The 72089-nt window shown below is 39.9% G+C and overlaps 3 protein-coding genes across 5 annotated transcripts in view; 1 reads left to right on the top strand and 2 right to left on the bottom strand.

Moving 5' to 3' along the window:
- LOC127653722 (axin-2-like) overlaps positions 1 to 10448 on the top strand; it is a 33591-nt gene extending 23143 nt beyond the window's left edge. Inside the window, exons 9-10 of the mRNA XM_052140517.1 lie at positions 4209 to 4382; positions 10029 to 10448. Coding sequence (XP_051996477.1) covers positions 4209 to 4382; positions 10029 to 10155 — 301 coding nt within the window. The 3' untranslated portion in view covers positions 10156 to 10448. The remainder of the gene's footprint in view (positions 1 to 4208; positions 4383 to 10028) is intronic.
- A 21187-nt stretch (positions 10449 to 31635) lies between these two features.
- Positions 31636 to 57765, bottom strand: LOC127654034 (cytochrome b-c1 complex subunit 1, mitochondrial). Its single transcript, XM_052140978.1, has 13 exons — positions 57652 to 57765; positions 54454 to 54594; positions 51165 to 51251; positions 49534 to 49663; positions 48159 to 48357; positions 44049 to 44128; positions 43851 to 43966; positions 43615 to 43758; positions 41792 to 41952; positions 39299 to 39384; positions 35765 to 35853; positions 34836 to 34911; positions 31636 to 32085 (listed from the first exon to the last, which is right to left on the bottom strand). Exons 1-13 carry the CDS (start codon positions 57700 to 57702, stop codon positions 32021 to 32023), a joined length of 1425 nt encoding a protein of 474 aa, XP_051996938.1. The 5' UTR covers positions 57703 to 57765; the 3' UTR covers positions 31636 to 32020.
- A 5910-nt stretch (positions 57766 to 63675) lies between these two features.
- Positions 63676 to 72089, bottom strand: part of rae1 (ribonucleic acid export 1) — a 13905-nt gene continuing 5491 nt past the window's right edge. For 2 of the 3 annotated variants that reach the window (XM_052140985.1, XM_052140986.1), the window contains exons 5-12: positions 71002 to 71088; positions 70780 to 70866; positions 69337 to 69408; positions 69110 to 69217; positions 67751 to 67857; positions 67538 to 67613; positions 67113 to 67307; positions 64642 to 64731 (exon numbers count right to left, since the gene is read on the bottom strand). In XM_052140985.1, coding sequence (XP_051996945.1) covers positions 64642 to 64731; positions 67113 to 67307; positions 67538 to 67613; positions 67751 to 67857; positions 69110 to 69217; positions 69337 to 69408; positions 70780 to 70866; positions 71002 to 71088 — 822 coding nt within the window. Of the gene's footprint in view, positions 64061 to 64641; positions 64732 to 67112; positions 67308 to 67537; positions 67614 to 67750; positions 67858 to 69109; positions 69218 to 69336; positions 69409 to 70779; positions 70867 to 71001; positions 71089 to 72089 lie in introns of those variants that run through there. The other variant, XM_052140987.1, reaches the window with a different exon arrangement.

Genomic DNA, 72089 nt, shown 5'->3' with positions numbered 1-72089 from the left:
CAGAACATATTCACAGCGCTTCACTTCTTCCACATGTTGTTACAGACTTATTACAAAATGGATTAAATTCATTATTTTCCTCAAAATTCTACAAACAAACCCCATAATGACAACAAGAAAGAAGTTTGTTTGAAATCTTTGCAAATGTATTAAAAATAAAAACAAAATAAATCACATGTACATAAGTATTCACACCCTTTGCTCAAGACTTTGTTGAAGCACCTTTGGCACCAATTACAGCCTCAAGTGTTTTGTGTATCATGCTACAAGCTTGGCGCACCTTTTTTTGGGCAGTTTCTCCCATTCTTCTTTGCAGGACCTCTCAAGCTCCAGCAGGTTGGATGGGGAGCGTCGGTGCACAGCCATTTTCAGATCTCTTCAGAGATGTTCAATCAGGTTCAAGTCTGGGCTCTGGCTGGGCCACACAAGGACATTCACAAAGATGTCCCGTAGCCACTCCTTTGTTATCTTGGCTGTGTGCTTTGGGTCGTTGTCCTGTTGGAAGATGAACCTTCGCCCCACTCTGAGGTCCAGGGTGCTCTGGAGCAGGTTTTCATCAAGGATGTCTCTGTACATTGCTTCTTTCATCTTTCCCTCGATCCTGACTAGTCTCCCAGTTCCTGCCGCTGAAAAACATCCCCGCAGCATGATGCTGCCACCACCATGCTTCACTGTAGGGATTGGCCAGGTGATGAGCGGTGCCTGTTTCCTCCAGACATGACTCTTGCCATTCAGGCCAAAGAGTTCAATCTTTGTTTCATCAGACCAGAGAATTTTATTCCTCATGGTCTGAGAGTCCTTCAGGTGCCTTTTGGCAAACTCCAGATGGGCTGTCATGTGCCTTTTACTGAGGAGTGTCTTCCGTCTGGCCACTCTACCATACAGGCCTGATTGGTGGAGTGCTGCAGAGATGGTTGTTCTTCCAGAAGGTTCTCCTCTCTCCACAGAGAAACGCTGGAGCTCTGTTAGATTGACCATCAGGTTCTTGGTCACCTCCCTGACTAATGCCCTTCTCCCCTGATCGCTCAGTTTGGCCGGGCGGCCAGCTCATGAAGAGTCCTGGTGGTTCCAAACTTCTTCCATTTACAGATGATGGAGGCCACTGTGCTCATTGGGACCTTCAATGCTGCAGAAATGTTTCTGTACCCTTCCCCAGATCTGTGCATCGACACAATCCTGTCTCGGAGGTCTACAGACAATTCCTTGGACTTCATGGCTTGGTTTGTGCTCTGACATGCACTGTTAACTGTGGGACCTTATATAGACAGGTGTGTGCCTTTCCAAATTATGTCCAATCAACTGGATTGACCACAGGTGGACTCCAATCAAGCTGTAGAAACATCTCAAGGATGATCAGTGGAAACAGGAAGCACCGGAGCTCAATTTTGAGTGTCATGGCAAAGGGTGTGAATACTTATGTACATGTGATTTTATCGTTTTTAATTTTTAATAAATTTGCAAAGACTTCAAACAAACCTCTTTCTTGTTGTCATTATGGGGTTTGTTTGTAGAATTTTGAGGAAAATAATGAATTTAATCCATTTTGTAATAAGTCTGTAACAACATGTGGAAGAAGTGAAGCTCTGGGAATACTGTCCGGATGCTCTGTATGTTCAAACTCTGTACTTCTCTTCATTACAATAACCCGCTTCATTACAGCTCTTTTATTTAACTCAACAAACAACCCTAACTGATCTCTTGTTCCTCATTAAACATTTCTATTTGTTCCATCACCACATGCACAAGAACACAAGACATCTAAATTCATCCACAAATTGCAAAGACCTGGAGTTCAAAGAATACACAACATCTATTTCTTTAATTAAATGGAACAAACAAAACTTGAAATCTTCAGGGTAGGCTGCTGTTTTCCACAGTCATTTAACAACATGCACCTCAAACACACGCACACACACACACGCACATGCATACGCACACACACGCACACATGCACGCATACATTTACACATGCACACACACACGCACGCACACACACACACACGCCAGCACACACACAATCTGCTGAGGTCTCGCTCTCTTCAGTCGGAGGAAGACACTTGCAGATTGAGAATGCTGGAGGGGTGACAGACATACCGACTCTCTTTCTGATTCACTTTCATGTGGAGCTTGCCAAAATAACAACAGGAGTACCGTGTGATTTAGGATGCGATTCATGGAGTACATTTATCTTGTAAATGTGTTTGTGTATTCATGCCCTTGAGGTGTGCTGTAGAATGTGTCTGTCCATATGCAGCTTTCAGCAAGTAAAGAATAAAGGTTCAACCAAAACAGACTGTTCTGTGTCTGCTTTCAGATTGTATTAGTCACAGTCAGTGTTTGTGATGATATGCGGCTGAGATCGCTGAAGAAAACATTCAGAAAGAGCTGTCGGGCGAGGGATTAACTCCCGCTGGGATGACTCAAACTCGTCTCCTTTCATGTTTAGAGTCGGACACTGGTCTGCGTCGAGAAGTCTTCGATCTCATGACAAATGGTTTATTGTGTGTGCACTCCTGCGACATGCTGAGGCTAGTCCAAGACGCTACGACAGTTTGATATTTAGACGTCTTGTGGTCAGGTGTGAGTATTGTCCCGACGAGTGAGAGACCGTTATGAGCCAAAACCAATGAAATATAGAGAGAGCGCAAGAGGAGAGACAGGTATTAGGAAGCAGAAGACAAAAACATTATTCGAACTAAAATATAATTTCACCCACATCTCCCTACACGATTCCTTTGCCAAATGTGCAAAAACGGGCACAAGCTGTTCTGACGTTATCAAGAATAAAATGCACGAGTTTGGGAATGAATTTCATTATCTTAATTTTAAGATGCATTTTGGGCAATCTATTAGGAACAGGAAGACGCTCTAGGCAGCTATAACGGCCGATTTTTCGCCAGTAACGTGTGGATTTAAAGGGAAATAAGCGCACGATCAGAAAATGTAAAAAGTGAATGCATGAACGTGCTCAACGGGGACACCGACATGAGCAGCGCTAGAAGCTCAGTTACAGAAACTGCCCGAAAATAATCAAATTCTGCTGTAAATCTCATGTTTATGAATAGCCTAAATAAGAGGAACTGTGCGCCGGTTTTTGCTTTCTTTCTCAACTTTTACTTTTTTACACTTTATTATTCAGTAATACACAGACATAATAATTGATGTATGTTCTCATGAAATCAGAGACCAAATCCGAACACAAGTGGTCAAAAGAGATGACCAGGTGTAACGGTGATGTGTCTTGCTTGTACACTTACATTTACATTTATGCATTTGGCAGACGCTTTTATCCAAAGCGACTTACAGTACACTTATTACAGGGACAATCCCCCCGGAGCAACCTGGAGGTAAGGGCCTTGCTCAAGGGCCCAACAGTGGCATCTTGGTGGTGCTGGGGCTTGAACCCCCGACCTTCTGGTCAGTAACCCTGAGCCTCAACCACTGAGCCACCACTGCCCTCTTGTGATCAGATCACCCAAAACCATCATAATACCAGTGTTCACATGGCCTCACTCGGGGACGAATGGACATGTAGTTGAGACGCTACAGTCCTGTATTGTGCGCACCAGCAGCAAGTCGTTTAGTGTGCGCTTGGCCTAAACTGAGCTCAGTCTAAGCAATTATGTAAATGAAGTTTTCCACTGAAAATCACTGCATAATGTGTGATGCCAGTTTATCTCAGGATGTCTCTCATTGCCCTCTGAACTTGTGCTAACAAAGGACTAGAAGTGAATGAAAAGATACTCTTTTGGGGACTTGCCCTTTAAACACCCCTGAAACACAGGATGGTCCAGTGTGAGGCTGTAATGGGTCAATGAGCACAGGTTGAGTTTGACCATTTAGTTCAATGGGGGAGAGCGATGAAAAGCAGTATCAAAGTCTTTTAAAGAGAGGTGGAGTTTGTGTAAGGCCAGACCTAACCCTAAGCAAAGCAGCTGGGTCAGACAAATGCTAACTTTACAGCCACATCTGTCACGTGTAGCCGAGGTGTTCACCGCAGCATTCAAACGAGGCCGGTTTGCCTGCCGGCTGCCCCAGCAACACCGATTATATCCGACTAACCTCAGACAGTTCATATCACAAAAAAGTGAACATTATACAAGAATAAACTCAAGACTATTATGAATTAAACATACTGAAACAGATAATGGATTTGATGTCATTTTGACACGTTTACTAATGATTATTTTTGTGTTTTGATTGTTTAGGTGGAGGGAACTGAGAATGCAGAGCAGTGGACTGTGTGTAAGATCCACAGACTCTGAGCTGGTAGTTACTTACTACTTCTGTGGCGAGGAAATCCCTTACCGCAGACTCATGAACACACACGGTCTCACGCTTGGACATTTTAAAGAACAGCTACACAAGACAGGCAACTACAGGTACACCTAAAATATTAAGGCTGTATTTTCGTGCCAGCGCAAAGCACAAGTTGGCATGTGTGGGAGTGTTTGTGCTATCTGTGGGTGTTTGTTAATGAAGTGGCACAAATGCTGTTTCCTGAGGAATCGGTCGTTTGAGAAGCACGTCTGTTCCTGCATTTACAGTTTGGAGATTCCAGCAGCAGCTGTTAATCAGCTATTGAGGAACATCAAATGATGTCCCTGACCATCAATGCTGCAGATTTATGAAACTAAACTTTAGGAGATTTGTGAAAAACTATCTATAGGTTTATTTTTCAATGATTATTATTATGTTCATATTTATAATTGTGTTTATGATCTTATTGGTGTTTTTGCACCTGTTGTCACAGACTGATTTATAAGTCACTGTAAAAGGTGCCGGTGGAGGAAACTGGAGAGGATCTGGTTTAGGATTTGGTATATGATCTTTCTGATCATTTAATTTCATTATTTTTATTATATTTTTGTTTAGTTTGATGTGTAATTTGAATTTTGAAATATATATATTTTTTTGTTTCAATAAGTGAATTATATTTTTCAAACTCAAAATCGACCGATAGAAGTGAAGTGTGTGCCGATACAATCACTATTAATACTAGCCTTTATTTGTGTTGGTAGATGAAAATTATTAAATGATTAGTTCACCTGAAGATGTAAATTCAGTCATTGTTTACTCATCCCTGTGTTGTTGTATCCCCATTTGACTTCCTTTCTTGTTCTGATCACAAAGGAGAAATAGTGAATACATGTTGTGCTCAGTGATGTCATACAATGGCAGTTTATGGTGACCACCTCTTCAAGCTTCAAAAGAACACAAAAGTATCATTCAGAAGTCTAATTAATTATTCATGAGTCTCATGATTGTTATGAAAGCATCTGATAAGGTTTGATGAGAAATGAACTGGAGTCGAAAGTATTATTTAGTGTTGACAGACCATTGTACTGCAGGTTTACGAGACTGCACGAGAAGTCCATGAAGCCCCCGCTCGCCAAATGTGCTGTTCAACCGAAAACTCATTTTGTTTATTAATAACCAGAGAAGAGCTTCCAAATTAAATTGCACGTGATCCAGCCCATTTGTGCCTAGACTTAGCACATGCTTGCACGACAATACCAAAACTTCATGGCAATGCCCACTGACTTTGCACTTATGACATTGCGCTGGCATTAACGCTAGTGTTGATTTGCTAGATTTGTGTGTGAACTTGTGTAATAAGGGACTGATTTTTTATGGAAGAGACAGATATCACCACAGATATTACCAAAGATATCATCACTGATTTCACCACAGATATCATCACAGATATCACCGAAGATATCACCACAGATATCATCACTGATATCATCACAGATATCATCACTGACATCATCACATATATCACCACAGATATCATCACAGATATTACCACAGATATCATCACATATATCACCACAGATATCATCACAGATATCACCACAGATATCATCACATATATCACCACATATATCACCACAGATATCATCACATATATCACCACATATATCACCACAGATATCATCACATATATCACCACATATATCACCACATATATCATCACATATATCACCACAGATATCACCACATATATCACCACATATATCACCACATATATCACCACAGATATCACCAGATATCATCAGATATCATCACTGATATCACCACAGATATCACCAGATATCATCACTGATATCACCACAGATATCATCACATATATCATCACAGATATCATCACTGATATCATCACAGATATCACCAAAGATATCACTACAGATATCACCACAAATATCATCACAGATATCACCAAAGATATCATCACTGATATCATCACATATATCACCACAGATATCACCACAGTTATCATCACTGATATCATCACAGATATCACCACAGATATCATCACATATATCACCAAAGATATCATCACAGATATCATCACTGATATCATCACCACAGATATCATCACAGATATCACCACAGATATCATCACTGATATCATCACAGATATCACCACAGATATCATCACATATATCACCACAGATATCATCACATATATCATCACAGATATCACAACAGATATCACATATATCATCACAGATATCATCACTGATATCATCACTGATATCATCACAGATATCACCACAGATATCATCACTGATATCACCACAGATATCATCACTGATATCACCACAGATATCATCACATATATCACCACAGATATCACTGATATCACCACATATATCACCACATATATCATCACAGATATCATCACTGATATCATCACATATATCATCACATATATCATCACAGATATCATCACTGATATCACCACAGATATCATCACTGATATCACCACAGATATCATCACCTATATCATCACTGATATCATCACAGATATCATCACATATGTCATCACAGATATCATCACATATGTCATCACAGATATCATCACAGATATCCAGGTCACCAGACAGTATTGATACCAGATGTTCCAGAGAAAACAATTATTTGACACAAAACAAGTTCCCTTAAAAAAACACATTTCTTTACACTTTACGCTACTTTTCTTCAGAATCAGAATGAGCTTTATTACCAAGTATGCTTACACACACACACACAAGGAATTTGTAGTGCTGACAGAAGCTTCCAGTGCAAAGAGAATACAAAAATATACATATTCAATATATACATACAAACATTTAAAATATACCTATGGACATATATATACAAAGAGTGAAATAAGAATAAAAAAATAAGATACAGCAGATAAAGGTATAGAGGAAACTGCAGTAGGTCAAGAAGGTTATTCAAATATGTTATATACAGATATACAGTTATGCGCAGGTGATTTAATATATTGTGCAGAACAGGTAGGATATGTTAAAAATAAATGGAATATAAATATGAATAGTTGAATGTGCACATGATTGTAATGCCACAATGGAGAGTATATGGGGCAGTTTTATCTGTTCATGAGATGGATAGTTTGAGGGTAAAAACTGTTCCTGTGTCTGACGGTTCTGGTGTTCAGAGATCTGTAGCGCCGGACAGAAGGCAACTGTTCAGAAAGGAAGTGTGCTGGGTGAGTGTGTCAAGAGTGATTTTACCAGCCCTTTTCCTTACTCTGGAAGTGTACAGTTCTTAAAGGGGGGGCAGGGGGCAACAGTAATCCTCTCAGCAGTCCGAACTGTCCTCTGTAGTCGTCCGATGTCTGATTTAGTACCTGCACCAAACCAGACACTTATTGAAGTGCAGAGGACAGACTCAATGACTGATGAGTAGAACTGCAGCACCTGTGGCAGCTTGAACTTCCTCATCTGATGAAGGAAATACAACCTCTGATGGGCCTTTTTTTACAATGGAGTCAATGTGCGTCTCCCACTTCAGGTCCAGTGAGATGGTAGTGCCCAGAAACCTGAATGACTCTTCAGAATGGTGAGGGGGGTCAGTGTTGGGGTGTTCCTCCTAAAGTCCACTATCATCTCCACCGTTTTGAGCGAGTTCAGCTACAGACAGATTCATCATCATCTCGGAAGATGCCGATGACAGTGGTGTCATCTGCAAACTTCAGGAGCTTGACAGAGGGGTCCTTGGCGGTGCAGTCATCTTTTTTCTTATGTTTTACCTTCAGAATAAGGAGCATAACCCTTCTGAAAAAGAAAAGTAATTAATTGTATGAGCACACATTATTCCATTGTTTCATGGGCTTCTTTCATCCCCCTCAAAAAAATGAGCATTTCTTTACCATTTTTTAATTCAGATTCAGTTCATCATTGTTTTGTGTGTGTGTCCACCATCTCTTTCTGATTTTCATCAACAGGGAACAGCAAAAGAAAAACACACACACACTTCTGCAGTGGTTATTTGTATGAGTACCTCTCCTCATAGAGCCAACGGCTGCTGGATATCCAGATCAGCACCACACGAGGAGAACGAGGGATTTTCCATTACAAAGCCAAACATTAAAGATACCCCGCAGATCATCCTGCCTTTAAAGAGAGGAACTGGGATCATTAGAAACTCCAAAAGGACCAAAACCCAAACTCACATTTGCCTTTTGGGGGTAGAAGGGTATATAACCTTTGACCCTGTGAATGGTCTCTTGGTTACAGAGATATAAAGTCAAACCTGAGCGTGATGTCAGCGCTAGGCAGGGCCGGACTGGGACACAATTTCAGGCCGGGAAATCCTACACCCATCCAGGCCATCCTATGCACCCAAATAAAATTTAGAAACACGGACAACCTTGTCGTCCCCCCCCAAATCACATTTATTTCACAGTATGACCATAACATAAAAACATAAACAACCAACCTAGAAGTAAAGCAGTCCTAATATCAAATGGGTCTGCACATAACGTCCTGTGCACTGCAATTACAACTGCAATAAATAATGTTATGAGATTGATGTTTTAAATAAATGTTTGAATATAAAAAAAAATGCAATACTTCAACAATAAAGTAAACCGCCAATAGGTGGCGGCAAGTGACCGTCTTAATTAGTGAGTCATTCATACAAAAGATTCGTTCAAAACGCTGAATCATTTAGGAACAAAGCACTGCTGTAGCTTTCCTTTGGAACTATTTTAGTCGGTGAAATAGAACAAAAACAGTTAATATGGTTTGTGTCTAAAATGTAAGTAACTTAATAATAAATATTAACTACGCTACTTGTTTATTGAACAATAAATTCAATGTAACATTTTCAATCGTGATAATATTCAGCAAAACAGCTCCCTTAGTTGTGTTATGTTAAACTAAATCATATGTTATAAATAAAACAACAACAATTAGAATTTTTACCTCAGTACATTTCTTCTGTGAGTTTTCTGTGTGCACTCATTTGTTTTGATTTCTCCACGAATGTAACGTTAGACGGGCGCTGCTGGCATTTTCTGTTCAACCGTTTGTCTGAGGCGTAAAGTCGAATCGTAGCCTTGCCAGTCCACTAACAGATTCATGATTTATTTATTTTTTATTGTTATTAATATTAATAATAATTTTATTGAATGACGAATTCAAAATTGATCACTGGTAAAGGTAGTAATATAATAATAATAATAATAATAATAATAAAAAGAAAAACCGCTGGCTGGCAGCAGGCCAATTTAGTCGCCAGGCCAACGGTCCCGGTGCTCCCGATGGCCAGTCCGGGCCTGGCGCTAGGAGTTGAAATTAAAGTTTTTTGAGTCTCATTGACTTTGTGTCCTTTCTTAGTTTTATCTTTTGTTAAGTTCCAGTCAAGAAACCTCGGAAACTAAAGCGTGTTTTTGTGTAGACACCTTCACACATACAGTTACGAGGAGACTCGTTCAAGCTAGCAGTGGGCCCGTAAGACCCGTTCTGAACGTAAACTTTAGACAAATCTGAATTGTACTTAATAGCAGACATTCAACCACATACTCATCATCACCTCAAAGGTTATCTTTGACTAGGGCCCGATGACAGTCCGTTTGTTACCCCAATGTCAGTGTTTTTATGTTTTCAATTTATTGTCAAGTGAAATTAATTCAAAGAACTTTAATAACAAGAAAGAAAGAAGAAATAATGTACAACATACCAAGGCATTATATGAATTAAATAAAGAACATTTCTCTTGTTCTGTTACAGGTACTACTTTAAGAAGGCGAGTGATGAGTTTGAATGTGGAGCTGTGTTTGAAGAAGTTTGGGAAGATCGTTCTGTCTTACCCATGTTCAAGGGTAAAGTTCTCGGCAAGGTGGAAGAAACAGATTAAAGATGAACAATAATCCCCCAACCACCTCGCTATACTGACAGACGACTTAGACTCATTATTAAACTTACTATCTACATCGAGCGTCTGTGGAACATGATGCTGATGGACACTTTGGACCCCATTCCCCTTTTTAAGCTCACTTGAGTTAATCAATGGGAAGGAACACTTGTAACCAATCCTTCGCCACAGCACCACAAGAGATATACGGCCTTCTGGGAATTGTAGTTTTTAAGTAGCTTTGTGGTAATCAACATTACGACACAAATACTGTCGATTGATCTTCACTTGTGTTGAACATGGAATATTCCTTTAAAATAGAAATTGCATCGATGTAGAGAACTATATTTCTGTCCTCATTGGATTTGATAATGAACTGTGAGGAAATGAAAGTGTGTTTTATAGTACAGCACTCGTGCCTACATGGATCATGCCATGTGCTGCCCTGTTTCAGGGCATATATGTATACACAGTATATAATTCATTAATTTAATTTGTTTTATTGTATTTTATTTAAGTATTATTTATTATAAGTTATACACCATACAAAGAGAGTCAGAGAGTCACCTTTAATTATTGTAATTATTATAATTATTCTACTTTAATAAAGTTTTCTATTTTTCAATTGAACTGAAACTGTGGTTTTAGATTTCTCTGTAATGTCATATTGAATTGGATACAACATTACCCCAAACAAAGTGACCAGTCACTTCTTCTCCAGTGAACCCTGTGACGTGGAACTTTATTTCAGATTTGATCTGCTGGGCTTCCCTCGGTCTTAAGGGGCTCTGTTTTCATGACTGTACTGGGTGCAGCGCAACGTGCAACGACGCCTAATATAAGTTTCAAGAGAGCGCACAAAGCACAAGTGGGCATCTGGAAAAGGTGTACGCTACGTTATGTTAATGAAGTATTTCCTGAGAAATAGGGCTTTGTGTTAAGATGTTCCAGAAGCGCCTCTATTCTAAAAGCAAAGTCTGCCGATTCCACCAGCAGGTGCTGATAAATGTTCAAACTCAGATCATGTTGTGGAGTCACTGCAGGATGGGATTTCTGATTCATTATTCATAACACGTTGTGTCCATTTGACCAAATACATGTTGAATCCTTCTAAAGTAAGCGAAGAGAATAGGCCTATTTCACAAAAATGGCCGCCGAGACCGGAAGTAGGGTAAACTATTTTCCGGTGAACGCGCTAGCAGCAGCAGTCGGAGAACAATGGCGGAATCTAAAAGCAGTCAGACATGTTGCGCACCTTTATGTTTCAACTCGAAAAAGAAACAACCCTATTTATCATTTCACAGCTTTCCTTGCGATGAAATGTTGAAAAGGCGTTGGATATGGGCTATACGAAGAGAGGAGGGGCCGACGTTCACAGTGAGGAAAGGCAGTACTTTTTAGTGTGCTAAGCACTTCACGGAGGACGAAGTCTGTGTTAGAGAGTCCGGTCGTAAGTATCTTACACCGCAGGCCGTACCTTCTCGGTTTTCCTGGAACATCTTACTCGAGGAAGCAGAAGTGGAAAGTGCTGATGCCGCGCTGCTGGTGCAGGAGCACGATTACGACAGCCGCGCTCCCCCGGGTGAGTGTAACATGTTATTATCCAATACAATATGTTAGATTTTATAAAATTGCTGTAGCATATAGTAGCAGTTATGCTAGCAGTGGAGCATGTTAGGAAGATGAATTTGTATTTAATTATTTTTAGCATGGTCTGGTGCGACCAATACCACGATTTAAAATATAGGCCTAAGTTAGCTATTACTGGTAGCAGCTAATTTTTTGCTGCCTTTACGTGCCATCGGAAACATCCTACTTCCCTCTTCTGAAGTTGTGACTACGAGCTCATCGCATTCAAATTTTATCTTGTGAGGGCGTTCGTCTCCATTTTTTTTTTAAACTAGGAAACTAGTATTTACGATCATTCCGATAGCACGATAAGTCATCATTTCTCTTGTCAGCCCCTTTTATACTGCATTCTGTGGTTTAGCTCAGAGGACCCCAGTATTTTGCATGTCTCTTTTGTCTGACACCCATTTCAGTTCTTGTCCAGTTATTATTAAATGTGCAACAATGGAGAAAATATGAACAATTGATTAAACAGAACTAAATAAAAAATGGTATGTGAGGCTGTTGGGGTGAATAAAAAATTTACAGTGATGTTCTAACTGTTTTATAACTGCATACATGTAATTGCAATTTACCAAATGAATACGTTTTTTCCCCCTCTAATGATAAAGTGTCATGTTTAACACTAAAAAAGTTTTATTTTGTTCTATTTAATTAGGTGCTCTTGATGAGGCACTGGAAATTCATGGAACTTGCTTGCTGTAAGACGGAGACGACGCATGCTGAACCAGAGCGGGCTTTTGGCTTGATCCCTTGTTCCCTCCTCAACGATCCCTGATATTTCAGGGGTCACCTCCAGACTCTGCATATGCAGGAGTTCAGCCCAGCTACCAGGGACAAAATTAAATTGTGGAAGTGTGTATTGTGGGACAGGTAATGGGGGGAATTGTGGAGCATATGGATGAATGAGCACATCCTTTGGCAGTACAGCTGGACACTGGTAAGACAGCAGTGAACCTTTTGGGACCTCTCCAAATTTAGAGGACACCATGCTTACAGCAGACATCCCATTGATAATTTTTGCTATAAGCGGTTGTGGTCGAAGGGAGATGAGGGATGCTGCTCCAGCAATCACATCGTTGTCAGGCAAAGGTCCTTAAACAAAAATGTTCATGCCTCAGTGTGTTAATTATCAGTGTGTCTTATCTAATGTGAATATGTATTGTATTAGTATTTGGAGATTACCTCCATATGCTCTATACAGAGTAGACTGCACACAGCTCCTACCAGAGGCTTTCGGCTTGCGCACTACAAGCTGATCCACTGGTTCAGGAGTGATGCCCTGACAAAACATGTATATATTGCATTTGATTGTAATCTGATTTGCACATGCATTTTACATACTTTTTTTTTTATTTATTATTTACTGTTGGCTAAATTAAAACTGTTTGAGGAGTTTGTTTTTTATACCTGGGTGCGTGGTCTATGCCATGTCTGCTTGTGCAAGCAAGGGCAGCTGGAACATTTTTGGTTCCTAATGTACTGTAATGTGCTGTCTGGTAAAGTAGTGCAACCAGGTGGTTGCACAAACTTCTTCCAGCAGCACAAGTACAAGTATAAGCTGCCATTTGAGGTGGATGGTTAGATTCAAGCGTGATCTGGAGAAAGTGATAGACTCATATATTTCACATCTTTATTTAACTTTTGTGTGGTGTTCATTTAGGGTGTACACTGGGATTTTTTTGGGGACATACAAAAATGTTTTTGTAACTTTTTAAAATGTAATATCATTAGTGTAAAATTAGTTTTTTATTATTTATTTGCCTTAATTTCATTATTTTCATGTTTAGATAAAATAGCAAAGTTAAATTAAATTTACTGTAAAGATGTACAATTCTTAGTTTCATTCATGGTGATGACATGAAAATGAGCCATAATCTAGTGTAAGATTGCTGCACTCTCCTGGACAACTAAATAACATGATTTTTTTTTTAAAGCCACTAGATATCACACATACAATCAGACATCATCTCTATTTATTTATTTATTTTGTGGGTGAAGATTGGTATAGCAAGTGTCATCAAGTGCAATGCCATTTTAATGAATGTAACATTGTTTTGTTTTTTTTCTAACTATAGCTGCTGACGTTACTATTGATACTGAGACAAGTAGAATTTATCTTGGTTATCAAAAAATATACCATTCATCATTAGCTAAATCCAGTATGTATTTACCTCAAGTTGATGTGGTTCCTCACGCTTTCTTAACGACTTATAACATCTGGCCCTAATTACCACTGTCCCTGCAATAATATTTGAGACTGCAGTGTCCAAATACACACAAACATGGTTAAAACTCGTTTTTTTTTATTACACCACTTTGAAATTCATCCATAAAACCAACAAAAGGTAAATCGCCTATCGTAAATAATACATACCTTGGTAGTCAAAAATAAATTGCTCAAAAAAGAATTTGTAACCTTTGTCCAATTTTGATCGTTTCACATCTCCCTGAAAAATGTCAACAAAACGGACAACATCGGATATATGTACTTTTGGCAAGTACATGAATGACTGAGAAAAAACACGCTGTTCACAGTCCATTTTGTGAAGAATGTCCAAGAATGAATGGGGATCGTAGAGAGCGGCGGCGCGACCGGAAGAATCGTTACCCTACTTCCGGTTGCGGTCGCCATTTTGTGAAATAGGCCTATGGAATCTAATCTTGACCAAATTTTAGATTAGGTTAAGTTCATCGTTAGGTAAAAATATTGTAATCGAATCAAATTGTCGTCAGTGCAAATTTGTACACCCAAGTAAACAGGCCTGGAGGATTAGAAGTGTTTCTTCTGCTGGCGTCATGGACACATGCTGAGATCTGTTGTGCGGAGACTCTTTGTAGATTTGCTTTAATCGCCCTTTGATCTCTGTGTTCTGTTCGCATATTTAATTGCCAGGTAAAATAATGTTTACAATCTGTTTAATTATTTGATTGTTCAGAAAGCACGAGGAGCCACACAGAGAAGAGAGAAAGAGAGGAAAAGTGTGAAGGAGGGATAAAGCAAATGGACTTGAGGAAAGAGAAAGAGAGTTTCAGGTGCCAGAATACAAATCCTTGATGTTGAATCGGCAATAACGGTTTCTGAGGAGATTGAGAGAGAATGATGGAGAATGGGAAAAAAATTAAAGCCCCTCTCATTATCATGTACACAATCTCAGCAAATGCTATAGCACAACTAACTAGCTACCTTTGCTAAGGGGTCACAAAGCACCAGCCATCACACAACATTTAAAGCACTGATGTTTTGTGTATTGACTTACAGCTGTTATTTACTGTTCTTCAGCTGAAATCAGTCTGTGCTTACTGAAATTACAACCAGCTGAAGCAGGTGTGAACTTCAGATTTCAGGTGAAATGTCTACAGAGTGTTGCCATGATGTCAGTCACTCAGTTCCACTCGTAAACCTCTCACAAGCACCACTGATCTCCACACCATTTCTCCTGACAGCACAGAATTGTCCAGAGCTCGCACAACAAATGTCGCACAGTGTATAGCCCAACTCCACAGAATGTGGTTGATGTCCGGGAACATTTGGTAGCAACATGTCGAGTACCCGTGTGATCATGCTGGGTTTCTGACTAATCTGGGATCTGCTGCCCTTGAGAAAACATATGGCTTCTATCTTTAATTATCTCTTGAATCACAAACAATATGTGCACCAGAAAATCCTTCTAAAGCAAAAGTTTGGGTCCTCAAAATTTTTTTTAAACAATCAAAACTCATCGATACTTAACACACAATGAAAACTAGAATGTATATTTTTGACAGCCATGTAATAAAAAAAGTTCTACGAAGCGCGGCTGTGGGTCAGGTGGTAGAGCGGGTCGGCGCCTAATCACAGGGTTGGTGGTTTGATTCCGGCCCACATGACTCCACATGCCGAAGTATCCTTGGGCGAGACACTGAACCCCAAGTTGCTCCCAATGTCAGACTAGCACCTTACATGCAGCTCTGCTGTCGTGTGTGTGTGTGTGTGTGTGTGTGTGTGTGTGTGTGTGTATCACACAGTGTAAAACGCTTTGAATAGCGCTAAGGTTAAAAAGGCGCTATATAAGTGCAGACTATTTACTGACATATGAAATGGTGGAAATAAAGATGAAAAGAGAAAGTACACGTGTGGTCAGCTCAGGTCTTGCTGGGTTATAAAGAGCAATGCATCTGTCTGGCATAACCACCATCCACACAGTGTAGTGAAAAACACACTTGTGAAATTACGTTGACAAGGAATAACACTGATAATATTAGTATTTAAATAACTTTATGTAGAATGATTACATAAATTGTAATGAACCTTTCATTGGGGTTTCACTCTAACAGCCAAGTTCTCCAAGACTTTGAGTACACTGGGACACGAGGGAAATGTAGTAAATGCACCCAGAAGTGCGACCTTCGACCTTTAGGCTTCTCTGACATAAGATTCACCATATCTTTGTCAGGCATTATGAAATTCTGCTTGCAGAATTTGGATGATTGGAATTTAGAAATAATATAAAAATTATGTAAACACAAAAAAACATCTAGGAGGGAACAGACTGTTGTCTTAAATGTGAAAATGTCAATTTACTCTTTAATGAGCGTACAGAGGTTCAAAGAGAGAGATGTTCACATTTGTTATTCAGCAAACAGAAATACAAGAAAAATGAAACAACAGTACAAAACACTTTTACACATTTTTCCACATTAAACACCATCAACCACTCCACAGATTTCATATTAGCAAACTATAGTTTTGGCCAGTCGTTTAGGACCTGTGCATGATGCAAGTCATTTTTTTTTTACAGACCGATTGTTTCACTTTAATTGACTATATCACAAATCCAGCGGGTCAGAAGTTTACACACACTAAGTGAACTGTGCCTTTAAGCAGCTTGGAAAACTCCAGAAAATGATGTTGAGCCTTTAGCCAATTAGCTTCTGATAGGAGGTGTACTGAATTGGAGGTGTACCTGTGGATGTATTTTAAGGCCTTCATACTCAGTGCCTCTTTACTTGACATCATGGGAACATCAAAATAAATCAGCCAAGACCTCAGAATAAAACTGTGGACCTCCACAAAGAAAAAGAACCAAAGTGAACGATTAGTTCTTATTCACCTCCATACACAAACTCATAATTGTCGTTCACTGACGTCTCTCCCTTTCTAAGCCAATGGGCTCTAGAAGTCAATGGTGGCTCTTCATGTCTTCATGACTATAGCATGAGCTAGTAGCACTCCATTGGTTGGACCCACTGAACGAATACACCCCTTCACTGAACCAGTCAGTCATCTCATGAACAAACTGAATGTGATGATACACTCATTTGCTCATTCATGAATGAAGATCTGCTGACTGGCTGAACAAGAGGAGGAATATCGTTCGTTCATTTCGGCAATCTTTCAACATGCCGGATGAACTATCCCTTACCCTGTTATGGAATTCATTAATTAGCCTGACCTTTGGTCCTCACGGTAATATTTGACCAGAAAAACTTTCTTTGATGAGGATGATGATGAGTCCATTTCTTCCCTGAAGTAATAACAAAAGAACTATACACTTCTTTTGGGATTTTATGCTATTTTTATCTTTTACATTTCTCAATTTTTACCATGAATTTGCATATGCAAATAAGAAAATGTATGAAACTTTACCTACACTTCTATAAGATGATTTATTAAAGTATAATTAAGCTTGTTCCGGTTGTGAATGCTCTTATGCGTTTGATTCCATACACTTTACTCATTCATAATGTAAAGACGGTCATTTGTCACCATCTACTGGCGCAAAGGCATCATTTGCCGAATCTTTTTGGTGAATGGATTCAAAATACTTGAGTCAGCAGCCCTTTTCACACATGCAACCAGGTAAATTACAGGTAAATTGTTGGGTTGTATTTACAGGTAAATGTCCCACATAACCGAGCACATGCAGAGGAACAGCTCACCCTAGAAAGGGTCTCAGTCCATTATTGCTCCTCTGAAAACTCTTTCCAACTCTTTCTCCCAGGGTTTCCTCAAGGAACATGTTGCGGATGAAAGCAGAATATTATAAATAGTACAGATGAGGCTACCAGATGTTTTCAAGCAGAGATTTTACTGCTAACCGAGGAAGGTAGTGAATTGAGTCCTAGTAAAATTGCGAAGCTGGAAATATCTGATTAAGCCTGTAGTAGCTAGTTGGTATTTGGAAATAAAGTCATTAATTGAAGCAAACGACTTTTCAATAAAAAGATCTGAAAAGTAAACAATACCCTCATCCCTCCATCTTGCAAAAGTCTGATTAATAGCAGAGGGTAAGAACAGGTGATTATTGCAAATAGGACTGAGGACAGAGAGTCCAACCTAAAATGTTGGCAAAATAGTTTTCAGTGTTGGCAAAACAATGGATTTTTAGTGTAACTGGAGGGATTCAGGGGCATAGGTGCAAAAACTAATGTTGGGAGGGAAGAAGAAATGCAAGAAAAAGCTTCTAGAATACACCAGTTCATGTCAGAAACATTTGAAAATCTTTAAATATACCGGAAATAGAATAGTACATTTGTCAGAGACCTCCATCATATGTCATTGAAAGATGTAAACATCGTGGAGTTTCCACCCTCCCTACCATATAAAGGGGTAAGATGTCCCGGCATTTTAAATCAAGCTTAATTCAATCAATCAACTTAAAAAGACGTCTGACAGAGACAGGGGAAAAGGAAAATGTGGGACGCTTACAGGAATTTTCTCAGCCGCTTTATTTGAAACCCAGTTTAGTGTGAACGTATATGTGTAATAAAGCGAGACGCAGACTTATGTTTGAGCTGGGATGCGAGAAGACGACCTGCTCTGTCTTTATGTTCACTGAAGCTGCTTTAGTACCGATACGCAAATATTCTGCTTTACCTGTTGAAAGTAAATCAAATTGACTTTGCTGAGATTTCCTCATCTAGACCAAATGGGCATTTAATGAAATAATCCTACCACGAATGAAGGCTTTAAATATATCCCATAAAAAGATGCAGAGACCGATTCTGGTTCGTTAGTTTCAATGAAAAAGTCAATGTTTTGGATAAAAATTCACAAAGATCAGGTTAGGGTTAGGAAATGTTGAAGAGATGAGGGGCGCGATCAGAGCAGTCTGAGGTAATGAGAAGACAGTAGGGCTCTACCAAAGAAGAAGAACCGATACGAGATTAAACCTGATTTTCAGTAGAAAAGAAATAGCAAATAAATGCCAGCGATCAACACAACCTATTTGACCGGTAAAGACCGGGACATTGTAGAGGGTATAGCTGATTTAGAGATCTAGCAAGATTTGTGTTGGCAACTCAATTTAGGTCCCTTCCAAAAATAACATGATGGCTGATGAGTTTAGGAATCTTTGGGAAGTGCATAGACATGTAGGGTTGTCCCAGTTTGGAGCAGAGACATTTACTAGAACTACCGTTGTTATTAAAGAATACCACTAACTATTATAAGTTTCTCTTGGTAATCACTTAGACTCTTGGTCTGTCCCTCATGAATATGAAATGAAACTGCTGGCACTGTAACTCAGAGAGCTTGTCCTCATTAGAGCATGTCAAACAGAGAACCCCCGTCCGTTCCAACCCCCTTCTGTGTTCTGGGATCCAGACATGCAAGCAGAATCTCCATCAGAATCTCCAACCTTCTGCCCGATCCAGCAGCACATGGGTAGTTTTAATTTCTTACCCTCTCTCATGTCCCCGTGTGGGTGAGAATGGAGGAAATGCTGGTGAGCTGTGCCACCATCTCTCCCACAACCCACCCCCACTACAAAGAGTGTGCCCGCAAGCAATGCATTTGAACTTCAATGGAAGCCAAGCTTCTTGAGAGAACATGACTCAAGCATCTTCAGGGGCTTTCAGAACTGCCTGGAAAATAACTCTTTAACCCATTCCATGAGAAGCTTCCTTTGTTTGAAGGTTCAGTTCAGACATAAACTGGTAGCCAAGGTAAAATGAAAAAGATTGTTGAAAAAAGGATCATTTGAAAAAGTGGCAAAGCTGCTGTAAAGAGATATTGCTGTTGAAAATGTACTGCATGAACATATAGATATTTAGAGAACTTTATATAAATGCCATAAGAGCAATGTGGTTTGTTTGAGTACTTTTTTAAAGATAGTTGAAGATGTTTCTGTTCTCCATCTCTACTGATCCTCAACACTGGGCACCATAAACAAAATTGAGTTTCAGTGTCTGTCCATGAAAAGGAGCCATTCCCACACAGATCAAATGTGTACAGCCGTGGCCAAAAGTATTGGCAGTGACATAAATTTTGTGTTTTGCAAGTTTTCTGCTTCAGTTGTTGTGGTGTTGATTCACATTGTTTCTAGATTATTGTACAGAGTGATCAGATGCATTTTAAATAATTGCAAAAAGCTTCATTGGCCAAAAGAAATTAACTATCACAAACCAAATTTCACAGTTTTTTGGCCCTGGCACAAATTGACCAGCTAACATCATTTCACTAATCATATCAGCAGCACCTGTGAAAGTGTGAACGAGTGCTAGTCAGGTGACATCCCCCTATCATTCTGATTGGATTATAAGAGCAGACTGATCGCTATAAAAGGAGGGAAGAAGTGCTTCCAATCATTGTGTTCTTGTTCTTGTATTGTGTTCCCCTAACCCTAACCCTAACCCTTACCTCTAAAGAAAGATGTGCAGCCATCATCGCTTTGCATCAAAATGGCCTCACATGCAAGGAAATTGCTGCAAGGAATATTGCACCTGAAAGAACCATTTACCGGATCATCAAGAACTTCAAGGAGAGAGATTCAACTGTAGCAGTGAAGAAGGCTTCAGGACGTCCCAGAGTGTCCAGCAGGTGCCAGGACCGTCTCCTCCTGAGGAGTCAGATACAGAAGCGTGTCAGCACCAGTGCAGAGCTCAAGATTGGCAGCAGGTTGGTGTGAGGGCATCTGCACCCACAGTGAGGCGAAGACTTTTGGACAATGGCCTGGTGTCAAGAAGGGCAGCACAGAAGCCACTTCTCTCCAAGAAAAACATCAAGGACAGACTGAAATTCTGCAGGAAGTACAAGGATTGGACAGCAAAGTTATTTTCTCTGATGAAGCCCCCCCTCCGACTGTTTGGGACATCTGGGAAATCGATAGTCCGGAGAAGAAAAGGTGAACGCTACCATGAGTCCTGTGTCGTGCCAACAGTGAAGCATCCTGAGACCTCCATGTGTGGGGTTGCTCATCACAGGGAGTGGGCTCGCTCACAATCCTGCACAAATACAATCCCATGGTATCAAAACGTCCTGCAAGAGCAACTTCCCCAAATGATCCAGGAGCAATTTGGTGATGGTCGAGCATTTTCCAGCATGACGGAGCAGCATGTCACAAGGCAAGAGTGATAATGAAGTGGCTCGGAGATCATTACAGTGATATTTTGGATCCCCGGATCTTAATCCCATAGAGAACCTGTGGTCAATCCTCAAAAGGCGAGTGGACAAGCAGAAGCCCACAAATTGTGATGATCTCGGAGCACTAATAAGGCAAGAATGGATCTCCATCAGTCAGGATTTGGTCCAGAAGCTGATATCCAGCATGCCAGAGTGAATTGCAGAGGTTATGCAGAACAAGGGGCAACACTGTAAATATTGACTCTTTGCATATATTGAATGTTTTTGCCAATAAAAGCCTTTAAAACTTATGACAGGGAAATGCTTCTCATTGTTTTCCAGTGTACCACAGAAACATGTGAAAAAATCATCTACAAATACTGAAGCAGCAAACTTGGCAAAACACAAAATTTATGTCACTGCCAAAACTTTTGGCCACAGCTGTATACACCAAACAGTGCTGTGATCAGTGATGGGCACAAGAAAATATACACTCACCTAAAGGATTATTAGGAACACCTGTTCAATTTGTCATTAATGCAATTATCTAATCAACCAATCACATGGCAGTTGCTTCAATGCATTTAGGGGTGTGGTCCTGGTCAAGACAATCTCCTGAACTCCAAACTGAATGTCAGAATGGGAAAGAAAGGTGATTTAAGCAATTTTGAGCGTGGCATGGTTGTTGGTGCCAGACGGGCCGGTCTGAGTATTTCACAATCTGCTCAGTTACTGGGATTTTCACGCACAACCATTTCTAGGGTTTACAAAGAATGGTGTGAAAAGGGAAAAACATCCAGTATGCGGCAGTCCTGTGGGCAAAAATGCCTTGTTGATGCTAGAGGTCAGAGGAGAATGGGCCGACTGATTCAAGCTGATAGAAGAGCAACTTTGCCTGAAATAACCACTCGTTACAACCGAGGTATGCAGCAAAGCATTTGTGAAGCCACAACATGCACAACCTTGAGGCGGATGGGCTACAACAGCAGAAGACCCCACCGGGTACCACTCATCTCCACTACAAATAGGAAAAAGAGGCTACAATTTGCAAGAGCTCACCAAAATTGGACAGTTGAAGACTGGAAAAATGTTGCCTGGTCTGATGAGTCTCGATTTCTGTTGAGACATTCAGATGGTAGAGTCAGAATTTGGCGTAAACAGAATGAGAACATGGATCCATCATGCCTTGTTACCACTGTGCAGGCTGGTGGTGGTGGTGTAATGGTGTGGGGGATGTTTTCTTGGCACACTTTAGGCCCCTTAGTGCCAATTGGGCATCGTTTAAATGCTCACGGCCTTCCTGAGCATTGTTTCTGACCATGTCCATCCCTTTATGGCCACCATGTACCCATCCTCTGATGGCTACTTCCAGCAGGATAATGCACCATGTCACAAAGCTCGAATCATTTCAAATTGGTTTCTTGAACATGACAATGAGTTCACTGTACTAAAATGGCCCCCACAGTCACCAGATCTCAACCCAATAGAGCATCTTTGGGATGTGGTGGAACAGGAGCTTCGTGCCCTGGATGTGCATCCCACAAATCTCCATCAACTGCAAGATGCTATCCTATCAATATGGGCCAACATTTCTAAAGAATGCTTTCAGCACCTTGTTGAATCAATGCCACGTAGAATTAAGGCAGTTCTGAAGGCGAAAGGGGGTCAAACACAGTATTAGTATGTGTTCGTAATAATCCTTTAGGTGAGTGTATATTTAAATACAAAATACCTCAGTTCAAATGTATCAATTGAATACCAAATACTGTGTTGAAAAATACAGTATTTTGCAATTTGAAAATACATAAAATGCATGTAAAATTGGCCATATGTTCACTATAAGTCTGTATTCTGAATGCAAAGAACATTTTGGAGTACATCTGCTTAGAAACTTTTGTTTTCATTTCACATTTCAAAACAGTGGGTACTTTTTTGCTGTCTAGCAAGGAGTAATGTTTTAAACACTTGACTAGCTAGTAAATACACAAGCAGTTGCTAACACCAACAACCAGTTAGCTAGCAAGACTGGCTAGTGCTAATGTCCAGTGCTAGTGCTAACACTATATTCCCCATGCCAGTGCTCTTTTATTTCATCATGTTAACTGAAGGCAGTCTGAACGATGTTCCATTTTAGCTTGCTAGCTAGTGATCTACCAAACAACAGCTAGTGAACATCGCTAACGATAGCTCAATAACTGGCTGTTAACTAGTTTTGATCTCCTCACCATTGACACTCATTGCATTGGCTGGGAAGACGTATCATAGCTACCTAAATATTTGAATGTAAATTAAATAACATGTATGTTATGTTTTTTTTTTTTTTTTACAAAAAGTAGACTCGATCATCACCCAATCTTACTCCATATTTCCTTGTGTTAGGGATGTAGACGAGGGAAGACAAGAAGTGGGATCTAAACGCGGTTTATTGAACAAAAGTGAAAATAAGACAAAACTGGAACAAATGAAACATCCACGAGGGGAAACTGAAACTAAAACAGGGAGACATCAAAGGAACACGGAACGGATAAACATGGCAGGATAAATATGACAAGACGGGCAGCAGAGCGAACATCAGGACAGGGAAACATCAAAACAGTCAGAACATCAACATTCACAAACAACGACCGACAGAGACTGAACAAACAACCAGGGTTTAAATACAGAAAGGAACAAACAAGGGAATGAGGGACACCTGGGGATACAATCAGGGAAGGAGGAACAATCAGGGGAAAAACAATCATAAAAAGAAACTACAAAGGACTACAAAAACCAAACAGGAAACAGGAACTAAACTAAACTTCAACATAAAAGCACAGAAACAAAAAGACAATAGTGAACATGACAGCTTGAAAGAATGCAGAATATTCACTCACCCAATGCTACATGGAGCGGTTCTCTCTCTGCAGCTCACCTGCATGAAAGTGCCTGAACCACCTGATACAGGAAACCAGCAGCATAACAAAGAGGTTGATTGGCACAAAGTATTTTATGTATTTTGAAAATACACACATGCCAAACTGAAAGGAATTTAGACACAAATAACATTAGATTATTTTCAAAGAATAGTATTTTGTATTTCAAATACATGTATGTGGAAAACTGCCCATCCCTGACTATAATATTGCCCATTTCCCCTTTCTTTCATCCATCTTTTACTGCTTTTTGTCCAAAAAGATGTTTCATCTACAGTAGGACTTGAGCCCTTGTACAGAAAACAAAAAGTCAGCAGACAAAAGAAGCCAAAAAATACCCTTCCATTGCAGATGCTAGCGAAAGAATGAAAGGGACAAATATAAGCTCAAACATTAAAAGTGAAAGAGCCTTAAAATGTCGACACAGTACAATAAAAAGCTTAGACATGAGAGACTCCAGCGGACTTTGGTGTCACTTCAAAGCTGGACTCTGAGAGCAGCCGCTCACACTCTTCACCAGAGACCTGCAGTATTAGCCACGGTGGCCTCTCACTTGTGGGGTTGCGAGGTTGAGAGATGCTAGGGGTCAGGGGTCAGTTCTGATGTATGGCCTGGAGGTGTTTTTGGTCTGTCACCCCCTGTGATGTGGCCTTTCTTCTTTTGTTATGCTCAGATGATTGTCGTCTTTGAGATGAAGCTGTAACCATAGGAACGGCAGGAGCTTCCGCTCTTCTTCTGAGGTTGTCAAAGTCTTGCTGGGCAGCGAGTGGTAACTCATTAGAACAACACACATGAGGACATACTGCAGGGAATACATGCAGAAAGGAGGAAAGCAGAAAGTGAGAAAGAGAGGACAAACCACAATTTAAAATGAAGATGTCTTTAGTGTGACTAACAGGGGCTGGATTGGTTTAGGACGGAGTGTTTTGTTGATTTTGTTGATCTCATCAATGCACATGTTTCTAAGTTCATAAAATGACGATGTTTTACGGTACTTGTAAAAGCCCAATTCAGCATTAGACCTCTCTCACCCACATTAATGTTTCATAGGTTCATCACTTGTTTGCACTGAACTTTATAATAGGTATGAACAATCATATAATATTAATAATATAGCCTAAATAGCTTTTAATTCCAAGGTTCATTTGACTGGTGTTTTACCATGTACTGTGTTTGGTTATTTTCTTTTACTGTATGTCACGTGTACTGTATGTACTTCTTTTTACGTGTTTAACATCACTTGATGCATCACGTGTTTCTTAAAACTTTGCATCATATCATCTTTCATTTCAGACAGTTGCTGATGGGGTCATTGTATTAATACGCTCTCTTTCAGTTCTCATAATGTTCATGTTATATTACATATTATTCATGTGTATTATAAGATCCAGATCTGCTGTAACAGACAGTTATATGTCCATTATATTCTTCTTTTGTGTTGCATTAAAACTTCTCAAAAATGTTGGGCATTCTCAAGTAGATGGTATGGAGTTACATTTTGTTGTTTAATTAAAATCATGTGTCTGATTATACATTATGGATGTTTAGGATGTCAACATTAGGGACAAGTAACTCTCATCTCTTCCTAGTTGTAAAGGAAGCAGTGACAGTTCATCCTGAAAGGCAGATTCAAATGATTCAAATGTAGAGAAAGCCCATATCCAGTGCTGGTCCTCCCTATATGCATAATACACTGATTGTGAAGCGCTCTTGATCCACCAGGAGACCTCATGCTGCCAAAGATGTAACGAGCATCCTAGTACTGGCATGCAAACATAACCATAACTGTACAAATGGCTATACAACATGCAGATAAAATGTAATGTCAACTGTGGTGTCAGGGGGATTAGTAATTATAATGACATGTACCATGTCATGGGAAACATGACTTTGGGTTTTGAAGCTGCTCATCAGGAACAGAACAAAGCAGCAAGAAGAAGAAGAAAGTATTTCTCCATCATATTTAAAATTCTTATATAATCTTTACATTATTATTAGGAAGCTCATATTTCAGGTCTCCAGTTTTGATATAAGAGCACTGTTTTGTGACAGAAATGCCACTTCAAATGTAATTATTTGTGTATAAAGTACACATCAAAGCATGCTACATGTGTTTTAGAATGTAATGAAGCACACACATGTTCAGACATGCATGCTCTGCATATTATGTCAATGTCCATCAGAACGTTTAATCCAAAGCTTAAACATTTAAAGAAATATTGATTTCTGGAGATACAAATTAAATAAGATTGGAAAAAACTAAAATTTCTCAGAATGCCAGATATGCTTGAGTGTTATTTTAGCTGGCAGTCTGATTTCATTATTTATTTATTTGTAATTTGTCCATTCATTTACTCTAGTTCTATCATGTTTGATATGTTCTGGTTCTTAATTGTTTATAGATTTAGTACTATAAAGTTGTACTTTCAACTTTGGCACAACTATATAATTACTTAATTAAAAAGTAATAAAAAAATTAAACACAAATCCTTTTTAATTAATGTAAACCTAATAATCACTTTTCACTGTGTTCGGCTATTTTAAATGAAAAATACTTAAAAAATGTATTATAGCCCTTTAGGGATAATCTCAAGTACATGTTCCTTTTCCTTTTATTTACTGAAATTTCGTACATTATATCCCTTTGATCTATTGTCGGTATAAAAAGTAATAAACACGGGGTCTGTGTATCTCAGCGAGTATTGACGCTGACTATCACACCTGGAGTCGTGAGTTTGAATTCAGGGTGTGGTGAGTGACTCCAGTCAGGTCTCCTAAGCAACCAAATTGGCCCAGTTGCTAGGGAGGGTAGAGTCACATGGGGTAACCTCCTCGTGGTCGAGGACTTAGAGCACATTGGGAATTCCAAATTGGGGAAAACGGGAGGAAATAGAAATAAAAATAAATACTAATGTCTCTTGAAATGAACTCACTGCATGTTGTTTGTTTACAGTGAAACTGCTCTGTGAGAAAGGCTTAAAGATCCATTGTTTTACTGCTTTTGATGTTTGGGAGGAGCTCGTCCAGTTAGTCATGTCAGTCACAATGAAAGCACATATACACGGATGAGCTAAAACATAGGATTGAATAATAAGGATACATGTCAAGGTTTGTGTAGATTACAGTAGATGGCAAGTGAACAATCAGATCTTGTAGTCAATGTGGGCATCAATTATGAAAACAATTATTTTGACGTTTATATTGATGATTATTTCCCTGGATTTTGTAAGGAATTTACATTAATATTCTTACTGTGAGTGGATCAACTGCATGTTATATTCTTCATGTCCGCTACACAGTCGAAACAAGATGAGAACTGAATCCTGAAAGACTTCATTGACATTTTAAACATCAGGACATCAAGAGTACTTGTTAAAGAGTCAGCTTCACACTGGCCCTCTTAGAAGCGGAAAATAAAAATAAAGCGAGCAACAAACTTGTCTGTGATTGGCTACAATGCTCAACCACTGCCAAAACACACGTTCAATAGAAAATGCAACATTTAAAGCAACATGAGCAGATGGACTGCTGTTGACATTTTTCATGATTAGTAATCTCGATTGTGTCTTTGATGGCAGCTCATAGCACACGTCATTCACCAATTAATAATTATATTTTCCATATCCATTGAGTTAACAAGACTTTGTGATATTTGGAGGTATTGATGTCATTCCAAGGAAGGTGAAGACTCTTCTCCACTATCCTAGAAGAATAATAGGTTTACATTTATGCATTTGGCAGATGCTTTTATCCAAAGCGACTTACAGTGCACTTATTACAGGGACAATCCCCCCGGAACAACCTGCAGTTAAGTGTCTTACTCAAGGACACAATGGTGGTGACTGTGGGGATCAAACCTGCAACCTTCTGAGTACCAATGTATTATACAGAGCACTTATTACAGGGACAATCCCCCCGGAGCAACCTGGAGTTAAGTGTCTTACTCAAGGACACAATGGTGGTGACTGTGGGGTTCGAACCAGCAACCTTCTGAGTTATGTGCTTTAGCCCACTACCACTCCAGGTTGGTAGTCATGGTGATTTATAAATATGTTTGGATATGCCACTCTGGAACATAGATTTAGGTCAGGATGACAGGGACATGTCACTATCAACTTTCAATCTACAAAATCTGAAATGTCCCAAGCAACAATTTTACCACGCAGAAATTGTTCAACCTCCCACTTCTTCTGGAGCAGCAAATGAATGGTGTCGTCACGTGGCATCTGTTACTTTTCTCAGCGCTGTTCGGGATAATCCAATCACAGTCATTTGTACGATAGTTTTTATTTTTTTTTATTTTAAGAGATTACATGGGCGGATTTCCATTGATATTTTTCATCCAATCCTTGATTTAAACAAGCAAACATTTCACGTACAAAATGTTTCCTGTAAAAAACGAGTTTTGCAAGAAACCCAATGGAGGATTCTGCTTTTCGGCGGGTAAACACCCTCTTGAGGAAGACACCTCACGATTGAACGATCGTGTCAGAGCAGGATTTTAAGATACTGTATAACTCCCAATAAATGTTTTATTTTGCACATTGGAGATGAACATCGGGATTCGAAAATAATGTTTTGTCAATAAAATCTTTGTGATAAAAAAGTATTTAAATGTAGGCTAAGCCTAAACCTACTTTTTCAGATAAAAGTGTAAGTATAAATAAGCAATAAGGGAAAAGTTGATGTGGAAGTGAGATAACATGTAAACTGTTCATTTACCGTTTGTTAGATTTGCATTTGTTTAATGCTGGATAAAGGATTTTACAGAATGTCACTGTATGTCCCTTGGATATTATATTCTCGAGGTAAATCTTCTTTAAAAAGAAAACATTTGATTTTGACCCATTAATCTCAGGTTTGTCCAAGTTTATCACATATTTGCTCCTAACGAATCAGTTCTTTGTTTGTTCTTTAGGATACATATAAAACATTATTTTTAAAAAAAAGCTCATATTTAACATTGTGGGGCAGAGAAATAAGAAATTAAATAATTGAAGAAATTAGACTTGTTATATGAGGTAATAATATTATTTTGCCTGTTGTACTAGACTGATTTTCTTAATACCACCATTTTTGAATATGATCCTTCCTGTTTGTCCACCAACTTTCAAACCCATCCAACACTCTTAACAATCGGTGTTAAAGTTTTACTGAAATGCAATGTCAAAATAAACTTTTTCTTAGCACATTCAAAGACATTCAAATCATATCAACACATTTTAACTAATAAAACGTAACAAGGTTTCTTACAGATGTAGTTTTGTAGGTGTTTCTCCCAAAGACAAGCTGCGCTGAGATCGGCACCATGTTGTCTTGTCACATGACTCGAAAGTTTAACCCTTTACTGACAGCACAGACAGGGCTCCCAAACATTCTGGAAAACCTGGAATTATGCAACGTGGTTTTGCAGTCATGGAAAATGAGACAAATACCCAAATGTCCAAAAATATTTCTCCTGGAAAGTTTAGTAGTATAATGAAACTTAAGTTTTATTTAATTCGTTTTTATACAATGACGACAGTTGGACTGCATTATTTTTTTTTAATAATTCACACCTCAAGGTGATGCGGCCTTTTCATCTTAGTGTGTGAATTCATTTTCAATAATTCAAAGATCAGAGTCTGCTTATACCGCCGTTACCACATCTTTCAGTTTCATTTCAAATTAAAATCTTGACATATGCAAGTGTGCTTGTTAAACTGCGGCAGGCTGCGACACTGCACAAGCCAACACAAAATACATGTTCACACACCAGCTTTTATTGCACTTGATAATGTTTAAGGACATGTGTTAGAAAGATCCAGATAGATGATGTTGTGCTCATTTACATGGACACCAGAAATCGGTTTAAAAGAAAGCTGCATAAGATGACTGACTCTTTACCCACGTATACCTGCGGCGCAGTCGAGAGCAAAGGGGATATAACGTGATGTCCCAATGACTCCTGCTTAACTTCATTTACAGATGTCCACTGTTGATGCTGTTTTTGTTTGGCTTTCAATTGATTACAATTTTTAAGCAATTTAATAACATAACATGTAGATTCATTAATCTAATTAATCACATAAATCCTTCTTGACTGAGGAAGATCCCCATATAATGATAGTTAAACACGGCCGTTGTGAACATTTGGGGATTCAGGCACAGTAGTACAGGAAAACATGAAGTTTGACAAGTTGCGCCCCCTTTGAAAGGGAAAGAGACATCACTGCTCGCAGATGTGCATTTCAGTGTTTTGTTAGCGCCGAGCCCAGCATACACATAATACTGCACACATATTATTATAACACGGTGATTCAGAAGTCTCCACTATCTGGTAAAGAAGGCCGTAAACATGTCTTGAACATCGGGAGGGGACCAAACTATTTTGGGGGTGGGGTGCGCAAGGGTGTTGAGTTCACAAATATAATTGTCCTCTTTGGTCCTTTATAATATTAAAGGCTCTGAATGAAATCATTTTTTAATTTTTGGTTTTAAGATACCGCTGTCTGCATTGAAAGCAATCTGCCTGTTTAGTCATTTCTTTATTTGTGCTGTATTAAAGACGAATATAATTGAATTTCAAGGTGCAAAGAGAAAAAATATATTATAAAAATAGCAGTCCAAAGAGCATACAGCTGTTGAATGGCTCCAGTAAGTTTGTACTATAGAGTCATATGGACGACTGTTATGATGTCTTTATACTGAATCTTAGTCATGCTTTTAGTATTTGTTCTGACAATCAGACAGCGGCGCTTAATCAACTGCAGCACAACGGCAACAAGATATCAATTACTGATTGTTACAGGTGACAATCTGACCATACCTGATTACTGGGGGGGTCTTGTCCCCCTCAATGTATATTGTGGTTACGTCCCTGATTGAGTCTACATGAGGGGAAAACACATTACACTACAAACCCATTCAATAAGAGAGGCTTGAATTACCTCAACAACACCTCTGAGCGGTTGAGAGAGAAGTTTGTTGAAAAGAAATAATAAATTGACCGTCTCTCTACCACATGGTGAAAGCTGAGGCATTTGGGAAATCTAACGCATTGAGAGGACTTCAATAATCAATTAAACATTATTTAACAGATTCTAAATAAAGGTGAGAACAAATATTGATATTATGAGAAGCTCTGGTTCATAATCCATCCTGACTGGTAATACATTGATTTCATTTTCCATCTGTTGTGTAATTAAATGTTAAAACCCATGTTCATTTTTATGTGTACTAGGCAAGTATATTAAATTAAATGAAAGGACGGTCCTCATGAAACCTGATGTTAGATGCAGAATTCACAGCACAATGTTAACTCCTTTTAATCTGCAAAATATCATCTCTCAGTACATCAAACATGGCAATATACAGAACAAGCAGTTTGTAAATAACTGAATAACAATATTTGATCTTCATTGTAATTGGTAAATCAGTTTGAGAGGGAAGAGACATTTCATATTTTACCACCAAACATGGAAATTGCCCAAATCACAATATCGGGTTAAAGCGTGTATGGAGTATTTGTTGGAGGTGTGCAAGCTCCAATTTCTTTGAGAAAGAAAATGTATTTCTAAAGAAAAGTTGTATTTACAGGGCGACATCATGCATAAACACAAATATTGAGGCATCAAGCACAATGATTCGTCACATTTCTTTTATGTTCAGTTCTGCTCAAAGGGTTAAACTTGCACATACCTTTGATGGAGAAACGTTGAGATCATGAAACTGTGGTCATCAGATGACTGCAGTAATCAAAAATGCATGAATCAAATCAACAAATATTTGGTACAACAATATTTTATTTGAAGTCGGTGTAAGAGCTCTTGCTTTACACACAAAGGACAGAAATAAGATGAATTCATAAATAGCTGTGCTTCAAGTATGATATTCTAGATGTAAATATATCAGATGGATTCCTCTCATCATGTAAGTTATGGAGAGAGATGGTTAGGGTGGCAAATAAAGAGTATCAGTATGACAGGACACGAGTTGGAAAGAGACGGCAGTCCGGGAACATTTAGAATCGGAGCCAGTACATGGCACTTCTCATTCTGTTGTAGTCTGGGAGCTGCTCCACTGGACCTGCATAGAGAACACCACATGCAAGCTTACACTTAATGCTACACAATGCCTACAGTGTCACAGGACAAGTGCCCCTAACAGGAATTGATTATTTATAATCTGTATTTTAGTTGAATTGTTTCTATTTTTTCCTCCCCAATTTGTAACGCCCAATTCCCAATGCGCTCCAAGTCCTCCTGGTGGTGTAGTGACTCGCCTCAATCCGGGTGGCGGAGGATGAATCTCAGTTGCCTCCACGTCTGAGACGTCAATCTGCGCATCTTATGGCGTGACTTGTTGAGTGTGTTACAGTGGAGACGTAGCGCGTGTGGAGGCTTCACGCTATTCTCCGCGACATCCACGCACAACTCACCACACGCCCCACCGAGAGCAAGAACCACATTATAGTGACCACGAGGAGGTTACCCCATGTGACTCTACCCTCCCTAGCAACCAGGTTGCTAAGGAGACCTGACTGGAGTCACCCAGCACGCCCTGGATTCAAACTCACGACTGCAGGTGTGCTAGTCAGTGTCAATACTCGCTGAGATACCCAGACCCAAGTTTCTTTCTTTTGTGAAACACAATTTTGCAGAATGTACAAGATGTTTTTTCCTTGCACAAAGTGGACAATTAAAGTTACCAGCGGCTGTCAAGCTCCAAACAAGAATGCTCATAGAACAGTTTTTTATTTTTGAAAAATATTGCCATCCACAGCAGCATCGCACGGCTTCAGAAGACATCGAATTTTGGTGCTAAAATTTCAGTGGTCTACACTCGGGACGTGCTGTACTCATAAAAATGCTCTGATACATCTGACGAACAAATGTCATTATGTAAGCACTCACCGCACAGATGTAAACCCTGTCATGTCCTAGTGACATTATTAAACAGCAAAAGCTGTGATTTAATGCGATAATTATATAGTTTGCATGTAATTGAAATGAGCGTTGTGAATGTGTGCAGACGCCGGCTGCTCATCGCTGTTAAAACTCCTCCAACACCCCGTCATGAACATCATGAACATCACTCTGTGTGTAGCCGATCACAGCGAACGGAGAATTCACTTTGTAGTGTGAGGCACATACAGACTATTTATTTCAGGAATAGCAGCTTTTGTGGTTTAATCGTGACTTTGAGTGGCGTAGCGTCAGGCTCTTCCAGAGTGGGAATCTGCCGTCAAACACTTCAAAATAAAAGCTCCACAGAAATACATCACTACTGTATAGTTCTGGAAGATTCACTGTAACACTACGAATAATGATATTAATTATAAATAAATAGTATTTTATCTCACATCTGTTATGCAGCACTTTAGTTGTCAAAAATAACTCCAATGTTGCATTTAGGATTGTGCTGTGAGGCAGAGTTGTAGTCGAGACCAACTCACTCGAGTCCGAGTCGAGACCGAGACCAGAGAGGGTTGATTACCTAATTTACTTTTATTTACTTAGTGATATTGGTTTAAAAAAATATTATCAGTTTAGGGGTAAAAGGCCACATAGTAGGTGGTGTTAAAGTAATTTTATTACAATTTGTCAGTATTAAGTGCTCTTGTCCACATAACATCATTTCATTGTACCACTATATACATCCATATAACATTTCTAGTACACATAACATTACTGTACCACTCTATACTGTAAGTCCACATAACATTTCTAGTACACATAACATTACTGTACCACTCTATACTGTAAGTCCACATAACATTTCTAGTCACCAATCACTGGGCGTGTCAATCAATTTAAAGAAATATTATATACACACATTAATAATCATGAAAAATATTTTGAATTGGACTCGAGTGGACACGGGAATAAGTCCGAGTCCTAAAATGTTCGAGTACGAGTCAATACAGAGTCAAAATGCACACGAGTCCATGACAAGACCAAGACCATTAAAATATGGTCTCGAGACCGAGTCCGAGACGAGTCCGAGTCTCGAGTACTACAACACTGCTGTGAGGTTCAGTATAAAATCACTTTGATCAAATGAAAGCGATGACTTCATTTAGAAATTTTTTAAAGTTTGAATTTAAACACTTTTGATCATTAAATTGAAATAAACTGCTGAAATTGAGCACAGAAAAAAAAACAGGTATTGGATTCGGTATTGGCGAGCACTAAAAAAAGAAAGTATCGGTACCCTTACTAAAAAAAATACAAAATGGTGTCGGGACATCCCTAGTCTACACCACAACCAGTGACATTTTACCATTCAATACCACTTAAGATAAAAGTAAAAACAAATATTCTATTGGCCAAACTCGATAAATACAATTTCTGAAGAATATGTGAGCCGAAGAGAGACTCGCTGCCGATATGTCGGCGTTATGTAAACACTCCAGTGACAACATATGGAAGAGGACGCAGTCACAAAGGGTCAAAGCCCAAGTCTCTACGGCATTCTAATCCAGAGATATGATCCCTCTTATCCCGTTTGTGTCGATGGGATTCTTACACGTACAGCACCGTGCAGAAGTTTTAGGCAAAACCTGCATTATTGGCATTACTTCTGTGCGTTAAACACAGTGACATCACCATAAACTAACATCCTATAAACTGTTCGCCGTATTCATTTATTTTTAATAATGGGTGACCTTTCCCTTTAAATATTGAACATACATTTCTCTTAAGATGCAAGATTTCTGCCTGCAGTCAAATATGTTAACGTTATCCAGTGGACAGAATCCACGTGCAGAACAATCATATACTGTATTACTTACTCAACAAATCACACATAAATAAATCTTACAAACACGGACTCACCAACTGCAGACACAGCTGGACATTTGTCATAAATGTATTTCGAGCAGACATCACGAACCATCCTGGGAGTCACAGCCTAGTAACACAAAAAATGTGTAAAGATTACTAGTGAAAATAAAGCCGCAGTGTAGATCCAGTGCACGCTGTGGAGACCGATGCCAAGTGAACATTTCATTGTAAACTTGAAATTGCAGTTGCACAATTTAGATCTTGCAATTGCTGCACCTCCTAGGATCCATCTGTGCATCCCGCTCAACTATCCTCTGGAAACCTTTAGATCATTTAAATGTCCTTTATGATGTATGCTATGTTGACCTGTTTACCTTTATTTTTAAATGAGATTAATTCTCTGATGTAAAAAACCCCACTTTTACTAGTTGAGACAACAGAAGTGTGAGCACCGCTGTTATCTCATTTCTTCAGGAAGTCGTCAGTTGCTGGTGAGATTTGATCCGTGCATGTGTGTTGATTTGTCTGACATATTTTAAGGACATGTTAGCACATGCACCAATGAAACAAACACATCATTTTACCTGTCATTTTCTCAATCATACGGGTACAGTGTTATGCCTTTGTATTTTTGGCTGTGGTGCCACAATGGGCAAAGTGTCCCCTCAAATGGTACGGATGTCTATGTTGATGTCTAAATGCAATTAAATTTGGACTTTCAGAAGATATAGGCTAATAAGTAAATATGAGCCATGCCCTCATATTGGCTATTAAATTATGATTTTAAATACACATGATGACTCAAGTGTCTCTGATATACAGTGTCTGATATATGCCTGAACAGTTTTAAAGCAGAAAATTAATAATAAACCAAATCAGTAAAAACACAAGACCGTTCTCCAACAGTGCCCATGAAAACAGAGCGCAGTCATTCCTTTTGTGTGACTGTTACGAGTCTCAGCTATAAAAATTCAATTTACCTCAATTCTGGCATCCCACTCAGCCAATGGGATCCGACGACCATAGTTGAGGACATGCCTGCCGATGTCATCACAGACAGGTGTGGTTCCTGATGAGAGGAAGAACAGACATGGACACAGTAAGAGAGTGTGTGCATGTGTACAGAAGTGGTTGAGTTTGTCAGATAGAAAAGGAAACTGGGAAGACTGGAAAAACTATCCATTGTACCAAGTTTTGTGATGTTGACAATGCACTTAAAACGTACAAGTCATTTAAGAGCGAAAAACATATTGGCTCATCCTCTAAATGATTTGACGGATCAAAACCTGTATGTCTAGATTCATGCACACCCAAAAGGGAATTTAAGCTATCCCATGAGGTTTCTCAAATAAGCATGAACGTTAAATGACTCATTACAGCGCCACTTTGTGGACAGCGTCATGTGGATGTTCTGGATGTATGTACCGTAAGTTTCATGACCATCAGACACTCACAAATGAATTCATTGGCCGCTGAATTTCAATAGACTTTTAGCACACATTTCTGTTCATTGATTAATAATGTTAGAATATGAAGTTCTGACTTGCTTCATCACATGGCTACAGATGAGTTTTGATGGTTTCTTTGTTGTAGCGTCTCAGATATATGGAGTAATATGGCATGAATCCTAAGATTATCCTGTTGACATATACTTTTGATCGCTTTCTGTCATTGGGCAGTCTAGATGACACATGGCCTACAATGACAAAAACTAAAATTGTAGACAGATGTGAAAATTTGACCAATTCAGGAAAACTATGAAATTTAACTTGTGTCAAGACCAGCTGAAAAAGTAAACTGGTTATTTTCTCTTGCCCTTTTGTTTCTCAGCGGTCATGGCTGACTCATGGGGGCTCGTCCGGGATTTTTGTGGAAATTTAGAACGATTGATTGTTTTCAGCGTGATTTGAACTGATTCTTATACAAACAGAACAAAGAACAATACATATGTACATAATCAATCCCCTTTTAACCCCCAGTAATTCCCCATCTACCTTCCAATCCCCAACAGACGTCTCTGTTTACATTTTTCCACGTAAAGCAGCAGCATACAAGTGCAGCTTATATCGACTTTAAGACCGTAATCACCAAAACAGATGGTCAAGATTACAATAAAAGAACATTTCACTGGTATCATAATGATCATATAAAGAGTGGTGGTGGCGTAGTGGGCACAGAACTGGGGGGATTGTCCCTGTAATAAGTGCAATAGGGTTGGGCGATGTCCCCTAAATTGGCAGTTGACGATGTTGACAGTGAAACATCGCGATGGACGATGATATCGTCGGTGGGGCGGGGGTTGGGGGATTATATAATTTCATATAATTTTCAAAAATTATATGAAAAATTATAATTTCGTTATTTTACTAACCCAACTAATGACTCGTCTGCGCTTTATCAGTAGGTTGCACGACAGGTGAAGCATTTTTTTTTTTAGCTTTCACTTAAGAAGAGTTGTGTCCTTTTATTTTAATATATCTCTTTACATAAATACTATTTTCCACTTAAAAACTATAATTTCGTTATTTTACTATCCCAACTGACTCATCCGGCTTTCCAATAGGTTGCACGTAAGGGGAAAATATTTCTTCCACTTAAGAAGAGTTGTGCACTTTTAAGCACTTTTTATTTTAATATATCTCTTTACATAGATATTTTTTTCTACTGAAAAACTATAATTTAGTTATTTTACTAGCCCAACTAATTAGTAGCCTACTCATCCGGGCTTTTTAATATATTACGCCTAAGAAAAAAAAGTCGTCTTTGGGCAGCCTTCTTGCGAAGAGAGCAGCCACAGCCACGCTCACTGATGAGCAAAAGGTGGAGGCAGAAATGACCATGTAGCTGCAGGAAATGGCCATTGATGGGGAAGAGGACCCGCTGACTTGGTGGAAAACGAACGACAAAATGTTTCCGTTCAAAGCAAGATTAGCACGGAAATATCTGTGCATATGTGCTACCAGTACTCCATCAGAGCGGGTCTTCAGCACAGCGGGTAGTTAATTGTGCTGCTAATTATAAGTGAAATGTTAATGCCGAGTTTCGGTCTGAGTGTTGTTCCCGTTTTCTTGTTCTTTATTTGTTGTTCTTCTATGTTTTAATAAATGGGTGTTATTCATATTCACCTTGTTTCTTTCATTTGATTTGACATTATGGATTTATGGCCAAGGAAATGTTTCTTTAAAAGTATTAACCAGACAAAAGTGATTTGAGGTTCGCTGGTCTGGGTTTATCTTAAACTGCCGCTTCAGTGTATACAAGAGCTATGTGACAATGAGCAAGATTTTCTGAGACACTACAACTACTAATAATTAATTAATAAAGGCTATCTTCTTGTAGCCTACAACATAAAATATTTTAATCTAAATGTACAGTGTAAGACATGTAAAAAAAAGACAAGAAGCTAACAATGTCAAGATCAATATTTGTGTAGCCTGCCTGACACGGTATTTTCACAGACTAGCACGTCACGTCTCTGGCATATACTACAGTATTTAAAATAGCATATATGCATTAGTTATATTCTCAATTTAATTTACAGAGAAATCCCTGCAAAGTTTTTAGGTTAACTATAGAAGAGACTAGGATTAGTGAGTCACACTAGCAAGACTCGCAAAAGGGGGCGTGGCATCACGATGGTGGCTCTACATCGTGATGTTGGTCAGCCATCACGATGGACGATATCATCGTCCATCGGCACAACCCTAAAGTGCACTATACGTCACTTTGGATAAAAGCGTCTCCCAAATGCATAAATGTAAATTGTGTTTCTTAAAAAATGTAAAAATTACATTTTCTCAGCTAGTATTGTGCTAATGCGTATGCACGTTCTTGAGTTGATTGACAGGCAATGATTATATAAAAGGTGTTTGCTCTTTTACCTGTAGAACCATATATGCAAGGTATGCAATGCATAGGGTTGCCATGTAAAGGGCGGCGCCAGCGGCTCACTAAAGGTGGGGCAATCGGCCTCATTGCTAGCCAGTTGGGCTCATTTTACCTCGTTACAACTGTCTTTCAATGACTTCTAAAACATTTACAAACGTATTACTAGTCATCAATATACCCATTTATAACCCCTTAACAAAGGGAACTTTAAAATGTTACCATAACTACACTTAGATCCTGTGAGGAGGAGGATCGGGCTAATCAGCTGAGAAGAGGGATAAATGCAGCCGGATGCAGCAGTTCGAGAGAGAGCCGCACGCAGATGCCATGTGTGTCTTTATGTTTTAATTTTACATTAAATATTACTTTGACTGTTCAGCTGGTTCCAACTCCTCCTTGCCCCTTTGAACCCTGTTACAGATCCTTATTATGTCTAGGACAAGAAGTGAGAACACACAGGACCATTATTAAATGGACCGATTGTGCCCTCTACAGTATAAATACCATACAGACATGAGAAATAATCTGGAATATTACTTTAATAGCCGTATGTCCCTTTCAGAAGTTTTGCTATAAAGAGAAGGTAGAGATTGTGTAGGAGTAATAAGTATGTTTGTATTTCTCACCATTGAGCTGTCCCAATAAGCTAGCCTTCAAAGCATTCTTGGCTCGAGCCACATCACTGTCAGTCACTGTGGTGCACAAATTCATCCTGTAGTACAGAGAGATCATCATGACACTTAAGCACACTAATAAAACACTTCAAATGTGATGAGCATCAAATATTGCTATTAAAACTGCAATAGAGCTGTTCAGCCGTGACATCAATTTATAGGAGAACCAATGCTAATTCCCCATGGGGTCCTGGAGGATTTCCCTTTGGGTTTTTATAATGGCAGTTTTAGATTTATGAGTAAACTGAGGTTGGTGGTAAACATCACTTTAATATGTTTTAAGACACACGGACGCTTTGTTCTACAACTTAAAACACTTTAAAGGAGGCCCTATTATGCTTTTTGGGATTTTACCTTTCCTATAGTGTGTAATATAGCTGTTGGTGCATGTAAAAGGTTAAAGTACAAAGTCCATGCCAAAGGGAGCTACTCTCTCCCACAGACCACACTGCTCCTGAACGACCTGAAACACCTGGTGTCACTCCAGACATTACTTCCCTGACTTGGCTATGTCATTATGTAACACATTTGCATAATGCCCACCTAAGGGCTACTTTAAGCTGAAACTCATTATGGTTAGGGCCGTTACATTTCTGACACACGCTTTAATCGGCTGACCAATCACAACAGACTGGGCTTTTTGGAAATGGGGGCTTTAAAGAGACAGGAGCTACAACAGAGCGTTTCAGAAAAGAGGTGCTGCAGCAATATTCTTGTAGACATAATGTTACATTATGAACCTGTAAATGAGCATAATATGGGCTCTTTAATATCGCAAACATGAATTTTGAACGTGTTTTTTTTTTTTTTTGCTTCAATACGGCATGAAAATTTCCTTTTGAGTTATGACTGTCATTTATGTTTACCCTATAGGTTTAGGACTACAACCTGAACAGCTCTCTATGATAAACATTTAACATGTCATATTGCTGCTGCTTAGACCTCAAGGTTTGAATCCAGGTCGTGCTGAGAGACTCCAGCCAGGTCTCCTTAGCAACCAAATTGTCCCGGTTGCTAGGGAGAGTACAGTCACATGAGGTAACCTCCTCGTGGTCACTATAATATGGTTCTCGCTCTCAGTTGGGCGCGTGGCGAGTTGTGTGTGGATGCCGCAGAGAACAGCATGAAGCCTCCGCTATATCTCTGCGCTAACACCCTCAAAAAGCCACGCGATAATATACACTACATAATATTACATTACTATTCTTTTTTCACAGGATATTAGCATTTTATTATACAATAGTAATTTATATTTTAAATCCTCTGGCCTTTATTACGGCAGTAAATTAAATGAAGAGTTTGTGCGCTTATACCAAATCTGCTGAAATGCTCTAAATCACTTCCGACAGAACCCTGATATCATCATATCAGATTCACAGCCTAAAGGTGCGTACACACTGCCAGTGACATCACGCGCGACAGCGACTCAATACCATTCATTTTCAATGCGAGCCCAGCAACTTCCGGCGACACGAGCTGTCGCGACCGTTGGCGCTAGATGTGGGCGTGTCCAGCGACGCGACAAAGTTGAGACAAGTTCAACTTTATTCAAATGAAGAGCGACTAACGGAAGCGACAGCCAATAGGAGAGAAGACGGGAGAGCTCACGTGATCCTTTCTCTCTCTCTCTCTCTCTCTCTCTCTCTCTCTCTCTCTCTCAGCTCCTGCAGTAACGGAAAGATGGATGAAAGGCTAATTCTTGCTGTTAGAAATTTTCCAGTGCTCTATGATATGTCTCTTCCCACGTACAAGGACATTTTTAAGAAAAATACTGCGTGTAAAGGTGTATCTGAGATCGCGGGGATTTTATGGACTCAGACAGACCGGCATTTGCATTTTCGCCGCAGATAAACCGCCGCTCTGGCAAACAGCACGCCTGGTTTCTCGATCATCTTTGATATAAAGCATTTTATGTACTGATTCCATTTATATTTAGTCTTTTCCATCCAAAATGTTTGTTTTTAGTGGCAAGAAAAGAGATCCAGCAACGGAATGACATCCGTGAATGTCATTTATAAACGTTACTAGGCAACCAGTAGTGGGAACGCCCACTAGCGACTTCACCGCCAGCCACTGGCGACCTGCAGCGACAAAGTCGCTGGCAGTGTGTACGCACCTTAAATGTTTAGAATTACATGAATGTGAAAAAGTGGAACGCTTTATTATCAGTGCGTGCGCGCGCGCACACACACACACACACACACACACACGTGTAACACTGCACACGTTTAGAGAATGTGTTTGGAAAGAGAGCCGTGTGCTGTGCATGCAGGCAATTGATTATTTAATTTAATTGCAGCCTTTTTGTGGTTTAATGAGCCTCTCAAGGCCATACTGCAATTGTGATTTTATTTCATTCAAATATCCATCACATCATATATGCAGCAGATAGTCAAAAGTTCACAGCTAACCAACAGCAAAGCAAAAGTCATGCCAGTGACTTACCAAGCATTCTGAGCCCAGTGCATCATGTCCTCTATTTTATGTTTGTCTGTAACGAAATAAATGCCCAGCAGTCCGGTGTCACTGTACGAGGAGTGAAAAGCCTGGAAGCTGTGACACAGGTCGATCTCTGCAGCCAGACGAGCCAGACGACTGCTCAAGTTCTGCAAACACAACATATAAAGACAGGCTTTATTAAATGCAATACTTCCATCATACATTTTATTTAATAATAATCTTGCACGGCTAATTAGCACATTCAACTTTTAAGACTATTACTCATGTATAGTCATTCTTATACACACTACTGGGTAAAAATTTTGATTTCCAAAGCATAACAATCTTCATCTGAACAAGCTCAATATCACAACTATACGAATAAATCACCCATGTGAGTTTATGGAAACCTCAATATCTCGTCTCAGGATGGTCCTAGCTCATTGGAACAAAAACTGATCTCTAGAGCACATTACAAGGTACGTGGACATACATAAACATTTTGCACATTCTTGTTCTTTAGATGTAGAACGTCAGTCCTAATGTAATGCTCAAGATTGCTCAAAGTTCCACTTTTAGGGTCAGTCTATAATGGGAAGGGTTCAAGTCTCAGTCTTCATGTTTTAGGTGGGGGACCCGATAGGAACCTGAAATAGTCACAGAAATAAGTCCTCTATGGTCACAGTCTGCTGTAAAAATGTTGAGTTTGAGAGTCCACTGGTTACAGAGCTAAAGCCTGTAGAAATCTGGGGGAAAACATACTTTATTCATGTGTTCTGAGAAATGAACTGAGGTAATAGAAGCACAAGATAACAACATTTCTTAAGTTGCACGTCTAAGGAACAAGAATATGCAAAATGTTTATATGTACCTCGTAATGTAATCTATAGACCATCCTGAGACGAGATATTGAGGTCATTGACAAATAAAGTTGTGACCAAAATATTAAAGAAATCTGGTTTAAAACACGTGTCAAGTTTGTAGACATGTAATCTTTTAAGTTCATGTTTTTATACATTCTTTGTAAAACAAGTGCATTGCATTTTATAAAAAAAAATTATTTAATGACTTTAAATGAAGTGGTAAATGGTCTGCACGTATACAGCGCCTTTTTAACCTTAGCAGTATTCAAAGTGCTTTACACTGTGCCACACAGACACACACACACACACACACACACACACACACACACACACACACGCACACGCAAGGTGCTAGTCTGCCATTGGGAGCAACTTGGGGTTCAGTGTCTTGCCCAAGGACACTTCGGCATGTGGGCCAGGAATCAAACCGCCGACCCTGTGATTAGTGGCCGACCTGAGCCACAGCCGCCCCGCTTTAAAAATGTCATGAGGTGCAACCATCAAGTATTCAAATATTTTCCTTTCGCCTTGAATACACGAGAACATCTTCATTCACTTCAAAAACATTTGCAAACACACCTTTCAAGATACAAAATATTTTTTTTAAATATCATGAATTTCAATGTGAAGAATATAAATAAATTCAAATGACCTGAACCAAATGTGCCTTTTACTTAAAATGACACAATTATGATTTGTTTTTTAAATCTTCACACACAGCATTGTGGGTCTAAAGACATCATCTGTATTTTCACACATGACTTTGATTTGATGGACTAATGTTTGTAAAATATTAAACATTTTAAATTAGGGTTAGGGACCAAAATAATACAATATAATTTGTAAAATGACATATAATGTACCTATGAAAAGATTCCCTGTTATTAACAGCATTATCTGGGACATCTGTATCAATACCCAGCCCTACTGCAGGAGATGGTAGTTTTACCAAAATAATAGGCTCACCTTGCCACCCCCAAATGTGATGTCATAGCTCCCAATGATGGAATTGGCCACCATGAGTGGCACAATATCAGGACTTGTAGCTCCAGCTCCCTCGACAGCAATAGCAACGTGTGCTAAAGGTATAGCATCATCACGCATCCGAATCTGAAAACGAGACCGGATCAGAAAGACAGAAGGTCAATCAATCGATCAACACAAGTAAAACCACAAACACAAGCCTCACACATATCTCAGACCTCACTGCCAGTGAAACGGCACGGGGACAGAATAGGGACAGCGTCACTCTCATATTCACAAGACACCCCACTGAAGTGTTGCTCCGCCAGAGTCACGAGCTCATCATGGTTCACCCCTGCAGCAGAACGGAGAGGGTCATTCATGACAACACTTTTGCTTGACATGTTTGAGAACGGATGAAATTATAACTGCAATACCTCCAGCAGCAGCCAAGACCATGCGAGGAGCTTTATAATGACTATTGATGTATTCCACCAAATCCTGACGAGTCAGAGTTCTGCAGATTACAGAGACACATTTATATTCTGTTAGGTGCACATATCATTAAAATACATAATGCACATATTGTTATGGATTTTTATTCTGCTATACATCCAATATTTTATCTACTTTATTATAGCAAGAAAAAAATAGCACCAACTTTGAACAGAACACAGTACAGGCAGTACCTGACACACAGGTAAAGGGGCGTTCACACTACCCTCTGAGCACACACAGGAGGGCTTATGATGTGATACAATTGAACACAAGGGTTTTAAACCTGTGACTGTGTTTTGATACATCCCATTATTAAGTTCCCAGTAAATGAGTGTTATGAGTGAGTCATTAATCAATGGAAGTGAACAAGAACGATTCATTCACACAAACAATTTCAAATCAAATCACTTTACTGTCACACGACCATGTACACGAGTGCCTGCCTGATGGTAGCAGTGAGAAAAGCCCATGACTCTGGTGTCTCTGATGATCCTCCGAGCTTTTTTCACACACCACCTGGTGTATATGTCCTGGAGGGAGGGAAGCTCACCTCCGATGATGTTTCTGGCAGTTCGCACCACCCATTGCAGGGCTTTGCAGTTGTGGGCGGTGCTATTGCTGTACCAGGCAGTGATGCAGCCAGTCAGGATGCTCTCTACAGTGCTGGTGTAGAACCGTGTGAGGATTACATTTACATTTATGCATTTAGCAGACACTTTTATCCAAAGTGACTTACAGTGCACTTATTACAGGGACAATCCCCCCGGAGCAACCTGGAGTTAAGTGTCTTACTCAAGGGCCCAACAGTGGCATCTTGGTGGTGCTGGGGCTTGAACCCCCGACCTTCTGGTCAGTAACCCTGAGCCTCAACCACTGAGCCACCACTGCCCCAGAACAGAGGATGTGTTGGTTCATTCCAAACTTCCTCAGCCGTCTCAGGAAGAAGAGGCACTGGTGAGCCTTCTTCACAACAGCCTCAGTGTGGACGGACCATGTGAGTTCCTCAGTAATGTGGACACCGAGGAACTTGAAGCTGCTGACCCTCTCCACCGGTGCTCCATTAACGGTGATGGGGCTGTGTTCTCTGTCTTTCCTCCTGAAGTCCACTACAAGCTCCTTGGTTTTACTGACGTTGAGGGAGAGGTTGTGCTCCTGACACCAGCGTGTCAGAGTGTGCACCTCCTCTCTGTAGGCTATTTCATCATTGTCAGTGATCAGACCTACCACCGTCGTATCGTCAGCAAACTTAATGATGGTATTGGAGCTATGTGTTGCCACACAGTCATGTGTGTACAGTGAATACAGTAGGGGGCTGAGAACACAGCCCTACGGGGCTCCAGTGTTGAGGGTCAGTGATGAGGAGATGTTGCTGCCCATTCTAACCACCTGACGTCTGCCTGACAGGAAGTCCAGGATCCAGCTGCACAGCGAGCTGTTTAAGCCCAGAGCCCGGAGTTTCATATCAAGCTTGGAGGGCACTATGGTGTTGAATGCTGAGCTGTAGTCAACAAACAGCATTCTCACATATGTGTTCCTTTTTTCCAGATGGGAGAGAGCAGTGTGTAGTGTAGATGCAATGGCATCATCAGTAGAGCGGTTGTTGCGGTAGGCAAACTGCAATGGGTCCAAAGAGGGGGGCAGAACAGAGCAGATGTAATCTCTGATTAACCTCTCAAAGCATTTGCTGATGATGGGGGTCAGAGCAACAGGACGCCAGTCATTTAAGCAAGTGATTGTGGCTTGCTTCGGTACAGGCACAATGGTTGATGTTTTGAAGCATGTGGGGACTACAGACAGGGAGAGGGACAGATTGAAAATGTCCGTAAAAACACCTGCCAGTTGATTCGCGCACGCTCTGATGACACGGCCCGGAATGCCGTCTGGACCCGCAGCTTTACGGATGTTCATCCGTCGGAAGGATCGGGTTACATCCACAACAGAGACGGAGAGTGAATCAACCTCTGTAGCGTCAGCAGCGAGTGCTCTCTCCGTGAGGGCGGTGGTATTGTCCTCGAAATGAGCATAAAATGTATTAAGCTCATTCGGGAAAGAGGCAGCAGTGTTCATGGAGTATTTATTCAGTTTATAGTCTGTGATGTTAATTCCCTGCCACATGCTTACTAGAGTCAGTGGTGTTGAACTGTCCTTCAGTTTTGTGCTGTACTGGCGTTTGGCTGCACTGATAGTGTTACGGAGGCCATAACTGGCTAGTTTATGCTCCTCCACGTTCCCGGAATTAAAGTCCTCGGTAACAATGAACGCAGCCTCAGGGTGCGCGGTTTCCTGCTCACTTATACTCCCATACAGTTCCCTGAGTGCCCGGTCTGTGTCGAGTTGTGGGGGGGATGTACACAGCAGTGATGATGACCGCTGTGAATTCCCTCGGCAGCCAGAATGGTCGACACAGAAGCATGAGATATTCCAGGTCAGGAGAGCAGAAAGACTTGATGAAATGTACGTTCCTCTGATCACACCATGATTTGTTGATCATAAAACATACACCACCACCTCTGCTTTTACCAGAGAGGTCTTTCGCTCTGTCCGCTCGGTGCACGGAAAAGCCCGTGATTTCGATGGCCAAGTCTGGAATCTCCACAGCCAGTCAGGTTTCTGTAAGGCAGATAACGCAGCAGTCCCTCGTCTCTCGTTGGAAAGAGATCCGCGCTCTCAGCTCGCAGAGCTTGTTGTCCAGAGACTGAACATTTGCCAGTAGTATACTGGGTAGCGGGGGTCGATTTGCACGACGTCTTACTCTGATGAGAACGCCGGCTCATTTTCCTCTTTTCATTCTGCGTTTCCGCGGCCGGGCAGCCCAGACAAAGGGCTCCGCCGGCGTGTTTGTAAACAGCGGGTCGGCATTGAGGAATTTGAAGTCCGGTTTTCGATGTGTAATTGTAAAACCAATGTCCAAAAGCGTTTGGCTGTCGTAAACAATAAGGCAGACAACATCCAAGACAAACAAACAAAGAACTGTAAACAAAACAAACAATAAACCGCAGTGTTGTAACGGAGCTCGCAACGCAGCAGCCATACTCGGCGCCATCTTGAGTCCAAATAATTGGTCAATGGCACCATCTAGCAGTCTGATATGTCTCAGGAACAACTGCACATTCACGTATACACATCCCGGTCTCAGAAGCGGACACAACCGCGCCACCATGATGACCTACTAAGCAGTGGGAATTGGGCATTCCAAATTGGGGAGAAAAATTATTTAAAAACAAACATTTACAGAATTACCCTTTCTTGAAAAAAAAAAAAACTAAATAAATAAATAAATCAAACGTTGCACTCGTTTTATTTTTTTCCGCACTTATGATCAGTTTCATCACGTCCCGGAGCCGTGCGATCAATCTGCACTCGTGCTGAGAGGGGCTGATGTAATCATGAAACAGCAGCTCAAAACAGTCTTTTCAATGTTACAACAATGTTTAAACAAAAAAAGTTAAAAAAATGTGTTTTGATGCAGCAAGGTTTCTCAGTTCATCCATCAGATATTTTAACCACTTCTGGAGTGGCAAGTGGAATGACTAGTTTCTAAAAACCACTAAGACAAACTGTGTTGAGAATGACCACTATCGTGTGGTATCGTGATACTTCAGCTGGTATAGTATCGTAAGATATGACTATGGTATCGTGCCAAAGCTACATTTATGTATTTGGGAGACGCTTTTATCCAAAGGGACTTGCAGTGCACTTATTACAGGGACAATCCCCCCCGGAGCAACCTGGAGTTAAGTGACAAGCTGTTTCGGGCATTGAACTATGGATTGGCATGACATGCGCTCAACCATTACACTGAAAACCGTATATGATGCATCATATGCATATAGTGTACATAACCTTAGTTACATTAAATAGAATGTCAAACAGTGAGTCATGGGTGCAAGTGAATTATGTATTGAGGTGCATACATGAGGGCGTATATTAGACATACAGAGGGGAGCGTGTGTCCTGAAAGGTTGAAAACTGCTTTAGGGGACACTTCTACACAGTTTAATATGAAGAACCTCCAAATATTGACAACGTCCTGGTGTCTGTGTGCATACCTGGCATTGGCCGAGGGACCAAGAACACTATGGGCCAGGGGAGTACCCTGGAAGGCGGTGGCATGGAGCAGATCCAGACAAACATCTTGCAGGCTTCCTTCCACCTCCTCCAGCTCTCGAAGCACCACACCCCTCTGCTGCTCCATCTCAGCCTCACTCAAAGATGAACTCTGCACCACCTCTGACAGCAGCTCCACCGCTACAGGAACACAACACAGAACGTGACAAAGCTTTTATTTCACCAAAGATAAAGACAAGACGAAAGATGCATCATGACGATAATGATACGATTATAATTAAAGCAGTGTTGAAATATGGCTGCAAGATGTCAGTTTAAAACAATCAAGACAGAATAAAGTCAAATATTCCACTCGTGGTATGTTGGGGATGTTCCTGGACAGAAAGTGCAGAACACAAGCAAACGGTCAGATGTCCATCTAGTTGTTTACATACTCCAACAATTAAAAATAGTGCTGATAGGCAAAAGAACAGTTTGTTGAGCAGTTACACAATAAAACATCAGGAGCCACATCAGCGGATGAAACGCATCTTCTCTTCAGAGTTGAAACATGTCTTTTATATTTGACCTCACATGTAAGTGTAATAAAACTGAAAGGAATCTTAAAGGGATAGTTCAAATAAAAATGTAATTTCTCTCATCATTTATTCACCCTCATGTCATCCCAGATGTGTGTGACTTACTTTCTTCAGCAGAACACAAATGAAGATTTTTAGAAGAATATTTCAGCTCTGTACGTCCATACAATGCAAGTGAATGGTGACCAGAACCTTTAAGCTCCAAAATGCACATAAAGAGAGCATAAAAGTAATACGACTCCAGTGGTTTAATCCATGTCTTCTGAAGTGATATGATAGGTGTGCGGGAGAAACATATCAATATGTAAAAAAAAAATGTACTGGGTAGTGGGGGTCGATTTGTAATGTTGGCAAGACAAAATTTCAGTTATTTTTTATTTTTTTTACTATAAATCTCCACTTTCACTTTTGTTTTTTTGGCGATTCACATTCTTCATGCGTAACGGCACCTGCTGGTCAGGGCTGGTCAAAGGTGGAATTTCTAAGTAAAAAGGACTTTAATATTGACCCGATTCTCACCCACACTTATCAAACCACTGGAGTCGTATGGAGAACTTTTATGCTCCCTTTATGTACTTTTTGGAGCTTTAAAGTTCTGGTCACCATTCACTTGCATTGTATGGACCTACAGAGCTGAAATATTCTTCTAAAAATCTTCATTTGTGTTCTGCAGAAGAAAGAAAGTCACACACATCTGGGATGACATATTGTTATTTGTAACACATCAGTATAAAGAAAGAGAGATTTATTTGAATGGTTTAACTGTTTGCTTTCTTACCTTTGGGCAAGTCCTTGGCAAGGGTCTTCATGTAGTACGCCGTATGTTCACGGGAGGTGTATGCACTCAAGTGCCCTCCTATTGACTCCACTGCCTGTTCCAGAGCAGACTGTGGGTGCTTCTTGGTTCCCTTAAATGTGAGAAAGGATGGAAATGGAAAACATGCAAATGAGTGAAAGTTTCTATTCATATAATCTACATATTACACATTCATTTAAATTCATGCAAAATGCCATGTGACGTTAATGAACACGTATCTGATGACGTAAACAGTCTGTCATGTTATATTGCTGTAATATAATACTTATTATAACTTGGTTGCTAATTGATGGTATATACTTCTGTTGAAGCATCAGTCTGCATTATTTCAACTTCATGTCCAAATTGTGTTTGATAGTTCCTTGTGAACAACTACACAACACATGGTGCAGCAATCACAGAACCAAGACCACCAAACAAGCACGGAAGTGATCGCCCACTCCCATGATGCACCATAACGAGTCAGTCCCATTTACCTGTTCAAATTCTTCTGTTAGAGAAGGACCGCCTACATTCCAGCTTGAGGTCCTTTTTGATCAGAAACAGTGCAGGTGTAACTTTTTAATTGACTTTTTAAAATTACAACATTTCTTCTTCCCTGAATTATAAACAAAAAAAGGTGGCACTTTTTTTTATTGTATTTTTTTTTTTTAGATCTTACATATAAATTTATAGACTTCACCATTAATTTGCATATGCAAATAAACTAATTTCAGTAAAAATATGAGAATGTATCATGTGTTGAGGGCAGATTGCTGCCATCTGGTGGGAAAAGTAAAATAACATGACTTGAACATGTTATGACAGTAATAGCCAGTAGGTGGCAGCAGTGTTTTATGCAGCTGCAGGATGTTGTAATCGATGTAATCGACATTTCCACAGACTGTGATGACGCGTTTCCGCCTTATTTATCAGAGTTAATCTAGCAAACTTTTCTATATTATAAGTGTTTTAAATATTGAGTGTAAATGTATAACGTTGTGCTTATTGTTATATTACCTGTAATTAGTTTTAAAAACTGAATGAGCACAGCTGTGAGGGGGTTCAATTACAGCTGCTGAGAGAGTAACAGTACATTTGGCATCTTCTCCCATCTGAAACTCTCGTTTCTTTGAGTTTCTTTGCATTTATTATTTTACACAGCCCACTGTCTGAATGCAGTGCGTGATGCGGAGGACATCAGAAAATACTGTTTGCAGAACTGTTCATCAGGTGATACTTTAGACCAGTGGTTCCCAACCCTGTTCCTGGAGCCCCCAACACTACACATACAGGATATCTCCCTAATCAAACACACCTGACTCAACTCATTAGTGGGACCCCAAGGCCTGAACTGGGTGTGACCGTAAAGGAACATACACAAGATGTGCAGTGCTGGGGGGCCTCCAGGAACAGGGTTGGGAACACAGCATTTTCTGTTTCCTGTATGGTCAATGATATTTCAGAAGGGTGCATCCTTACTTAGAATTAAAGATACGTTATGAAGAGTGTGTTGGATAAGTCTCAATAGCTTGAAGTTTGTAATTAGTTTCAGGACATGTGTCTCAGCAATAATTAGAGAACGGGACTACAAGGAATGTTATATTGTATACTTTGAAAGCCAGATGCTCCAGGAAAAATCCAGCACCGTTATTCTTCTCCGACTCATAACGACTCCCACTGCTTATCCAAAGACCAACCTGCAAAACACAAAAGCAACGTGAAACTATAACGTCAACATTATTCTGTCGTTGTGGTCGACTGCAATTGTCAAAATTAAAGGACTGATATTCAAAAACATTTCCGTTTTCTTCAGTCTCGCATTTGTCTGTTAGTTAAATGATATTTGACATGTCTGACAGATCACTGTAAGTGAAGGGACTTTAAACATTACAAATCATTCAATGACAACAAGAGAGGGGAATGCTTACAAGCCCAGTTCAGATGTACACATGTTTGGAAGTGTCAAACAACTGCTGAGTTGATTCGTGGACCAGTTAATCTCGATTTTTCTTACATTTTAGTTTTGACCCCTTTTGAAGCAGCACTGCTACAGCCATACAAACATAAGCTTCACTTGACCAATTCATGCGCTCAAATACTTCACATATTTAATATCCAACTTCACCCCTACATGTCCCACTGTTACTGGAGAAACACCACTGACCGGTCGATATTGTAGCCTAATAATTTCACCTCTAACGTAACTGGTTTAGGGTTCTAATCCGTCCTATTAATATAACTTCTAAATAAATATACATTTAATAAAAATACACATTTGTTCATTTTGCTCTGTGATGTCATTAGACCAGAGCGTGAGTGAAGTATGCATGTGGTCACTCAACACTATTAAGAACAGCTCTTTTTACACGGTCTCTGGAATACTCGATTCTGATTGGTCAATGGCGCCATCTAGCAATCTGATTTGTCTCAGAAACAACTGCACATTCATGTATACACATCCTGGTATTTGCCTCTTGCTTCTCGGATCACCGTGCGATCTCTAAAAGCTAATAAAATAAACAAATTGTTTCATGTGCATTTATTTCTTTATACGGCAAGTAGTCTTGTAATTAGATACATAATGATCAGTTAGACATTATCCCTAACGTAATAACATATACATCTGTTTCCTCTGTATGAGATACACCTCAGACTGCACTTTAATGACACCGGTAAGCATACAAATTAGCACAGATGTTACCACACCGACACATCTGGTGCTGCAATAAGGGTGTTATTGGAACAGTTCACTCAAGGAACAGTTCACTCAAAAATGACACTTCTCGCATCCTATGCTCAATAGAGATGCACCAATTGCAATTTTCTTGGCCGATTTCGATTTCCGTGTGACCTGCCGATACAGATTTTTTCAGATTCCGAGTTTCTTTCTAAGAACTATTATTGACCGCATATACAAACAAAATCTACCTTTCTTCAATGCAACATTTTAATTTCATAATAAAATAATTAAACATTACAATTTCCCCCAAACTGCACTAAGTTACAGGATCTTCTCTCACTTAAACAACTCTCAAAATAAAGTGCTCTGTGACTGGAGGTAGAAATAACAATTAACTGCAAATTAGTTGCTTTATATAACAGATGTCATTTTCCACTATTTTTATAAATGGACATTTTTCTCTTTATTACTCGTCTAACAAAACAATTATTTAGGTTTATGACCTCAATCTGGCAACCTACAATCCATTTGCACTGTTGATATCCGCGCAGGCAGTAGACGCGGGATGTTAAATCAAGAATCACTGGTAGATGGGAGAGGAAGACTCAGTTTTTATCACCGGAGCACCAGCTAAGTATACATGTACATTTAACAACAGCTGGATGGAAGAATTGAATTTCATATCCCGAAGCCATATCGACAATGCCCACACCTTTTGCAATGTGTGTCGCACTGATTTTAATATCGGACACGGTGGGAAAAATTACGTTAAATCACAACGGCACAATTTGTATGTATTTAGCCTGCCTCTGCCATCCAGCACCCCCCTTCCCCTCCCGGATTTGTGTACCCAAATGTTGACAGATAACAGGCTGTGTGTGTGACATGACACGAGATTAAACAACTCGGGCAACGCGACGTCAGAAAGTACCTCATACTCTGTATCGAGGAAATTTATCAGATTTCTGTCCCTCTGTCCTCAACTATGGAGAACAGCTGGTCATCCAGGGACATGAATTACATAATTTTCCTCGTAATTGCTTTGGTCTTTTCACTGCTCATTCCAAGGAATGATAGGAGAGGCTGCTGACTTGTGACTCTGAGCTCTGTCTAGCTTTAGCCGCTTTCCCTTTTAAGCTTCTTTTTTAAAATGGGCATGTTCAGCTGGGTGATGGTGTTATAAATGTCCAATTAGGTTTGTTGTTCTGAAAGTTATTGTGGTGGTTCCCCCATAGTTTACTTTGGCCTTACAATTATTACACATTTTGAACTTTATATATTCTTCACTCACAGTGAAGATCTTCCACTTCAATTACATGTGTACATGCGGCTGTGACGTTATTGCCTGTGCCGCTGGCAACAAAACGGACCGGCTTGGAATCGGAAAGACGTGAGGCTGACCGGCAGGTCACCGATCCGGCCGAGCATGCGGAAAATTGGCTAATTCCGGTCCCTGGCCGGTCGATCGGTGCTTCTCTAATACTCAACCTATGAGGTCTCAAACTTACGACTTTGTTCTGAGGAAGACAAACAAGATGTTTTGGCGGACATACGATGTGAATATACTGTATACAACACAAGTCAATGGGGAGCAACACTTCCCAGCTCAAATCACGATCACACTTGGAGACTGCAGATGGCAAGATTTATAGTAAAAAAGCAGTTACGCTTTGGTCTGATTGTAAAACTGATGGTATCGCTTTAAAAGTCAGATTATAGCATATCATGAGTATGGATTACCTTCATGCGGTCTTTATGTGCCTCTTGGAGCGTGGAAGTGTTGGATCCTAATTACATGCATTGTATCAAAATGTCACTCATTAAAATATCTTGTGCAGAATAAAGTTATGGGAGTTTCTGAAGGCTCAATGAGGAGTATAATGAGAGAATTATAATTTTGGGGTGAATGATTCCTTTAACCTCCTGAGAACCGAGCGTGACCGCTGTGTGCACTTTCCATTCACCTTCTTGATTTGTAACTTGTAGCCCCTAAGAAACATGCAAAATATATATATATATTTTTTTTTTTTTTTACTATATACAGTACGTTTCCAAAACCAGTGTAAAAATACAGGGCTTCTTCAGACCAATTGGTCATCTACTTGAAATTTTTGGACGTCCCAAAGTCAGAAACTCGTACAAACCACATGTTAGCAATAGATGCGTACAAAATCAGAATTAAAAAGACAATGATTTAAATGAATAAAGCAAGTACGTACAGTGCATGTGGCCTGGTTGGTCTGTTCAGAAGCAATCCTCAAGCCATTGTTTAGGGTGGTGAGTTGAGTTTCTGGAGCACCCAGCAGACTCTGCGCATAAGACACAGAGGCATGTCCTCGCCTCAGAGACAACAGAAGAGGCTGTAAGAGACATATACACATCAATATAGCGGTCAATTTAAGAAAGCACGACAGAAATAAATGGCAATGATTCTGTCCTTTCAAATTCAGGGTCACAAACACACATTTGACTCAGAAACACAATCATCTCACACATGCAGCTACAGAATACGAGAGGGACTTCCATGTGTTCAACTGTATGCTGAACTCAAACGACATAAAGCTCCTCTCTCTACTTGGATGGGGAAAGACCAAAATCTACAAAATGGTTGATCAAGATTACGATTAAAGATCATATTTCTATTCGGCAGTAATATCGGACAACACTGGAATGAAAAGTAGTTTGTTTACTTCAGATCAGGCTAGAAATCAAATCTTTCAGCCGTTTCAGCTAATGCGCATTCTCAAGCGTAACCAGAAGAGGCTTTTTAATAAAACCAGTCGTCTGTGCTCGACCGATATATCGCAAAGGCCGATAAATCAGATAATATTTGGTATTTTTCAATTACCGGCATCGGTCGATAAATGCTCCCTTTTCGGTGATTACTTCCTCAAGCTGTGCCGAGAATCAGCAGCTTGCACGTGAAGCGGTCGCCGGAGACTTTGGCAACATGATGTAAATATGACGACAATTATCAATGTTTGAGATATCCAATCATGGCCGCTCGAACACACTGACAGAGACGTTTATAATAATTAAGAGCAAACACACAACACACACATAGTGCGGCTCAAAAGTCAGATTCTAAATCTCATTGGAGCCGTTCAGGATCACTGAACATTTCCGAGCCAGACCTTATTTTACTCCCATTAAAAGCTTATAATAAAAACGCATTTGGACATTATGGGAGAATCAGAACGGCTCAATTACAAGAGAAATAAGATGCAAATGTAAATCTTTCATACACAATGTCAGATTTGATTGATTTCAAAGCAGCAAAATTTAGAGCTGGAACATTGTGAAATCATGCTATTGATCACGCTTAAAGACATGGATGCTTCATGTTTACATTTACATGTATGCATTTGGCAGACGCTTTTATCCAAAGTGACTTACAGAGCACTTATTACAGGGACAATCCCCCCAGAGCAACCTGGAGTTAAGTGTCTTACTCAAGGACACAATGGTGGTGACTGTGGGGATCGAACCAGCAACCTTCTGAGTACCAATGTATTATACAGAGCACTTATTACAGGGACAATCCCCCCGGAGCAACCTGGAGTTAAGTGCCTTACTCAAGGACACAATGGTGGTGACTGTGGGGATCGAACCAGCAACCTTCTGAGTACCAGTTTACCAGTTATGTGCTTTAGACCACTGTACACCACCACCACTCGATCAATGTTCATTGATCAAACTCTGCATGTCTCACGGTTATGAAATATACTGTGATGCTTAAAGAACTGCGTTTAATTAGAAATATGTAGAAGAAATCACTTCGACTTTTGAAACACACATTATATTTACATAAGAACTAAAACAGAACGTTCCATAATGGTCATTTTTACGATTTATTTTTGGTTGACATTTTGTATTATTGTTCATGTCTAAACGTTGTAGAGGGGTTGATGGACAACAATGACTGACATTAATGCAGCACAGCATTAAAAGTGTTTAAGTGCAGAAGATCTCTGTGTATGGGATTGAACACATTATAATTAACAGATGTCAAAACACAATATGTGCCTTTATTTTACTGAACTCGCCATGTCTGTGACGGACATTTGATCCGCGTGTGTGTGTGCGTGTGTGTGTGTGTGTGTGTGTGCGCGCGCCCAACTTAATCAACGGTCATTCTGTGAACCGACTCAACATATCATTTCCTTAATTATTACACACATATATGCGCGTTACTGATTTGAAAAGTTTTCACTTATATAATGTAAAAAACTTGATAAGATATTTTATTTACTACAAATGAAGAGAAGTCATTGATTATTTGGAATAATTTACTTTAAAGCTACAATATTAAATGTTTTTAGTTTTGAGTGAGTACACCATCAACCGTCTTCCAAACGGTGTTTTTGCTGCACCCTGATTCACTACAGTAAGTGTACACTAGAGATTTTATTTACCGCTGTCGGGACAGATTTGCACAACATCGCAGACATACGCAGTCCTTGCGTGTTTACATCATGTCTGTAAAGGTAATCTCCATCCGCCACAAGAGCCGAATCACAACTGATGTAAAGTGTTCCTCCGGAAGTATCTCGAGAGGGACAAACATATATTAATGCATATTAACGTCCAGCGCTGAAGTACAACGAGGAACACATTAAATAAGTCCATATTATTTGTGATAATGAGTTTAATTTTAACGGACTGTTGACTGATTTAGGCTGAGCATCTCTGGAGGATATAACGGTTAATGGGAACATTAGGAGAATGTTCTGCAAACCTACAAAACATTCAGGGAACCTAAAACTAATGTCCAGACAACATTCTGGGAACCGAAAATTGTTAGCTGAGCATTAAGGTGAACGTTCTCCAAACCAAAACGTCTATTTACACAATAATAATAGTAATTATTATATAATAGTAGCGTTCATACATCGTTAGATTGAAGCCACCCTAAATTAAACTTTATTAAAGTCTCGGACACACAACATTCTATTCAGTATATCGATGTATTTGACAAACAAAACCATTGTGAAAGAGACTGAACTGATCCCACATGCCACAGACTCTTGGATAGGACTTTAATTATACCACGAAAAGAAAAGTCATAAAATAAGAACATACAGTGATATAAAGGCGCAGAACATGAACCGAACACATGAACAACAGATGACAGGATGACCTTGTCAGTGTAAATGCCGGATTAAGACACACGAAACATCTGTACTTCAATAAGAGTTACTAAACGACCTGCTTATTGAACTGATTAAATCTGTTAATTAATCATCTCAGACACACAGAACTGTGACCTTCATCTTATCGGAGCATACACAATGTCAATGACAGTCACTGCGGATATTGAGAATATAGTAATGATCGGGGTGTTTAAATATCAAGTTCTCATTTGTAAAAAGCCCGAAGGTTATTTAATGTCATGATTAGTTTGTTTATTTACTTACGTTGCGAGTTTTTGCAACAGCTCGACCGATGCACCACATGGACGCCGACATCTTCAATGCACAAAGATCAGTGGTCACGTGCTTCTTCTTCCTCGTCTTTATTACCGGCACATTACCGCCACCTACCGCAAGCACCAGCAGCAGCACGCACGAAACCATTACTCACTCCAGCGCCATCTTTGATTTTCAATGGGAAATACTTTTTTAAATGCTTTATTTAGTAACAAATCACACAATAATAAAACACAAAATAATAACAATTGCAAGAAAATCAGTAAAAAATAACCATACAAATAAATAAAATACAAACATTAAGAAATATATACATAGGGGAATTAAAATCAAACCCATATATCTAATTTCAAAATAAATTAAAAAAATCCTTTAAAAAGCAATAATATTTCAAGGCTTTACAACAATACATAGCTTTTTTGCTTTGGTGTTCCTTTAGGGTGACCAGATCAGAATTGGTAAAATTCGGGACGGACGAAAACGGGGGGTAATGAATTTCAAAAATCTGGGCAAAATTATGTATTGAGGAATTCTGAATGAAATGACTGTCTGTCATGTAAACACGGAAATACAAATAAAAAAAACCATTGAACTCAAGTGTCATGAAACAAATAAAACAAACACTGCGCTTTAACATCAGCAACATCCAATCAAATCACTCCTTGTGACTTTTTTGAGCATGAAATTCGCGCCTTGCCGCCTACGTAGTCTACGTAGTCTACTGCAGCTCTCTACGTTCTTTTACTGTCTATGAGCAGCCGACAGGAGCTGGCTGCAGGACGGCAATGAGCAATTTTTAATATTCTATCACACTATAACTACTCGAGAGTCTGCTCTTGAGACTTTGTTCTAATTTTCAGGACAATTAGGGCAGGATTCGGGATTCGAGACAACTGCTTGGATTTCGGGACGTCTGGTCACCCTATGTTCCTTACACCCTCCAATTAAATGAGAGTGACAATGAGGCTGAGGGGAAAACTAGTCTAGTCAATGGGCTGTGGTGCAGTTTAAAGTGTTTTTGGATCGTTCCACAGACAGAACATTGTTAAAATATAATTCTAAGAACATTCAGAACACATAGATAAATTTACTAAAACAACAATTGCGAGTGGGGTGGCCAATGGGGTGGGTATCTCAGCAAGTATTGACGCTGACTATCACACCTGGAGTTGTGAGTTTGTATTCAGGGCATGCTGAGTGACTCCAGTCAGGTCTCCTAAGCAACCAAATTGGCCCGGTTGCTAGGGAGGGTAGAGCCACATGGGGTAACCTCCTCGTGGTTTCTATAATATGGTTCTCGCTCTCGGTGGGGTGTGCGGCGAGTTGTGTGTGGATGCCGCAGAGAATAGCACGACGCCTCCACACGCGCTACGTCTCCACGGTAACGCGCTCAAGTCACGTGATAAGATGCACAGATTGACGGCCTCAGAGCATGCATAGTGGCTGACGGGTATGGATGTTGGGCCACCTTCCCCTCACACTCGCTACGGCTCCAGGAAGACAGGCCAACAATGGAGCCGCTGCCCCTCACGCCACGGTCCATAAAGGGAAGCGAGTGCAGCCTTCGGACCCCGCCCATGTCCTTGATCCTCTTTTGGACACTCCCCATTCTACACGACACCACCTTTCACCATGCAGATGCCACTTCTTTTATATTTTGTGTCATTATTTCCTTGAGGCTTAACGCCACACCCACTGCGTCCGTCTCTTGCTCACCCCACCACACGGTGTTTTGTACCATCTGGAGATCCTCCAAAGACAACACCATGCCTCCCCCTAGCAGGCATGAGGACACGGGGTTCCTGTTGTTTGTTGGTTTTCAGAGGCTCAAGCGAAAAACTTGAAACATTTATGGTAAGTGCCTTATTTCAGCAACACAAGTCAACACAGAAGTGTTCAAAGGATATGCTGTTCATCTGAGCACAAACAGGCAGAACACACTAGGGATGGGCGATACCGCTCATTTTCATTTCGATCCGATACAAAGTACTTTCAAGACCAATATCGTCTGTGAAATGTTTGTGTGTGTATGTGATTTTAAAGTCCATAGTGCATTTTTGAAAGCCATCATTATTAATATTAAATAAACTACAATGGACTTTTTAACATTATTGAATCAAACAAACCATATTCAAACTTTATATAATTGTCACAATGTTTCTACTTTCCTTCCCCTTTATTGGTTTCTGTGCAGGAAGAGAATGCTGACATGTTTCCTCTCGAGTCCGTGTCTTCTTTGACTGATCAATTCTCTCAGAAGGTACAGATGATGCAGTGATTCAAAGATGTTTCTTTGCTAGTCTGCGGAGAGATGGGAAGGTTTGTTCACTGTTTCTCCACCAAACCAATGGGTCATGGCTGCGGGGAATTATCTTTTCCTCTGCATAGTGGCGCATTTCAATTATCGAATCAGTGCTTGTCCATTGATGATGTTTCTCTGACAGAACTTGGAAGTCAAAATCCTCCCATATGCCTCCTTTAGCTGTAGCTGAGGCAGTACATGGGGTCATTGGAGTCACTGATGAGGCACAACTTGCTGTAGGTACAGAGGCAGATGTTGAGACAGCTTCTAGTGGGAGCTGCTTTTTCACGACTTCTACGTGATATTTGTCAAGAAATGCAAGATGCTTTAACCTAATGCCAAGGAAGGTGCTGGCAGCAAGGCAGTGTACAGTTCCGTGGCAAGAGAGCTCCCTTGACGCTCACAACGGTTGCTCTAAAAAGCAGTGACACAAGGGAAATGACCTTTGAGACAGAAACGTGTTTTTCTGCTTAGACTGCTCATGTTGCCTCTTCAAAACGTCTCAAGGCCACAATAGCCAGCAGTTCATTGGAAAAGCACAGGTCGCTCTTCCCAAGTAGACAGAATGCTGTGGTAATTGGTTCCCGTTTTCTTGTAGTCTTTCCAACATGTAGAAGACTAAATTCCACCTGGTTTCATCTGAATTAATCAGTTTATGTTCTGCCACCTTCAGTTGCTTTATCCGTTTAAGCTTCTCTGTGGCTTTTATGCTATGGTGGAAAAAAGATAAAACGCTTTTGCATTTTTCCAGGTGGTGACAGATTTCAGGAGATGCTTTTATCGCATCTTTGACCACCAAGTTCAAAGTGTGGGCAAAACACATTATGCACTGCAGAAACCATGTAATGACCATTGTCTGTGGTGGAGTGGTGGTGGTGTAGTGGGCTAAAGCACAGAACTGGTAATCAGAAGGTTGCTGGTTTGATCCCCACAGTCACCACCATTGTGTCCTTGAGTAAGGCACTTAACTCCAGGTTGCTCTGGGGGGATTGTCCCTGTAATAAGTGCACTGTATAATACATTGGTACTCAGAAGGTTGCTGGTTTGATCCCCACAGACACCACCATTGTGTCCTTGAGTAAGACACTTAACTCCAGGTTGCTCCGGGGGGATTGTCCCTGTAATAAGTGCACTGTATAATACATTGGTACTCAGAAGGTTGCTGGTTCGATCCCCACAGTCACCACCATTGTGTCCTTGAGTAAGACACTTAACTCCAGGTTGCTCCGGGGGGATTGTCCCTGTAATAAGTGCACTGTATAATACATTGGTACTCAGAAGGTTGCTGGTTTGATCCCCACAGACACCACCACTGTGTCCTTGAGTAAGACACTTAACTCCAGGTTGCTCCGGGGGATTGTCCCTGTAATAAATGCTCTGTATAATACATTGGTACTCAGAAGGTTGCTGGTTTGATCCCCACAGACACCACCATTGTGTCCTTGAGTAAGACACTTAACTCCAGGTTGCTCCGGGGGGATTGTCCCTGTAATAAGTGCTCTGTATAATACATTGGTACTCAGAAGGTTGCTGGTTTGATCCCCACAGTCACCACCATTGTGTCCTTGAGTAAGACACTTAACTCCAGGTTGCTCCGGGGGGATTGTCCCTGTAATAAGTGCACTGTATAATACATTGGTAATCAGGAGGTTGCTGGTTTGATCCCCACAGTCACCACCATTGTGTCCTTGAGTAAGACACTTAACTCCAGGTTGCTCTGGGGGGATTGTCCCTGTAATAAGTGCTCTGTATAATACATTGGTAATCAGAAGGTTGCTGGTTTGATCCCCACAGTCACCACCATTGTGTCCTTGAGTAAGACACTTAACTCCAGGTTGCTCCGGGGGGATTGTCCCTGTAATAAGTGCACTGTATAATACATTGGTAATCAGGAGGTTGCTGGTTTGATCCCCACAGTCACCACCATTGTGTCCTTGAGTAAGACACTTAACTCCAGGTTGCTCTGGGGGGATTGTCCCTGTAATAAGTGCTCTGTAAGTCGCTTTGGATAAAAGCAGCTGCTAAATGCATAAATGTAAGCGCCTGTTGAGTCATGCCCCATTCATCAGATACTCTTTTCAGCTCCGCACTAATGTTGTCAGCTGTGCACTGAAATTGTAGGCAATTTCAAGACAAATTCCTGCATTTGCCAGTTGTCAATATAATGACAGGACACAGTGTGCCTCTGCTGACCTTGAGGTCCACATGTCCGTTATGAGAATCACATGATTTACATGTTGTAATGTTTCCATTACTTTGGCTTTACAGTCAGAATATATTTAGTTAATGTTCCCTCATCAACCATTTTCGACTAGGGATTTGATAACATGGATCAAGAGTCTTGATGAATACAAGCGAGATTGGCTGGAGGTCCGTCACGATCAACTCTCCAAGGCTTCTTGTAATTTCTGATCCTGCGAGTCATCTATAAAATATATTACATATGTCTTCAAAGCTGTGCTAGAGGTGGACAAGAATTTATAAATGGCAGTAAAACTCTCGAACAGGTATTACGTCACATTTAAACTACTAAAATAATTGTTATATTATGTATAAATAATGTATCATTATTTCATTAAGAACATCCACCATTACATACCAGGTGACAAAAATAGACATACAGTAGGCTAAAGCTAAATTTATTAAAATGTATTGATAGAAATCTTACCATATAAATTAAAATGTCCAGTCTAATCCTTTATACTGAAATACACAGCATTTTATAAGTCACATTCTCCTCGTGAAATATCTAATATCTTAATTTCTTATTCAAATAATCACCACTGTGTATCTGGATAATGCCTGCCTCTCTGAAGGGATTCTGGTGAAGATCTCTGCCTCATGCCTGACGACGGGGATCATGTCTGAGTAACCTCCTGTTCGCCGCAGCTGTACTTCGTCATGCTCTTTAGGACGTTTGATTTGAGATGCTTTGTCATGTTTGTGGTATTGCCACAATGGCGTATTGTGTTTTGACTGTCACATGTAGCTTCATAATGGTTTAGTGGAGAGTGATGCTTCTTTTCCTGTCAGCCATGACCTCAGTCATGCACACGCATCCCTCTTTAATCCTGCACCGAGTGTGCTCTGAGTGAACGCTGATGACTTGTTTGCACGTGTACAGCGGAAGAATAGCCTCTATTCACCTTAAGTACATATTACTATACTATAAATATTCACGGCAAGTAGAAATCACTTGTGTTAAAAATCCTAAGTAGGATCGATACTTTAATTTGAGAATCGATCCTTTCGATACATCATCAGTATCTAAAGTATTGATACTTTAGGATTGATCCACCCATCTCTAGAATACTCATCAGCTCGCCGTTGAGGGCAGAAATTCGAATATGTCTGGTTTCCAGACTTTGCTCTAGTTTATACGTTTGCGCACACACAGTGTGCCAAGCGCAATGTGCCAATGAGATTCCCATGATTGTAAAGAGTTTCAGAGATCAGCACTCCTGCGAGGAGCTCCCATAGCATCAGCTACTGACGCAGCACTGAAGTGACCGACTAAAAAGGGAACCCTGCCATGGCCCTAGGTGGGCATCATATGGCCTGCCTCATGTTTTTCAATATACCAGTTTGACAAACTCATTTTTCTTAAGATAAAAGATCATAATGGAAACTAGTTTCCAAGCGCAATGTTTATATCCTTTTTAAAATAAAACTTTATTTCTGCCTTTAAGATAATAAGACGAGAAATATCAAAATGCAGTGAAAGCTTTGGATGCATTTATTATAATTCTTTTCACAAGCAATCTAATTCCAGACCAAGCAGAGAGAATAAAGCCGAGGTGAAAATGCATTTTGTTTTGAAGGTGGTATATAAAAAAAAAACAGCTGCATGTAATGAATAACTTCATGAAGAAAAAGGTACATTAAATTACAACAAGAATACCAAAGCATAGTTTCCTCAGTCATCTGAAAAGCCACTGCTCACATCACCATTGCTTATTAGCAGTTGGCCCCTTCTGATTGGTCCACAAAAAATATTCATTGCCACGCCATTGGTCCAGGTGTTAGCCAAATGGGGTCTCTTTCTTTTATACACACTAATGCAGGTCTTCCAAGATGTGATGAAGCTTGACGGTTCTAAAGACAGGAGGGTCAGGCGTCAGTCAGTATGTTTATTTCATGTTTTCCATGAGCAAAAGTATACACATAACAGATGCATGAAGGTTAACATTAATGCAAACTTTATTCTCTAACATTTTTCCGTAGGATTATTCCAACGCTCCAAGATTTTAAAGTGATTTTCCTGTATTGGAGATTAAATTATGAATGGAAAAATAACTAAATGTATTAACATAACAGCTACTAAAAGCACTAAAAGCACATAACAGCTACTAAAAGCACAGAAACATTAATTCCTAGCAATGGTGGTTTTTCACCAGTTCAAATGTAAAAACATTTACTTCTTAACTGAATCGGAGTCTCCTTATCCTAACCCTTTCTATCCATCATTTTAGAAATGTACGTTTATTTGATCTTCCATAACATAATCCCTGCAAGCTAAGAGCAAAAACAACCAGCCTCCCTGCATTATGAGATACCAAAGAAAGGCCTCAGAAAGAATCAAAATTGCACAAGGAGCAAAGTCAGGGCAAGGCAGGCAGCACACCCGGCCCTGCCCGATGTAAGACATCATCTTCATCGTAATGGATAGCCCGATCTCACCATTTCTTATTCCGTGGCTTCAGCTCCTCAGCCGCGTTCCTCAAGAAGATATAATTCTTTTTCTGGGGATTGTAGTACTCGTGTCCCTGTTACCACAGAAGAAAAGATCAAAGTGAGCACTAACCAGACTGCCACCGAGGTCACTAGTAAGATACAAATACAATTCCACAAGAGATAAACCTCATGACAACTGGATTTTGGCTGAAAGTCAAGAGTTTTTGCTGAGATCTCGGTCTCTTCAGTCGGAGGTATGACACACTTGCCGATACTAAACGGTGCAGTGGTGACATACATACAAACTCACCAAAATACTCAACTCCTGTCACATGGAGCTCGCCGGAATAACATGAGTACCACGGTCTGTTCATATGAGTATAAACAGAGTGATTTAGGGTGTTTTCATACCTGTGCCTTGCTGGATTTCTTCCGAAACAGGGGATAAACTAGTTACAATGTTGCATTTTCTTCATGGTTCAGTGTGCTTTCAAAAGGTTATATTTTAAAATTGACCAAAACTGTAACATTTCTATTGTGGTAATTCTTATCGGTTATTAGTTGCTTTTGCATTATTTCTACATGAACAATGATGGTCACAGAGCTCTTTCTCCCTCCCACAAACATGCAGAGAAAGAGTGAAGTCACATCTATATCTGTGTCTGTTCTAAAAGAGAGAAGTGATCATGAAGATCAACCTATATAACAGAACCACAATAGGTACAATACAACACTTCGACAGGTTTGCCCTTACAAAAAACAACTGGTTCTACATGGTTACAAAACATATGATTTCACTACAGTGACAATAGTTTAAAGGTGCACTCAGTAAATTTTTGATTGTGTCATCTTGGACTACAGTGACACCTAGTGGTGTGGAAGAAGCACCATTCAAAATCAAGTTTTCAGTTGCAGATGCAATGGTACTTTTTTTTACTTTGAGTAAAACTTTTTAATGAGGAAAAAAATGACTGATTGCACCTTTAAACATGGTATTTGTAGTAAACCACAGCAACAACAAACAGAACTGTGACATGGTTACTTCAATTCTACTGCAGGACAATGGCATCTCAGATCATTACCTCATCTCTTGTGTGCTGCATTTAGCAAAGGTCACTCAATCTACACCACACACTCGATCAGGTAGAACAACTCTTTTGACCACTAAAGATAGCTCCACTAATAATGTTATGTAGAACTTCATGTAGTCATAGAAAATATGGATACAGTTTTCTCTAGATAGTGTCGCCCCCCTTCGATTGAAGACAGTTCCCACACCATGGTACAATGATCACACTCGTGCTCTCGGAATACAAAATAAGGGGTATTTTGTGGTGCATGGAAGGACAGCATCTCCAGCTACACACATCTGTCAGGTCAGCATATGAGCAAACTCAAATACTGTCTGCGTTTATTCAGTACAGTGGCTAAATTGACAAGAAACAAAGCTTCAACCGAACCAGATATTCAATCGCAGCACAGTAGTAATGCCTTCATGAATATCTTTACTGATAAAATTAAAACCATCAGAAACAAAATGACAATTATGCAACTGTCTGCCACAGTGTCCCAGTAGACAGTCTCGTATTATTCCCTTTGAGCAAATTCAGTCCTTTGCTGTCATAGGTCATGAAGAGCTAACAAAACCTAAAGTATCAACATGTACGCTAGACCCCATATCTACTAAACTCCTAAAAGAGGTGTTTCCTGTAATCTCAGAACCTCTTCCAAATAGTGCTAAATTACGGCACATGCTCTGTTGCTGATACAGAAAAACGAATTCATGCGTTCATGAGTTAGATTATCGTAATGCATTACTGGGAGGATGTCCAGCAAGATCAATAAACTTGTGCAGACTGGAACCAAGAAATATGATCATATCAGTTCCCTTTTATCATCGCTTCATTGGATACCTGTTGAGTTTCTGATTAATTTAAAATTGAGTAAATTACTTAAAGCTTTGAATAGTCTAGTTTCACAGTAATTAAGTGACCTTCTACCACACTATATTCCAACACGTTCACTAAAATTCTGGCCTGTTATTATAAACTAGAATATCAAAATCCATAAAAGAGGTAGATCCTAGCTAGATCCTAGATTTGGCTCCTAAACTATGGAATAGTCTCCCAAACACCGTTCGGGACTCAGACACACTCTCGCAGTTTAAGTCTAGACTAAAGACTCTATTTAGCCAGACATACACCTCATTTATCCTCCAACACACAATTAGGCTGCTTTGATTAGTTCTGTCAGAACCGGAAACACTTCTCATATTTTATAACTCCGCTATTAAGTTATACGCCATATACATCTTATGGAGTTTTGTGTTCCTTACCACAGTTGCACGTGGCTTGCTCACCTCCGACTTCATCATACATCCAATGACAATTCTCTAAACTTGGTGATCAGCAAAAGGTTGTTATTTTATTCTATTAAACAAAACTCTCTATGCTAAATGTATTCAAGATTGTACCTTGGACCAGTCATAGCTGGAGGCATAGGCAAATATGTTCCCATTGTTATTGAAGCAACATGCTGTTATTGGTTGATCCAATTGTTCAGAGGTCTTCAGCTTCGTGCGAGCATCTTTATCCCAGAAACTAAAGCGCCCATCAGAGCCTACTGTCGCCAGAGTGCCATGGACAGGGTGGAAGGAGATTGCATTTACCTAAAACAGAGAGGACAAATTATGTAAACAAGCACAGAGAAGACAGTAAATTCTGCTTATTCGATGGTTAACGCTGGTTATTGGAGAACAGGTAGAGTATGCACAGAGTTTGTCCCCCCCTACTTTGATAATGAAATACTGGCCAAACTTAGACCAGACTAGATGTTCTATATGCAATCAATTGCACTTCAAAATTATGAGCATTTCTCCACAGTAACAGGATCACTCACAGCATAAATATCTTGGGGTGTGGCAGTGTTGGTTCCATTGGACCTGTGGCACTTAAAGGTGAAATTGTCCTTGGCCCTGGGTTAAAAAAAATATGCGCATATATATATATCCCATGTTACTTCATTAGACATAATGACTTTAAAAGTAGCAAAAAGACAAAAAAAAACAGCTGAACTAATTGTGGACTGGATAGTGATCGGAGAGTGACTCACGGGTTAGGTGGGTTTATGTAGTGAATGGCAACTCGTCCTTCAATGCTGCCCAATGCAAAACCTGTAGGTTTACTCTGCTTGTCCTTAAAGATAGCCACACAGCGGTGCTGTTAAACAGAAGACACACAAGTTAAAACACACCAAGAGTGTTTGCAATAGTATCTGTAGACGAAAAAAACTCAGACTGATTAACAAGAGGTGAAATGGACCATCGGCTAATCAATGAATCATGGTTGAGCTCTCACAAGTTCATGCAGGGCAACTACATAAGCCCCTTTCTGACATGTAGTTTGGGTGCTCCCAAAGAGGCACTTGAAGGAAGGAGACCTTTTAAGAGGATCTACAACAGGGTATGATATTAGCACCTGCCACCCACAAAATGTGGGTCATGCGCAGTGGTGGGTAATTTTGCTCATGAATCTGCCACTGTTGCAGGCGACCTGTAAGACATCTCTGAGTGACAAATGGCAAGACATGCTGTTAGACACAAAGACGTGCATTTGAATAAACACACTTGATTATATTTTGAAGAACAGACGAAAGAAAAGCCGTCTGTGCACGTGTCTTATTCGCTGTATGTTCAGAGGTTTACTGGTACTTTGGCACTCAAGCACATATGACGATTTCTGTCAGTCATCTGGGAACAATTTGCAAGAATAGTGTCGTCTACGAGAATGCTGCATATTGGGACTAAAGGTGAATTGTCATGTGTCAGACAGTAATTCAGTACAACCTCAGAAATGGTTCTTGAACAAGAAGTTTCTCTTCTGTGCATGTCTACTCTTTAGCCTCCATTAGAATGTTGCAAAATGATCACGATGATGATAATAATAGCCTGTTAATATATGTTGTATTTTATCCTAAAACAACATTGTTAAAAAAACATTACACGGCTCTCTGGAATACTCTATTCTGATTGGTCAATGGCGCCATCCAGTGGTCAGATATTGCTCTGTAACAACCGCACATCTGGGGATTTATACGTATCAGACGCTCATCTGTGTTCTGCGAGCCGTCTCTCCTGCTCCTCGGGTCACGGTGCGATCTCTACAAGCTAATGCAATTATTTCAACTCAAATCAAAGTTTAAACTGCATTTATTTATTCGGCAAGTAGTCTTGTAATGGGTGGAATAACGAGGAGTCAGATGGTCCGATTCACAATATGAAGTCCTTTTTACTTATTTATTTGGTTAGTAGCCATGTAGTAAGCGGGATAATGTACAGTCAACGGTTGTTATCGCAAAATAAATCTATCTATAATATCTTCCCATGACAAAAATTATGCAGTTTGGTAAATTCTTGAAGTTGCAATTAATTTACTTCGAAGAGGGAGTGTTAAGAAATGAACCAACACTGACCTGATGCTTCAGTGGCGAATCTATGCGTCGAAACTCTGAGGGCTGATTTTCCAACTGGTAAACGATAAGGCCTCGTTCCGCAGTGGCCACTACAGCCATAGGATATACCTATACAATAGAGAAAAAACATTTCTTTATTTTTGAAACCACTCTCCTCTACATACACAATGGTCAATTACACATTGCAAAAGGAAGGGACAGTCAACTCTTCAATATGATTACATTACCACATCAGCACAGTAACACCTCTCCGGCATCTGCAGTGACATCATTGGGTTTGGGGAACGCGTATCCCAAAACTGTCAAAACAAGAAAATGAAAGGAAGACACACTGTGATAATCTAGACTCTGTAAATTATGTGGAAAGCAGCAGTTCAGGTACAGTCTTTAAAGCAGTAGTTACCCCGAAAATAGAAAAAATGAAAATCATTATTTACTCACACTCATGTTGTTCCAAACCCAGATAATCCAAACAAGGGCAATGGATAATGACACCCTTTTATCATGTCTTTAGCTTTAAAGCAGTGCATGTGACTTGATATCGTATTCTCATATGTATGAGAGCAGCTCTGGGGGTGTCAAAACTTTCACTGTAAAACACATTTCAGTTTGTTTCTCTAAATCTCAAACACCATATGCCTTCGGAGACTTGGAATTTAACTCACGAATCACATGGACTACTATTGACACTATTTTTAGCCTTGTGGAGTTTAATAATTACAATAGGCCAGTTTTTATTATTATTATTATGTATTTTAATATTTTATTTCATGACTGTACATTTTAGCACTCAGTTTCTGAACGTGGAGTGAAACCACATTTCCAAATGGGTTAAATAAAATATATCTACTCCAACTACACTACTGTGCAAAACGTTTTGAGGAAGTTGTGAACATTTGTTTATAGTGAGGATTCTCTCAAAAATAATGCCATGAATGGTTTTAATTTATTCATATAAAACCTTAAATCAATATTTGTTGTGGCCATATGTAGCATCTAAAACAGCAACAATTCTCCAATCAACATTTGTGCAGTTTTTCAAGGTTGTTGGTAAATATGTTGTTCCTGGCATCTTGGATAACTTGCCACAGTTCTGAGTATTTTAGGCTGTCTCCGAGTCAGTCTGGGTTTACATAGAGACCGAAGCAATGAGGCGGAGGGCTCTGTGGGGGTAAAAGGTACAAAAATCACATAAAAGTAATCCATATGACTTCAGTGGTTTAATCCATGTCTTCAGAAGTGATATGACAAGTGTGGGTGAGAAACAGATCAATATTGGTCCATTTTACTATAAAATCACCACTTTCACAATAAATTTGTTGTCAGTGATTCACATTCTTCAAGCATATCGCCCCCTACTGGGAAGGGAGAAGAATGTCTTGATGATCCCATCTGCATGAACGCAAGAGCTCTTTTAGCTCCTGATGAAGGCTTTTGTCGCATCCCACAGTGCAGCACATGGAAGTTATTTTGAATTTTGGACACAAACATGGTGGCGTGGTCATACAGTGATGTCACTTGAAACAGGTCAGTAGATTATTTTCTTTCCAGACCCAATTTTGTGTTAAACAGAAACAGTCGTATGTGTTTGGAACAACAGGAGGGTGAGTAAATTACTTTTTATTTTTGGATGAACCATTCCTATATGGGTAGTTAAGATGTTTCAGTACCTTCAGTGTTTTGTCCCAGCTGCCAGTCATGATACAGCTATAGTTTGGGGCTTTTATCCAGTGAATTGTCCTGATTGGGCCATCATGCTGGTAGAAGAAAAGGTTGCGGGACCGGTTATCATATTGCAACTCAATACAAATGGTACTGAAATCAGTGCGTTTGGCATATGATCTAATAGATTAATCATCATGCTATACTGCACATGAACTTGATCAGCTCACCTGTGCTATCTGGATGGCCTGATTGCTGTTCAGATCCCACATCTTAGCAGTTTTGTCACATGAGGCTGTAAAGACTTTACTTCCATCCTGTTTATACAAAACACCACACAGCTAGGCAAGACAATTTGAACAGGTAAATGACATGCAGGTCTCTTTGATTTTATCATGAATATTACTTATGGAACACAAGCACATATGGGCCTAAGACTTAAAAGAAAATATAACCATTACATGAGGCGGCTTCCCTTCTAAGGGCCCTTCGGAGGGGGATTTATGACATTAGGGACTCAGGGTCTGATGTCCCTGGCGAGGCCTTCTAGCTGGCTTTGAGTTAAGCAGTCTCGTATTAATGCGAAACATCTTACATTAAAAATGCTGCAAATTCAGAAAAACTAAAATCATAAAGAACTGAATAAAAACAGCAGGAGTTTACAGCAGGGCATCAGACTAAAAGAAAACGACTATGAAGCCATTGGCTCATATCTGAATCATTTAGGAGATAAACGGCTGTTTAGTTGCCAAATTACAGATTGTCAACAGTCAAAGACAGACAGGTAAATAAAATCATTTTCTAAAATCAATATAACTATATACAGTAAATAATTATGATTTTGAGAATGAGATAAAAAGGAATGCACAAAACTATAATGACTGTATAGGTGCGTGCATAAGTTTACACGCCCCTTTCAGAATTTATAAAAATATGACAGATTAAATATTATATATTTTTAAATTAAATGTATATAATGCCCTACAGAAGCTACATAACAGATATTTACATATATCCCAAGTAGGGCTGCCCACTAATAGTCGGCCAAACGTTAGTCGATGGGAGGAGTTTTGGTGGACCAAGTTTTGATTGGTCGGTCGGTCGCAGAAAACAAACTCCACAGGAAACCGATGAACGCCGGAATTAGCGCTGGTTGGACGCTAGGTGGTACTATGGGGTAATTTCCGTTAAGCAGGGTTAGGGTTAAACCTACACAATAAAGCAAGTCACCTTGATTTCAAACTTTGAACTTTATTTTTTATTTATTTGAACCAAAATTCAAATGAAACTGGAAAATAATTAAGTGCAATTAAAATGT

Source organism: Xyrauchen texanus, chromosome 13, assembly GCF_025860055.1.
Source record: "Xyrauchen texanus isolate HMW12.3.18 chromosome 13, RBS_HiC_50CHRs, whole genome shotgun sequence".
Lineage (NCBI taxonomy): Eukaryota > Metazoa > Chordata > Actinopteri > Cypriniformes > Catostomidae > Xyrauchen > Xyrauchen texanus.
This window is presented reverse-complemented; position numbering and strand designations above follow the sequence as displayed.

Excerpts from the sequence above, each read along its gene's own strand:
- LOC127654034 (XM_052140978.1), bottom strand. The coding sequence starts at position 57,702 with ATGTCGGCGTCCATGTGGTGCATCGGTCGAGCTGTTGCAAAAACTCGC. Across the intron at positions 43,967-44,048 it reads GGTCTTGGCTGCTGCTGGAG|GGGTGAACCATGATGAGCTC; the intron begins GTATTGCAGTTA and ends GTTCTGCTGCAG. Across the intron at positions 35,854-39,298 it reads CTTATTGGGACAGCTCAATG|GAACCACACCTGTCTGTGAT; the intron begins GTGAGAAATACA and ends TCCTCTCATCAG.